This window comes from Coturnix japonica, chromosome 2, assembly GCF_001577835.2.
Source record: "Coturnix japonica isolate 7356 chromosome 2, Coturnix japonica 2.1, whole genome shotgun sequence".
NCBI lineage: Eukaryota > Metazoa > Chordata > Aves > Galliformes > Phasianidae > Coturnix > Coturnix japonica.
In genome coordinates, this window is record NC_029517.1 from 15,697,017 (window position 1) to 15,762,731 (window position 65,715).

Consider the following 65,715-nt stretch of genomic DNA (forward strand, 5'->3'; position numbering starts at 1 on the left):
ACATATTTTATCTCAGCACTTCTACTTTCTGTCGCAAGATCTGTATTATGAATGTTGTGTACGTATTAGAATAAGAGGCTTTATTACCAGATTAGTATTTCCTCTTTGTTCAGTCTGTAAATATGCATAGGCTTCAAATCAAAATGAACATATCTGCCAAAAACTCACTTATCCCATCAAGATTAGTCTCTCTTATGTACATGCAACAGATAAAATAAAGAAATTATTCTTTTCTGTGATTAGCTGTTGGCCCAGCATGGTGTTTGTTTGATTTTTTTTGTTTATTTTTTGTTTCTTTGTGTGTCAAACATCATAATTCACTGGGTTGCTTCAGGCAGCATCAAGAAAACACTTGCAAGAACTAAGTTCAATTCACAAAGAAGTCTTTATTACATTTCCATTCCTCTGTGTCCAGCTGTTGAATTTCGCTGATTTGCTTATCCCAACAAATGGCTTCATTCATTTACAGGTTTCCCAGCAGAGACATAAATCACAGAACTGGAAGAGACAAGCAAAAAGACAAAGGGGGCTGTATCATTTTCCCTAGTTTTGCTGCTACTCTTTCTTCTACGTCGCTCCCCTCAGCTGCAGTACTTGGATTTGTTGCCAGGCTGTGGCATCAAGGACTATCATCCCCAGGTACTTCTCCCAGCTACTCCATAGTACTCTCAATGTTTCCTCTGTCATTAATTCTTCACACAATTCCACATAAAGATTTGATTGCATGAAGCGAGACCTTTACACAGGTCATTTGGTATAACAATATATAAAAGCATGCTTCACTTTGTCCCTCAAAGATGGATCCCATCCCTTTACTGTGCACTATGGTGGCATTGCTAAGTTGTTCTATCTCAATAAGTAGCTGTTGGCATTTTCCATTGGAAACAAAATTAAGAATATTAGGCAGCTACTATACTAGCAAATAGAAGAGGTCAAGACACTCATCTTCTGGCCTTGAAACTGAGGGACAAAGTCTAGCTTTCATCTCCTGCCATGTGGGATCAGTGCCCAGTGGAAGCGGAGCTCTGGGTTGGATCCAAGCATTGCTGGGGAACGTGCAAGTTGGCACATGCCAAAACTGTGCCAGCAACTGAACTAACAATCCGGTTATTAGCCTGGGCTTAGATCCTGGCATTAATTAGATTACAAGAGTAGCCTTAAAGACCTACAAAAGCTAAGGAATGCTGTAAGGGCAGCTACATTTTTTAAACTATTTTGTCATCCATCATCTAGCTTAGAAGATTAAAATAGTTGCCTTGGAGACATTCTTTTAAGAAGTTTTACCATATATGCTTGCAAATTCTCAGCTGCCACACTGAAAATAACTAGTCGTGTACTTGTGCTTCCTGGAGAAAGAAAGCCTCTTTGACAGTATCTCAGAATATGCTCAAGAGAAATGGAGAAAGCAAGGAACACATGAATGGTGTGGTAGCAAGCATGAAGCAGCTGCATGACAGCTCGATGATGCTCTGCTGTCTGTCTGTGTTAGTAAAAGGGATGATTGGCTGTAGGAATACCAGTATTAATAGGCCAGGTGGGATCACAAGCAGTTTGCAGCCTACCCCATAAATGATTTCTTGCCACCTGTTAGTCACAGCTGTACTGCTCCAGTTTGCTTCTTCCAAACACAAAGCATCATGATCTTTGTCTTACAGAAGAATTTCCAAAGCAAAAAATAAACACATCTGGAATCAGATTTATCATCAGTATGAATCCCCACATGTCCTTGATGCCAGTGCATTGCTTCTATTCAAAAAACTGTCTCAATGGTATGCTTGCAACCAAGTACAGCTGGAGCCAGTTCCTCCTCTCAGATACCCATGCAACCCACTGCCCAGCCATCTTTAACTGCCTCTCCTCAGTGCTGCATTTCTCCAAGAGCCAAATGGTTTCCTGCCTTATTAGCAGCCATCTGACTTTCTTTTCTCAAGGAATTTTTATTTTCATTACTTCCTGAGGTTTAATTATCTAATAACTACAAATACAATATTCAAATCTCTCTCACTGAAATACAGGAACCTCATCTACATACGTATGAAGACTCCACAGAGAAAGAGCAACTTACAACATGTACAAAGTATTGACCAGGCTGGCACAGTCAGCAGGGTCAGGTTCTGAATGCTTAGATGTAAATTTCACAGTAACTTTTTATATTCATAATTATATCATTATAATCAACTTACCCTTTAATTAGTATGTCACCTTACCTTCATCTCATTCACTTCTGGGCCAGCAGTTTTCAAATAAATGCCCTCTGGAAATTATTTACTACTATTCCATTTATCTCCAGTACTTTTTTAGTAATCTGGTCTTTTTCTTCTTTCATCAGGCCCAAATCCATGTTAGTTTTTCTGTAGAGCTAAACAAGATATCAAAAAATAAGCTTTATTATGTAATGCTAAGAAGATCAAAACCCTGTCCAGTTCTTCCTCAGTTTAGAATATTTCAGAACTTAAATCATGTTAGTTTGTAAGATGAAAGTACAACAAACAGAATGTGTCTGCTCCCACCACTATTACTTTTGCCCTGTTTGTTCTTCTCTTGTGTTAAAGTGAAGCATCCCACCACTTCGCAATTACAAGTTACAGAGAGAGGAGTCATCCAAAGAGTAAACAAGACTCCCACTGTAGCAGTTTATTTCCATAGTGATAAGCAGAACCACCTGGTAGGAAACAGTTTGTCCAAGCAATAGCATCAGTACTTGGGTTTATTAACTACCTTACCTCCCTAGCAGTCTCAGATTGTCTGGGAAACTTCACCTAGCCTGTATAGAATGACTGTTACCCTTCTTACGTATTTTTTTTTTACATAAAGAAGGGATGGCATTTAATAAATATAATTCCATTACCCAACCATTCCTTGCCTTTTTATTTTAAAGAGAGAAGATATTTTTTTCTCTCAAAAAGTTCTAAATGGAAACATTAGAGAAGCTTTCAGCAGTTGAACCAGAGGCCACTATCTTAACTTTTGTAGCAAGGACAGCACAGAGAACACCAAATACCCATGAAACCCTATGCATGCACGACCAGGTCTGTGCTGCAAACTTACTTTCACTGCTGGAAACCCAGCAGCCTCTTGCTGATCCTCCAAGGTAATGGTTAGCTGGGAAAAACATATTTCAGGGTATGAAAAACCCTAGTGAATCACACCTTAGTAATAGTGCAGTATTCATTTTGATACATGACAAAGCATCAGATAATGAAGAATTTTTAAGATGAAACTTCAGAAAAATACCAGATCTGGCTAAAAGAAAGATCATTTAAAGCTTGTTTCTCATTTGTTTATCATTCTATCAAGTTAAAGAACAGTAATGTTATTTCTAAACCTGTAATCACTGTCAGCAAGGTATTTTGACCTGTGATAAGAACCTGTTTGTGTGTGTGTATACATATGTGAGTGCATGCATGGATGCATTTTCACTTGATAAATGTCTCTAAAAGCCTGGATAAACATCTTAGGATTCATATTACTTACAGACTTTGTTTTCAAAAGTGTGGGTGCCACAACATCAGCTACAAAGTGTGTCCCCAGGCGGTAAACTGGTACTTCAGCTAAATTATTCATTTCATTATTTTGATCTTTTCAGAACATAAAATCATTTGGCTTATTTCACTCAGCTACTACAACTTGTTTTTCACTCGTGCAAGCTCTCTGAAGCACAGACTGGCTTTGTTACCTGTTTACACAATCCTTATCACGATCTTTGTTGGGACCCATATGTATGGTACTGCACCTAGTATACACAGGCATGTAATCTCTGATTAATTTGAAGTCATGTTTAGGCACACAACTAGACATCCCTGTAGGTCTTGAAGGTCTCCAACTCTATCTAACCTGAAATTACAGAAAATGTTCCCATGTAGATATCCACAGTTCAGATCAGGCCTGCACCTGCTCTGGTAGATCTGAGATCCCCACAGAATTTGTATTTTTCTCCTCAAACAGCAAGATACTCTTCCAAAGTAGAAGATATTCAAGAAGAACAGTGGTTTTAGTAATATTTCTGGATCTTTGGGACAAGGATATAGGCATTAATTCTCACTTTAACTTCTAGCATCCTGTGGACAGAACAGCACATCAGCAAAAGCAAGAAAACAGAATACACAACTGTGATGTGTCCTTTGAAGAATATCCATCTGTGCAAAGCTGTGTCCATCTTTGTGTAGTCTTCATTTCTCTTTCAACCAAAGTGTCCATGACTTTTTGCACCTACATGCTTTATTAGGCAGCAGGGCCAGTTCCAGAAGAACATCTTTGCACTTCAAGTCTGGAGAATTATGTATTATTTGACATGTATTATTTGACTTGCATCCTATTTGGACGGTCTGCTTCATACATGCTGGTCTAGGCCCAGCGTTCTCCAGACTTCAGTGCTAAAAGGAGTAAAAAGTGAAAAGCCCAGGTGCAGTGATCATAACCCAAAAATAATAGAAGAGAGACTGAAATAAAGTTGAGCCCTGTACTTCACCTGAAATTTCACATCTCTATTGCTGAACACAGGCTGTGTTCAAATACTGATGACAGATGCACCAAACTGCTAACCCTGTGCCACCCTTCAGTCATAACATCTACAGGCCCTCTTTTACTTTGATTGTGTTGCTGCTTAAGCCTTTCTTATCCTCCCATTTGCATCAGCTTCTGTTTTGGACTCAGTAAAATCTATCTACTGTATTGTTCAGTGTAAAACATTCCACTTTACAAACACTAGTTCCATTGCCCTTTTCACATCAAATGTCATAGACATCCCCCCTGTCGTCATTTAATTTTCATTTTTATGACTGTGAGAGTGCTTAGCAATTTTCTGCTGCTTCTAGTAAATAATTCTAAGAAAACAATCACTGGCAAAATGTAGAACAAAGAACTCAAGTAGGATAACTTTAGCCATTTATTGCTGCTACTAATTTTACTAACCTTCTTATCATAATTACTTATTGGCCTACTTACCCAGTTATCCTAACCTCACAGCCTTGACTTCCGCTGCACTTGGGATTCAGTGCTAGTAAAGCTTAAGTCTGTTACTGACACTAAGTACGATCTAAAAATGAAACAGAGGAAGAGCAATCGTTCAAATGATGTCATCCCAAACAATGTCTTTTCTTTGACAATAGTTCTTGTCACCATGAAAGTCCAAGGACAACAGAAAGGGAGGGCCTGAGGGGGCAGGAACATCTTCCACAGTCCAGTTGCCACAGAAGGGAAAAATCTCAGGCCTTTCTTCAGCTCCTAAATAGGGCAGTGATATTCAAAGCTAAAAGCAAGCTGAAGAAATTCTTCTGAGTTCAGTTAGGTATGATGATCAGTTTGAACATCCGAGGGTAATGGCTTTAAATTACAAGATGTTAGGTTCAGATTAGATGAATGGGATAAATTCTTCACTGAGAGGGTTGTGAGACACTGGCATAAAGAAGCTGCTGCAATCCCTGCAAGCGTTCAAGGCCAGGTTGAATGGGGCTTTAGGCAACCTGATCTACTGGGCTGAGGGAGTGGAACCAGATGTCACAGCTGTGGAGATGGGGATGGTGAGTCTGGATTCATTCTGTGCAGGTATTTCTTTTCTTCTAAAATGAGTGAAGTGATACAGGGTGTTCAGAGCTGAAGGGACAACTCCTGGACAGACAGTGAAGATATCTGGTAATGACTGATGGAGCCTAGAACCCTTAAGGTATTTTCTGAACTGTCTCCAGGCTGCCAAGAGTGTTAAACAACCAGGGGTAGAGTTTTCTACCAAAACCAAAGCTCTAATAGATGAACAACTTCAGAAGAGTACTACAATGGGATGAAAACTTTCTTTAGATTGTAGAACTGAATATTTCAAATGTTGAATGCAGATACCACCCATTCCTGTCAAAGGGCACAGCTGTATATTGCAAATATGTTAGGTTTGTCCCAAGTGCTTGCTGTTCTAGAGGCCTGCAGTAATTACTTTGCATGCGCTGCCACAATGATAGCCATTATCCATCCAATTACACATCGTTAGAGGAGTGCAGTTGTTTGGTCTTAATTATATGTTTGAAAAGTTTAAAAACATTACAAGTAGAAGCACATTCTAGTATAACTTTTGACTAACTCACGGCTTTTAAGAGTCACAGCATACATATGGCAGTAACAGCACGCTGTTCGTTAAAAGTCTGCCGCACTAATTACAACTCAATTGAAAATAACTTCGAAAATGCTTTCCGCATATAACTCTATTTTTTGTTGTTTTTGAACTAAATATTGCACGTAAATACAGTTCACCACATCAGTTTTTGTTGGGTTTTTTTCCAGTGTGTTGTAAAGCTTTGATTCTCCTCCTCTCTAACAACACTGATATGTGCTCACAGTATTTATAATTGATGTTCTGGGTATATTTAGGAATTCTGGCACCAGTTATGGCCCTCTCCATCAGCCAAAACCACATCTATTCATAAGGTTAGAAAATGCACACCCACATACCTAGATCTTAGCAAATCAAGCAATGTAGCAGCTGAGATTTTCAGGGCTTTTAATCTCAGTCATTAAAAGAGGCTTCTAATCTTCTAGTAATGCTCCCTTCAAACTGTAATGTAATCTGTTGATCTCCTTAAGAAGCTACTGAATTCCTCCATCACAAGCATCCGTTTGTGGTGACATATGTGACAAATTAAGGCGGTGTTTCTTTTCAAGATCGGTGCCCTTTTCTGGCACACTGACTCAAGGCAGTGAAAAAAGAAGGTTGAAGTTTAGCCAAAAGCACATTTAGCTCATATTGGTTTTTAAGCCCGAGCTGGGCTTCTGTTTGGCTAAAGCCTGCAAGGAACTGTGAAGAGAGATGAAACAGAAGAAGCATCACAAACAACATAACTGTTATTCTCATTCCTATTATTCAGGTGTCTGACTCTTCATTTATTCACAGGTTCAGCACGGTAAGTATCAAGAGTTCTGAGCACTGGAGAAGTAATCACGAGTTATCATCACAGCAAATTGTAAACACATGCGTGACACTCATTTAAAGGAAACCAGTTTTTCTGTGGGTTTGAAACAGTACAGGGTACCACATTATCTCAGTGTACATCCCTAGTGCTAGAACTGGAAGTCAAAGCCATACAGCAGAACTCAATTCTCATTTTCTGTTATTAAAGGTATCTCTGCTGAGGATTACTTATGCACATACTGTTGCAGAGAATAACATATGATGATAACTCTATTTTCCTACAGAACTGTTTATCCAGTTATATAAGGGGGAAAAAAAAGAGTCCATCTCATCTGTCAGTGTAATGTACTGCAGTTTTTAATCTCTTCATGTTTTCTAAAGGCAGTAAAAAGATGCTGCAATACACTACTCATGGTTAGGGAGAAAAATCTTGGTGAACATGTTTCCACCCCTAATCTTGTTTGGGATAGAGATGAAAGCAAATGAATGATATGGAATAGCATGAGAAGAAGGAACTTATTTTTCTAATTATTATTACCAAACGGTTGGCATCACGTTCTGCCTTGGCCAAAGTACACACAAAGAAAAGTGCATTAAGTCCCTCTTTCTGGCCATGGTGAAATTCACTGAAACAAATTTGTTTCTAATACTTAAGACACATATTTTTACAGATGCTCCTTGTGTCATAGACATCATTCTGTTCAAAGGAGAGACCAGCATTGCAATGTTATGCTAATCGAGAGATTTTAATTATTAGATATTTGAACTTAAGGTATTGCTTTTGGCTTTTATAAAGACTCTTCATAGCACACAAGTTACTAAGTGGATCTGTTGTGTAAGTTTAACCTGAAAATACTTAGATTTGCATAAGTAAATGCTATCTCCTTCTCTTATTAAAATCTTTAAGATAAATGTTACACTTTAGTATACAAATAGTCATATCCACAAGTACCTACCCACAATCCAGTTCAAAGCAAGTTTGCCAGAAAAGGGTTACAACCTAAAGAAAAACAGCAAAAGGAGCCTGGCAGAACAGAAAACCAGAAATGTCAAATGTTTCAATTGTATCTATCATGAATTAGCATCTACAAGCACAAAAAAGTAGGAAAAATAAACCATGTGTATCGAATCTACCATGACTCATAGCAGCTCCATTGTACTTTCCCCTGTTTATAAAGTACATTCACTGTAGCTCATGGCACGCTAATGCTGTGAGAAAATTGTTGCTCCCGTCTCTGATACGCAGAAGTTGAGCAAAAGAGCAGCTGAACAGCTCTGGCATTTCAAAAATCTAACTTACAGTTCCCAGGCAGAGAGACGGGCTTATAGGGTGTATGGAACACAAGGTGACCCAAAGGCAGAGGAACTTGATGTCAAATGTGACTTTTTAAAAGTAAAGTAATATAGACATCATAAAACACAGTGTTTTTCAAGGATTAAGAGGTAACAGGCACTATAGCCTGGTGGACTTCTATGCTTTTGGGCAGAAATTGCCAACATGTAAGCAAGCTAATCAACTACTCTGCTTATTATTTGGGAGCTTTACTCCCCTTCTTACAGCCAAGCTGCAGCCTCTGGTCTTGGGGTGCTGGTGAACCCCTTGATGCTACCTGATCCCCAGTGCCCACTGTTCGGATCCCTGGTGATGCAGGAGAAGCAGAACACCATGGCGCAACAGTCTCAGGTACAGCTCTGGGCAGCTTCTAGTGAGCTGAAGTTGTCTGAAACTAATGCATTTTAGAAAAAAGGAGAGAGAAGAAAGTACCAGGAGCAGAGCACGGCTGTAGATTGGCAGAAAAAAGGGAAGAGCAGGGCTGAAGATAATGCAGGAGACATTGAGAGGAAAGCACACCAGTGGGACAGTGACAGCCTCGCATGGGATAACAGATGATGAAAGCCCCATTTCTCCAGTAGTCAGAGCTAAGAAACTCTTTGATGTGCACCAGGAGATGCATTTTGACCTTTAGAGCCTGAATGTAATTTAGGAGCTGGCAACTTCCTCCTAATCCTTCAGAAGAAGAACAGAAAAAAAGAAGTCTAAATGTTTAATCTCACTGTCAGTGCAGACCACCTTGATATTCTATGTCAATGTTCAGAGCCATGTGGCAGGGGCAGTGCAGAACTCAAACTCCCAAGGGCTGGCAAAGCAGCTGGCTTGTTTCAGCCAGGGACCTGTACTGAGTTGTTGTCATGTAATTCCCTCTTTTTCTTCCACAGCAATTGCTCAGAAGTGAACTATTTATAACTGTTATACCATTTTCCTGTTTACAGCCACCGTGGTTTCCTATTAAGTAGCAATTTAGTCATATAAGGGAGTTTTATAGGTCTATAACACAGTAGCTTCAACACCTTCAGTGCTCTCCTGGGGCTACAAACTCCTCATACAAACACATTAGCATTGTAAGAATGTGCACAGAAATACTGCAAAAAGTATGGGCACCTTGAAATCTAGTTCCTAGGACCAAAGCCCTCTGCTGAAAGCCAGCCTGTGCTCCTGGGGCTGGAGCTGGGCCTCACCAGAGGGACGCAGGCCCTGCACTACACAGGGTTTGCAGCAATGCCACATATTACATGCATGTGCACCAAGCCAAGGCCAGGGCTGCTCTTTTAGGAAAGGAACTGGGTGTGAGATTTTGCTGGGATGAGTTCCTCATCAGCACAGCAGCAAAGAGCCCAAATAAGTTCCATGTTACATTCTCTTTTTCCCTTAACAAATTCAAGCTGGAAATTTCCAACCAAGCACGCAAGAAGCGTCAGACTTTTATAACATCCTATTCATGTAATATTTCCTGCTAAGAATTCCCTTGCTACTTACCAACCTTAACACAGCTGTAAACACTTATGAAGTCCATAACAGTGGAATTAATACTTTAGAAACTTACTGTTTGCAGAGGCCCATCTGTGTGCGTTAATTATGTCACAAATTCTGTGAAGCTGGAAACAACACATAAATCAAATCTCATCAGATGTGATATTTCTAAAATATAGTTTGGGTTTAACTCCCATTAGCCAAGATCTGTATTCTTATGTAATCTCTGGGAGGAAAAAAGGTAATTCTATGCAAATAATCCATTTTTAATCCTTCTTCTCTTCCTAGACTGGAGTGGCACAGGACACCAATGGAGCACCAGTGAGACAAACCATGGCACAGGTTTCCCTGCACAGTGACAGTGCCTGCCTCATGCCTATCTCCTCCATCAACACCAGCATGAAGGGGATTTGTTATAGCTGCTGGCTGGCAACAGCCCAATCCAGAGAGCACCAAGATAAGGTGCAAGGCCTTGAGGAAGCACCCAAGGCCTTAGCAGAGATTAACTCAATCCCTCAGCCAAAGTAGTGCATTAACTGTTGTACAGCTCACTTGCTCTCACGGCTAAAATCTAGTTGGTTGAATGACTGCAAACACCAACATTTTTGCTCTCTGGAATGACATAATTCCTTACAAATACAACCCAGCTGTAGCATGTTGTTACCTGATGATGAGCCTAATGCAATGCATCACGTAAGCTTCCAGACAACAAGGTCAGAAGATCTGTTACAAGCACTTATTCACCCACCAAATAATGTTACAGAAATCTGAGTTTCAAAGGGGAATGTGTGGAGTGGTTTTGGCACGCTGAGCTCCCCAAGCCACCATGTCCTAAGTGGCTCTGAGATGCCTGACAGGACCCAAAGACTGAGGCTCAGCCTGGGAGATCTCTGGTCAGATCAGTACAATGAGGCTGTGGGGGACTCACAGCTGCACACACGTGGGCTGCTGATGGATCTTACATGCAATCAAAGCCTGTTTCAGGTACTTACTGTAACTTCAGGTTTGAATATACAAATAATATTCAGCGCAGTATATAACGTGCATTGGTGCTAGTCACACATACCTACTAAGCTTCTTAACTGAAATTGCAGTGACTTCTGTGACCCATACATAAAACCTACATGTCAGTGTACTTCTGGCCACTGGTTGATGCAGAATGTGTTGTCATTGTCAGAGAGAGAAAGCTGATGCATGAGTAAACCAGCACATCTCACTTCAGGAACCACCTTGCCCCCTCTCTGCCTACCCCATCTAACCCCACACCAGGACTGCCAGAAGTGAAGGAAAACACTATGCTATGTGTTATGGATGATAATCGTGAGGACTCCTGAAAGAAAACACAACAGGAAAATAGCTGGAATGTTGCCATACAGGATAACACTGATAGAGAATTACTGCAAGCTTGTCCAGTCATTTTAGGCAATATTTTGTTGAAAATACAACATTCTTCTGTTTTTTTGCTGAAACAATTTCAGTGTGGCAAAGAAGTGCCTCAAAGAACACATATCCTAGGCTACCACAGCTGCCTCCTTTGTGATAACAAAATTCATAATGCTTTTCAGAGTAACTATTTTAGGAAAATACATTCTTCAGTTTACCTAGCAGGGCCTAGATTTGCCTGTTCATCCATTTTAAAATACATTTGTCTCTCTGGCCAGAACTATATCAGTTTCCTCTACAAGGAGACAAAACCAACTACAGATGTCCTACCCAAAACACAGCCAAAGAACTGATTTATTTCTGCTCGCCAGCAAGTTCTGATGCCACAGGTCCTCTTCAGGTCAGCTGCTATGAAACACCAGCTGAAAAGTGGAAATCTACCAGGAATCATACGCACAAATGTTTTACACAAGTTGTTGTGAGTTTATACAAAAGGACAGCTATCTAATTGAGAAAGCATCCATAAATATTTACTTCCTGATAAGGAAGATAAGCTGCATGCCAAAAATATAAAAAGTATTCCATTCACTGCACAGAGTGTGCTCTGCTTCTCAAGCGAGTTCCAGTAGAGACTACACCTTTCTCATAATGTTCTGCAGTATAAAATATAATCTGATAGCCAAGGAAACTTCACTTCTGGGCATATTAATCGGAAATAAAAGGTCTTATCCTACATTTCTTCAACCTATCAGTTCAAATAGGATGCAGTTCAGATAGAATGGGCACAAATATTCATTATGTAAAGCTAAAGATTTCTTTTCCTTGATGATGGGAAATAAATTAAAGGAAAAAACAATTTCTTCCTGGCTCTTAAAAGCAGAATATTGTTTTCATTTTTAATCTCCCAATATTGGCCTCCTGAGTTTTCGTTCTCAGTTTAGTAAAAACATAACTCGTTGTTAATAACATTTTTATTCTAACTAACAAACATAAGTGCATTAAAGGCTTCAGATCAGTCACAACACTACGCAAGCTGACATAACCATCTTTCAGAGCAAAACAAGCCCTTTCACAATGGCTTCACTTCAGGCACCACCTTTTTCTCCAATTACATATAAGCAGCAAAACAGCTGTCAATTCATAAACTCATTCAGATGTCTTATTTAATTAGGTTTTCTTGTACAGCATAACTCGTTTCTGGAGTTAAACTTGGAAGGGTAAATAATCAGTGATCAACAACAAAATGAAAAAGATTGTAGGTAGGGTTTGCAGGAGTCATATCAAATTATGAGAATAATTAATGAGACAATCAATTTTATCATCACTCCTACTTTAAGCTACAGAAGGCAAGGTCAGCCCTGTGAGTAACTTGATCCAGAGGAGCTGAAATTTGCTAAGAAAACAAGTTGTATAAACATGTTCCTTAATTGCTTAGTCAAAGCTCAATCTCTAAGTCAAATGACAGATAGATAGAAAACGCATCGTACTGTTTATTTACAAAAGCATTTTGTACATTTTGCTCACAGGCTCTAAAAAAAAATAAAATAGCAAAAGAAGCTCTGCTGGAGTTCCAAAGATCCTGGAATTTCTTAACTTGAGCAGAGCATCAGCAAAGGGAAGAAGCATTGCTCTTAGCCATATTAGGTTAAAGGGACAGAGGTCACCAAGCTCCAGACCTCACCCAGAGATCTGAAACCATGTGTTTTCTTGCCCAGAAATGTTTGTTTGCTGGATAGCCAAAATATGAAAATATAGAAGTTATGCACAGGAATTGTGCTGGACACTTGTATGTGTGAAAAAAAATATGGTATAGATGAAATTAGTCCTGTCTGCTAATTCCAGCGTAAGAGCAAAACCAGCCAGAAGAAACATTCAGATACAGGAGGTTGTGTACAATCTCAGGTAATACTGAAATACACCTCTATGTACAAGTGACGTTAATGTAACAGGTGTATCTTTTACACGTGTGGTGGGCTGGTAAAGTACAAGGGGACACTCACACCTGGTGTTAGGCAGCCTTTACACATCCTAGGAAGTTACTAAGCACAGACAAGGATCCACTCAGCTCTCCAAGAAGAAATCCATTGACTGAGATGAAGGGCAGTAACATTGGAAAGGTCTTCCCTTTTCCATTTTGGAATGTTCCTTTCACATGCAAACCAAATCTACTCTTACAAACCTTGCTTTGTGTTACAGCACCTGTTCAAGACATGTGAAAATCACAATGTGGCCAATCTTTCATGACAAAATGGCATTCTGCAACCCAAAGGAATTCCTGACATGAAGCACTCAACCTGCCATCTAATTTTCACTTCTGCTACAGAACACAAGTGAGGATGGCATCACACTGTCAGTGTGCAGCCTGCAGGAGCACACTCCAGTTCACATTTGCTCAGTTTAGAATTAAACCACTTTCTATCTCACTTAACCACACAACTGAACACTGAAAACCAAGATCTCCTTCTCACTTACTGCCAACAATATGAACCTGTTTCCTACAGTCCCCAGACAGGTCTAAGGATTAGCTGGGTTATACAAGTGATTACCCAAGGTTAAAATAATCAGGCGCTGAAATTATGAGCAAGGGCAACATTTGTCCTTCTGTAGCTTCTGGGTTCAGTAACGGGGACAGTAAGGGAAAACCCTCTTCTTGTGCTTTTGCTGCAGTGCTATTGAATGGGGGATGGCACACAGCTTTGCCCATGTTGGGACCACTCTCTCTAATAAAACACACCTTCTCAGGCAAGATGAACTCCATGTCTCAGCTGAACTATAAACAGCAGTGTTACAAAAACAATTCAGTTTCCACATGCCTTATGCACCTAACATACCATTTATCCATTTTTCTTCTGAAATTTACACAGTGTGTAATGCAAGCCACTAAATTAACTTGTTATATGCTTCAATAATACATTCTTAATGGCTTTTAAAATCAGCTCAACAATTTTAATTCCTTACAGTCATATGTGTGCAGTGGCATCAGAACTCCTAAGGAGCCCTCCGGGATGTTCTCCTCATCAGCTGTCTCTCTTTCCCATGAACGCATCCATGTCTGCATCTTTGATGCGTTCTCCCCTCAGAGTTCAGCCTTCCAGAGATTTAGTTAAGGTAAGCACCAGTGGACCAACCAGCAAGACTGCTTCTTCCACTGCTGTTTGACCTTTAAAGAGAAAGCATTATTGTGTGTGTGTGGAAAATACACTTGGAATTCAAACCAAGAAAGTTTTGGAAACAACATAAGTTTCTGATTTCCTCTTTGCAACACATAAGGCAAACATACATGCGATCAGTCCTGTAGCTCATTATCAGAACACACGTGCTCAATTAAGACTGCAGCATCTCAGCTACTTATCTTTAATCCTAATTTTAAGCCAGCGCTCTCCTGTGTGTTTAAAGATGACCCACTATTTTTAGAGAGGCAAAGATAGGTATGTAAATACACACCATGCTATTGAGCAGCTTGTAAGGTATTTCACTTTTAAAAGGAAAGGGAAAAGGCTGTATCTCCTAGTGATACAACCTCTATCCAAGTAACTGATAGAAGTGCAGAGGTAGGGCTAACCTAAAACGAGCTTGGGAATGGCTGCAGAATAAAGGCTCCCAGACACAAAAGTTCATTAAATGGCTTGGAAGGGACCTTACAACCCACCCAGCTCCACTCACCCTCCCCACCCACCATAGGCAGGGCTGCCACCCACCAGCTCAAGCTGCCCAGGGCCCCAACCAACCTGACCTTGAATGCCACCAGGGAATGGGGCACCCACAGATTCTGTGTGCAATCTGAGACTAAGTGAAGGCTTGCACTGCCCAGTAGGGCTCTGCTTCACCACAACCCACAGTACCAACCCTTGGTACAGGCAGGAATCCCTCAGGGATTTCTTAGTGGCAAATATTTATGCTAAAATCACTTGTAATTGCAATAGATTTGAAACACTTGTCATTAAGTGTTTGCTTTTCTTCCACACCCCCAGGCCACCCATAGCATCACTTGTTCACATTCATCAAACTTCATGTCCCTGCTTCCCCCCTCCTCACTGGGGAAAATAAAGCAAAGAAACTCAGTAAAGGCTCTTGAATGAACTTCCAGTTCCTCACACTAGGAACAGAAAGGATGGGAAAAGAACACAAGTAAAATTATATTCTTTATTCATTCCATTTTAGCTGAGAATATTCCTATTATACAAATACTGTATAAATTCCAAAATCACAATATATTACAAAATAAAAAAAGTACAAACTGCCGTACTTAATAAATATATCTAACAAGTTAATCAGAAAGTAGAAGAAACAGAATTCAGCTTGGAAACATTTAAATGTTTGACCCAGCAAACCATACAAATCTCAATTTAAATACTTTTTAACTCAAAATACCATTCCTGATTTCTTATATAGAAAATAACATCCAATGAATAAAATGTTGTGATCAGATAACGATTTGTTGGTGCAATACAAGCGCCAAAACAGAAGCATGGCTCATACAAAAGACACCATAACCCCAGAAACAGGAACACAAACACCGAGGTGCAGCCAAGGCAATTACTGCCAAAGCGGTAGGCTATTATCTAGTCACAACATTCTATTGCAAGTTAATGTTCTGTTATTACAGATAAATAACATAAATGGAGCAGAGGGTGAGCCAACCAGGCAACGAGAGGCCAGTTTACTCAAAACAGTAATTAAATACAGAAGAGTCAATTGCTCCCTGCGCGGTGCACGTGGAGCTGCATTCCAGCCGGCTCAGAGGACCTGTTCTGTACTCGAGGCAGAGAAAGCAACTGTTCAGAAAGCAGACTTCTACTTTGCTGCGCTTGAACAACTACTATTGTTTTGCCAATAGCCACGATGCTTTCGCCAGTTTGGGAGGGTCATTCGACATCAGCTTCATTAGGTAGAAATATAAGGTTTATGGGTAAAAAACACAGCAAAAAATAGCTGTTACATCATAAGCCTTATTTACAAAAATCGTTACAAATGTTTTTTGGCTATACAGCTCAAAGCCAGATACTAACATGAGATGTAAAAGATGGACGTAACAGTTTAAAAATGTGCAAAAAATACATTCTCATAGAAAATAGAGAAACGGTGAGGAAGGGAGACACAAACGAACAGAGAACCTGCTGGCAAATAATCCGAGGCTATGTCTCTACAACAGAATACTACAAACACACTTGGATTTATCCCCCGCGATCTACCGCTCGTCTCAGTCCGGGGTGCTGCTGCTTCATTAAGGATTAAGGCATCACCATCACGGCCAGCACGCTTCCACCCATCTGTCCCCACAGCCCTGGTCCCGGGCGGCCTCACGAGCAGGCGTTCTGCTCGATGTACATCTTGGACAGGGACACGGCCATGGACTTGGCCAGCTCCTCATCCCGCCGGCGCTGCACCTGAGTCTGCCTGCACCAGGCCTCGTACTCGGGGTTGGGGCAGACGCGGTCCAGCACGGCGTCGTAGTGCCCGTTGCTCAGCCAGCTCAGCCAAATGCTGGGCCGCGTCGGGTCCTCGGGCCCCAGGTAGTGGACCATGGTGGAAACGGTGGGGCTCTCGGGCCGCCCGCCCGTCGTCAGGTGAATGTTGACGTTCAGCATCTGCCCCATGGCCAGCAGCTCGGGGTAGCCGGCCCAGGCGCCGTCCTGCGCGGCGGCGATGAGGAACTCCCCGACGTCGCCCTCGATGATGGGGCCGAAGTGGTCCAGGTGGTCGGCGATGTAGTGCACCGTCTGCTCGCGGAGCTCGCCGTGCAGCCGCTGGTCCCCGTACACCGCCTTGCAGACGGCGCGGTACAGGCAGTTCCCGTCGGGGATGATGTGGAAGCGGAATCGGCCCTTCTGCCGCAGGTACCGGTCCTGCTTCTCCACTTCGGCCAGGTACAACGCCAGCTTCTCGCTGCGCTCCGCCCGCCGCGCCGCGCCCGCTCCTCCGCCGCCCTCCTGGTCCTCCCCGCCGCGCTCGGGCTGCGGGCCGGGCTGGTTGGCGGCGGCCTGCAGCGCCTGGCAGTGCTCGCTGAGCCGCAGGCTGCGGTTGCTGGGCTCGTCGGCGCCGCTCTGCACGACGCCTTCCAGCCAGGCGCGGCCGTGCGGAGCGGGCTCGGGCCGGGGCAGCAGGCGGATGGGCACCACGCGCTCCAGCGGGCGGCGGCGGCTGACGGTGAGCTGCGCGCAGGAGCTGTACTGCGGGACGGCGGCGGCGGGGCCGCTCGGCATCACCTCCAGGCAGGACGAGAAGGCGGGCATGGCGGCTGCGGCTGGGCCCCCGGGGCTCGGGCCGTCCTTGGCGGGGCTCTCGGCGGTCGGGTTCGGGCTCGGCCCGGCGGCGTCGCTCGCTGCCTCGGCGGAGGGGGGTCCCGGCGGGATGGAGACCTTGAAAACGGTCGCCGCGCTCGGAGGGGCCGTTCCGCCCGCGGGGTAGTGGGTGATCACGGAGCTGTAGAGCTGCATCCTCGGCTCCCCCGCGGGCGGCGCTTTATAGGCGGCGCCGCCGGAGCAGGGGCGGGGAGCGGCGGCGGGGGCCGCGCTGGGGCTGCCCGAGAGGATGAGCCGCCCGGGTAAAAATAACCCGGGGCATCGCCCCCCGCCCCGCCGCCCCTCCCCTGCCCCGCGCTGCCCGCTGGGCCCGGCGGCAGCCGCCGCAATTCTGACTGCGCCACAAGCGGAGCCGCACGGCCGGCACGACACGCCCCTACGCGGGAGCGCGCCGAAGAGCTGAGGCCCTTCTGGAAGTTGCTGGGGGCGGAGCGGCGCCGTGTTTACAGCGGGGAACGAGCACGTTGGAATGTGGGGCGGGGATTCCGTAGGGAACGGCCCCCGACGGGGGGGGGGATGGGAGCGATGGGAGGATGTGGGACCCACTGGAGCTTTCCTTTGGGAAATGCGAACCATGTGTGTGTATACATGAAACTACGATATAACTCATCGGTTACAATGCGCTATGTGTACATGTACATGTAAAACTACGATATAGGTCATCGGTTCATAACTGGAGAGGACAGATTGAAAATGCAACTCCCAAAGACCACTTTGGTGGTTGTTTTATTGATGTCAGTGGCGTCTTACAATCAACACGACTTTTTGCCTTAGCTGTGCTATAAATAAAGCTGCATGTCACCCGTCAGACACGAGCAGTGATGTTATCTGCACACGCTGCATGTGATAACGTTGAGTAAGGAGCCCCACTTCGTGCTGGGTTAACACAGGCATCCAGTCTTACCACAACAGAAAAGTGGATATTGTGTTTAATTTCAAAGTTATACAGGAAGAAAATATATATAGAGATAGATTTCAGGATCGACTTTGGGATGAATGATTTGAGCTTCAGTTCTGCAATCCAAGCAGTAGGAAGGAGAAAAAGAATGGGTGGGGGTGGTAAGTACTATATATCCAACATTATTGCTGCCAAAATTGAGGTGTAAGAGGTGTATCAGGTATGAACTGTAAGGTCCTGATTACCTGCCACAACCAGCACGTTGATGCCTTAAGAACAAATGGTGATGTGCTTTAGCCAGGAGCATTTCTGGCAGCCTGTTAACAGGAGGATAAAGTATTACAACTGCTCTGAAATTACAGAGTGACACTCGGATGTCAGAATGTTCAGAACTTTGATTTAAATATAGCTTATGAGATCAGCCAGTGAACCTTTATTTCTGGACAAATCATTTCTTAGAGAGTAAAATATACCGATCAAATGGTGCTAAACTGAAACACTTTCCAGTGAAGGGCAAAGATGGGCAGCTCTTTCTGTTAGAGAATAGTAAATAGATCCAGCAGAATAAGAGCATTTCTGTTATAAATGAGTGCTGCATTTTGAATACTTAGTGCCACAGTTCTCTTTCTCTTAGGATGACATAGAAACTCCCAGTAATGACAGTTCTGCCTCTCCCAAACTATTGGATCATTCTACAAACAGGTATCAGTAACATCAGCCTCATGTTTTCACTTCAAATATACATAGTAACCTTCCTAGTACTGTTAAAATACAATCAAAATCTGTTACTAGGTAACTGAGCAACATAACAAACAGCTCTACCACTGTATGAGAGTTAATTGCATATTGCTTTTAACATACTAATTACCTCCCATGTGAAGTAAATAGAAAGAGAAGTTCACCTCAGCACGTTTTACCTGTGTTATTAAATACTGACAGTGTAACGTGGCTAACATTTTCTGTGCCTGAGCATCTAGAGTTAGTCACACACATTTGGCCTGGGTGGAATCCAATCTTTCTAGAAATCAATGGCAAAAATCCCATTGAACCTCTGCAGCACAAGCATTTCATGGCTAGTTTTCAGCTTTCATCGTAGGAGTGACCACCAGTCAGCACTTACCTGAAAGGTCATTCAGTAAATGTCTGGCATCTGTTCGCAATAATAACAATGTCTTAACCCATGCTTCAATCCAAGGTCACTAGATGAAGAAAAGGGTGGAAATAGAAAGGAATGATGAAGTGCTGTGAATAAGTTCCTGTGAGTATTAAATTTCAGGGAAGAATTTGAATATAAGGCAATCTGTAAAAGGAAGGAGCACGTTGTGGTGCCTTTTGCTGCCAGGAGGTGCTGATTTGTTCTTTCTTTGAGCTGCATGTAGAGCAGCCACTGCCTGCATACTGTACCACATGAGCACTAGAACGCTTTGCAAAGCAAGCAGAACACTATGGAAATGCCTTTCACTGTCTTCTGTAGTGTTCCCAGTCTTCTGGCTCATTCAGGACAGGCAAATGTAAAGCCCTTTGCCAATGCAGAATAGACCTTAAAGCAGTCCCTGTGGTAACAAAGCATAATCATCTCTTGAGGTTAAAGTTTCTCCTGACATAATCATTAGCACTGGTTACACTGCACATTCCAGGAATGGTTGAGATGGTTTACAAGGCAAACCACAAGCATAGAAACAGCTGTGGAAAAACAGTGGCGTTCAGTGACGTAAAACTGGATACCTAAGAATGGAACTACTTCTAACCTTGATGAACAAATTAATTACATCAGCAGGATCATTTATTAGTGAAGAAGGAGAGAGAAGTTAAATTAAGTGACGTATTGAATGACACTGAATAAGCATTTCCACAGCTTTTTACTTATGATAATGTAACTGTGCTTCAGCCAAACATATTTCTGGCTGAAGTATTTCGTACTATAGTTAAATGAACCTGTGTAGATGTCATAAGCCAACAGCACTGACAGATTCTGCTGTTTCTACCCCGAATCTTTTTTCCTACTCCTTATGACAGTTCGGGGTTTTTTTTGTAATGATTTCATACTTTGTTCAACCCTTACTGTATCACTAACATGAAATGGAAAGTAAATGTATCAGTAATTAGTTCTGAGGTATACATACGCCGCACAAAACAAGGGATGTGTCTCACAATTGCCTCACAATTTGTTGTTTAGTTTCTTCAATACTCTCAGGTTGAAATCATATCACTGTATGGGGGCACTGGGCATTAGAGATGTAACCTGCAGCATGACATCACATGGCAAGAGTGGAAAAAGGGTTGCTGATGATAAATATAGACATTCACTCACGCTTCAGGGTCTTGGATTCACATCCCTTTTGATAAGTGAGCCTCCAAATGTGAGCTCTGACGCAGGTCAAGTCTGTCTCTCATTTCTACTCAGTGTGTAGATGGCATTTGTGGTGGTCATTGTGAATAGGGCTCAAGGATGATGTCAGAATATAAAAAGGAATCATAAATGCTATTTCCTCTGAGAAAAAACAGTGGTAATGCAATGCAAACAAACTCTGTAATGCATACAGGATTTTAAAAGAGCTATCTTATATTTTAATAAACCTCAAAGGATATAACAGTGTTTGCAGTGCCTGTATTTTGTTATCAGTTATAGGAAGTGAAATAGTTGTCTTCCCTCATTTTTGCGCTGGTTAATGGTAATTTTAGGATTGAGGAAAGTTATTTTGGCTCCTACCAAGAGCAGAACAGAGTTCTGAACAGAACAGTCTGTGAAGGAAGTAGAGGAAGTGGGTAATTCAGAAATAACAGAGGCCGGATATCATTAATAGGTAACTCCTGATTAAAAAAAATAAATAAACAACAACTTTTAAGTGTAAAATAACATTAAAAAAAGGTGCAGTACTACAGGACCAGCTACTAAAGCAGAAACATAACTTCAGTGAGGTACCAAGCAGCCAGCATTTCCACAGGTGGCCTTAGAGCAGAAAGGCTTTGGAGACTGAGACTAATTATAAGGACAGTCTCACCTGCCCTATCCTCCAAAACCTTGCAATAGTCAGCTTTCCCTACCATTCTTCCATTGGTAAGCAGCAGCAGGAGGTGTCATTACTTCACACATGGATAAGCGTAGCAGAAAACCACACTGCATAGTTTGTGTTTTCAGAGTCATGGAACAGCATCTAATTAAATAAAATACCTTTGTTGTTCCACTGCTTGGTCCATCCTGTGGGAAAGGCTTATGGTTACATGCAGTGTAACCAGCTCAACAAGTATTGTTCTAGCTCCAAAGGAATTTAGGAGAAGAAGCTACCTCATCACAACACCAACCTGTTCTGTTTCCACCTACACATGACAGAGCTAACTGTTAAGGCAAGGTCAGATTACAGCTGTTTAACTCCACTATCTAATGAGAAAAAATAACACAGGTGGAACCATTACAGAGGAGGGGTGACATCAATTCATCCTTATTAATGTCCTACTCTGTAAATAATTAAACCTTTCCTAATCTAGTCTGTTGTGGCTAAACATACAAACACTATTATTTTTCTGATTCAATATTGCTTCAATGTTATAAGAGATAATTATAAGTGAATTATAGCGAATATTAGTGATTTTATACCAATAAACAAAATGGTATCTTTACTCAATTTAGTTGTATTGAAAAGCAAAGTCGTGTTTCTGCTGCTTTGAGTGAATATCTGTAGACAGTTCTGAGGATTAGAACAAGAATTGAAAGGTGGCTATGGGACTCATGAAAGGAGAGAAAACTGCAGATAATTTAAAGGAATCATTATGCTGAAAGACATTCGGTAGTGGAGATCTTTAAAGATCAGTCTTAGGGCTGACTCTAATATTTTCATTAATTATCGTGCCATATGGTGTGCAGTTTACTTCCACTAGTGGCTATGGAGCTGAGCAGCATTTTTACAATATACATTTTTGAAATATCATGTAGGAAACAGTTGGAGACTAGAAATTGAGCTGCTTTCAAGGATAGATGAAAATCAGTGTTGCAAATGGAAGACATTCACAAAGTGACAGGTGAGTATTTCTGCTATTAGCAGAATATCAGCTGTGCAGAGGAATATCAGGAGCAGAGACCCACACATGCTATTCAACCATGGAATCGTCGTGGTTTCATCACTATAACTTCATCTGGATATCTATTTCTGACCAGCGTTGCTTAAGGACATTACATTTTGACTGGAACATGAGCAAAGGGGGATTGAAATGATCAAGTGCATGAGTGACAACAAGAGACTAACCATTCTTGGCTGGCTTTATCTGGCAAAGGTTGAAAAGGGCTCCTCATAAATACCTGACAGATGAAATACTAGGGGTTAGAAGAGCTGATGAAGTTAAAGGACAGCACTGGCCAAAATGAAATAGATACAACCCGGCAATGAATAAATTTAGACTTGACTCACAGCCTTAGCTTTCAGATATGACATAATTGCAAATACTTCTATGAAAGGATACTGGTAACAAAATACTTGCAGCCGTATGTTGAAATCAGGATGGCCTGTGAATGCAAGGACCATTTTGGCTTAATAACAGTGTAGCAACAATAAAGACTTTGATCTTAATGTGCAGTAAAATATCAGCCTGCTTCTTTGTTCCACTTATTTTTTCTTCCCCAAGGGATTTATGATCTGTCATCATCTCCACCTGCAAATACATCTCTCTTCTGAAAGTGCTACTATACTTTTTTTTTTTTCCCTCCCCCCAGTTTTCTGAGGGATTAACATCATTAGTTTGAACAAAGAGCAACTGTCTTTTATATTTTGTTTGAAGTAGGCTGGCCTTTGAAAGGAGCTATGTGCATGAAGATCTGCTCACTTTTTCCAACACAGACAGAATAAAATAGACTTACTATGTTTTTCTCAGGTCAAAAAAATGCCCGTTATATACAGGAAAAAAATAGGAAATACACATATTGTTTGATTTGTCGTACTTGCGTTGCAGCCTTCTCTACCTGGTTTTCTGTAATAAGGGACTAAGATAAATGTTGGGTTGTAAGAGAAAACATCAAGAACTGTTAACACAGAAGCCTGGTTACCTTGGAGACTCTGTTAGAAATTAACTATTGATGACTGTCAGTCAAACAAGGTAGAATATGTAAAATGATTACAATTAGAATCTGAAGCAAAATCTGAGGTAGAACGAAGGGGAGACATTTACTGTGTACCTCCAATTCCATTGTGTCACTGAATGTGGACACTTCCAAGCTTCAGAAACAAGCAGGCATACCATGTACAGACACAAAAGCTTTACTGTTCCATTCTGACATAATAGACCCATGCCCTGTTTTTGTTAAGTAACAAGCAAGTACCTTGTTTTAAAAACTGCTGTGTGCAAGTGGAAACATCAGCTCCTCAAAGGTCACATTCATCTGAGCTTGGTGAGGAGCAGTGCAGACATAAAAGCCCCATCTCTCACATGGGGATCCAAAGAAGGCCCTGGCCCACTAGTGAAAAAGCAGCTATCCCAGAGAGATAGCCAACTATGTTTTACTAAGTTAAAGCCAATATTTTATTGTGACATGAATGCTAGTATTTAAGATTTGTCAACAGCACCATTTCAAATGCATTTTCAGCAGCTTCAAACTAGATTAAAATATCATAAAATCTTGATAACTTGATTACTATCTTAAAAAATACAGTAGCTAGCCTCATCCAGACTATACAGCAAAGACATTTCTAAATACACAAGGTTATCATAACTGCAGTAATTACAGTGTGAAGCATCAAGCTAATTAACATTAACACAGTAGTTAGGACAGCATGACCAGGCTGTAATCAATACTAAGAAAACAACCAAGTCAGGATGAACTATATCACAAGAAAAATGTTGGGTTTTCTATGTTCATAAATAAATGTGAATCACTTGATCAGTTCCCTGAGATTACCAAGCCTGAGAATACCAGTCAGAAGCATCAGTTTAAACTATCACTCGGCATTAACATAATAATGGCATCTACCTTTTTATACTAAGTCAAACAGCATTTGTGAAAGCAGTAAGTGATGATTACCTTTTTTAGCTAGTATAGCTAACTTAGTACATTTCTTACCAATTACATTTCTTTGGTATAGAGATGGCTTTGATCTCATCCTTACATTCAGACTGAGAACAATTCTAACATTTTAAATTTCACTTGTTAGTTTGTATCTTTTCTTACTTCTTCTGTTAATAAAAATGTTTCGTTTTCGAAGCTTAGTTTTTGAAGTTTAAGGCAATTTTTTTCTATAAGCCACATGAATCCCATACACAGAGGGTAGTAAGGTTTCACTCACTCTAATGACTCCAAATAGTACAAGTGATTTATTATTTAAACTATGTCTGCAATAACTTCTGGTCCATAAAGACTATATATCACACTGAACGATATATATAGATATATATAGATATATATGATATAGAATGATATGATGGAGTGTTAATCCTAGCAAAAACCAGAAGGGCTCATCCTGTTTAAAAATCCTTGTGATTTCTGTTATGTAGGACATTATTTTGCTCCTACATTTAGAGAGCTGTTTATTCTTAAACACTTGTTTTCTATGTGCAGTCTGAGTTTGAGCAAAGCTGAAATGAATTTTAGTGTAAATACTAAAGTTATTGAGACCAGAGCACTACAGATCATATAGTGCATTCAAACATTAATAACTAAATTGTTTTTCCAGATGGTCCATACACTGTTGGACTTCTGTCAAGGGAGAATTATGAGAAATCAACCATTTCAACACTAAAATGCCAAGCAAACAGACACTAATAACTCACATTTTACATGATCGTCTATCCTGCAGTCAGAATCTGCAAGAAATTGCATTTTCTTCTTCTGCCTCTGCCACATAGGCCACTATTCCTTATTTGTTTCATCTTTGGTTCACAGTCTCACGTACAAAGAGCCTCATTTGGGCTCCTCACCTCCCCATTCACACAGCTGGAGCAGGGAGGGCTGGGTTAAGCCTGGGGCCATGGACATTCTGAGGGAAGTGCTGCATTTGGGTGCAGTGATATATCGTAAAATCTCCTCTGAAACACGCTCTGGCAATAAGTGAAGCATTCAGGTTGAATACTAAGGAACGGCTTAGTATCCCAACTCAGGATAACCTAATCATTCCGTACGGGTGAAACAAAGGCAGAGCTCTCAGTGTGAACATACCGAGCGGCCGCCAACGGTAACACAACGCACACAGCACAACACAACCAGCGCCATTACGGCCACTTCCGCACCGTGAGCCGCCGCCGATCGGAAGCTCCGTCCTCCCGTTTCCGCCCCTCTGCTGCGGGGCGGGCCGCTGGCTGCCATGTCTACTGCGGGGCGGGGCGGCCCGCTGCCATGGGCCCGCCTGCTGGCCCCGACCACGTTGGAGCTGCTGGCGCTGCCTTGCGGCCTGCAGGGAGTTGAGCGTCGGTGAGCCCTCACCGGCCTGTGGTGGTTTTATTTTGGGCCTCTCAGCTTGCTGACCGTCTCAGTGCTGTGCTGTGCCTCTTGCTGCTGCAAGTGAAATGATTAAAACATACTTACTTTATAGCTGAATTGTTCAACACGGCAAAGTGCAAGGTTTTGCACTTGGGCCAGAAGAACCCCAGGCACCTGTACAGGCTGGGAGGAGTGGTGCTTGAGGGTGGTCAGCAGGGATAGGGAGGTGATTGTCCCTCTCTACTCTGCTCTTGTGAGGCCCCATCTGGAGTACTGTGTCCAGGTGTGGAGCCCTCAGTACAAAAAAGATATGGAGATTTTGGAAAGGGTCCAGAGGAGGGACAGGAAGATGATCAGGGGGCTGGAGCACCTCCCCTATGAGGACAGGCTGAGGGAGTTGGGTTTGTTCAGCCCGGAGAAGAGAAGGTTGCGGGGTGACCTCATTGCAGCCTTTCAATACCTGAAGGGAACTTACTCCCAGGAGGGGAGTAAACTCTTTGAAAGGGCTGACAATAGCAGGACATGGGGAAATGGTTTTAAGTTAAAAGAGGGAAGATTTAGGTTGGATGTTAGGGGGAAGTTCTTCACTAGGAGAGTGGTTAGGCCCTGGAACAGGCTGCCCAGGGAGGTTGTGGATGCCCCGTCCTTGGAGGTGTTCAAGACCAGCTTGGACGGGGCCCTGGGCAACCTGATCTAGTAAATGTGTATGTTTGGTGGCCCTGCCAGGCAGGGGGTTGGAACTACATGATCCTTGAGGTCCCTTCCAACCCGGGTCATTCTGTGATTCTGTGTGATTCTGAATATCCATTATTAATATCCATTAAGACTGATTAACCTGCAATTGCTGTTCGATTTAAGTTGTTTATTCAAATGGATTTTTTGTTACAGGCATTCCATTTCAGATGATTTAAACATAGGATATCACAGCAGAGATCATGCAACGCAAACAGATATCAAAGAAATACCGGAATTAAAGGAATTAGCAATTGCTACACAAGCTTTAATCGAGGTAAACTAGGAAGATATCTGAGTCTTTATCATGTTGTAGAACAAATACTTTTGTCACTGTCACCTGTTTTATATAATACTTAGTCTATTTTCATATAGCATATATATGAATTTTTATTTTCAGAATATGCCAACATAAAAATATTGATAGGTGAATTAGAGGCTGGGCTACTCAGGATAATGAGAGAAGATTTCATCAAGATTATCATTGTTTAATTTTTAAAGTGATAAATTCTAAAGTCTCAAACCTGTCTGATTATGGCTAAGAGTGTGGCAATAAATGGGCCTACCAGTTCCATTTATATTTGCCTTCAGTCAGTTATGAGTGACCAGGTTGGACAGGGCCCTGGGCAACCTGATCTAGTAAATGTGTATGTTTGGTGGCCCTGCTAGGCAGGAGGGTTGGAACTACATGATCCTTGAGGTCCCTTCCAACCCAGGTTATTCTGTGATTCTGTGTGAGTGTAGCTAACATGCCCTGCTGCTTCTGCTTTGTACAAATCATATACAAAGTTAGAAAGAAGATCCAGATGGCATTATCTGCACTTGCTTAGGTAGATGTGTAATGTAAACAGAGTCTTACTGAAATTAAATGCTTAGATTTTGGAGGGAAGATGCAGTCCATAATAGGAAAAGTAAAGCTTTCTTAATATAAATGTGAGTTTGTGAAGATAGATGCCTCTAGGGACCTGTAGAGGGAGATCTGTTACATCAAAATGGTATGTTGCTATCTGTCCCTTCACTGTTAAGAAATTACAAAAGAAGATGCTTCAGGATATGAAGCAATCATGTATACAGGAAGTTTAATTTCCTTGGAGGAAAAAAAAACAAAAACAAACAAAAAGCAAAACAAAACAAACAAGCAAACAAACACAAAACTCACGTCTTTCCAGATCATGAATAGTGTGTAGATATAGAGAATAGCAAAAATTCAATGTTTTTGGTTCTGCTTATATTTCTACCTTGTGCCTCACAAAGGCTTGTGAGTGTTTTGCTCATCAAAGTCAGTGGAAAGACAGACTACCAGCTTAGGTTTTATGAACATGTTTTGACCACTTTCTAGGATTCCATTGTGATACTGATGTATCCATACATCTGAATGGATCTCTGCTGCAGGACCTAACTAACGACCATCTGGCAGAGCCTTGAGTATTCCAAAAATAGTGACTTCCTGAGGAAGTCATGCAGCCATGAATATTCTCTTCAGAACTGCAGGTTTCTGAGGGGCATTTTTAATTTGGCAGCAAGCACTGTACATGTGGATGCAAACTATATCGAGGGTCAGTTCTCGTTATGCTTTCTTCGCTTGTTGTTATTTAATTATGTATTTAATATTATATAGTCAAATTTTCTATTTCATGAGCTATAGTTTTCTAAATTTCAGCTTTCCGTATTTATCTTCCAGAGTAGTGATACAGTAGAGTGGTGCCTACAACAAATATTGCATCTTTGACATATTTGCTACTTTTGGCGCTGCAAAATGTTTTCATTTTGGCACATTTTCTAATTGATGTGCTTTTTTTTGTGTGTGTGGGGGGGGTTCTTTGTTTTTGTCATGTTTTGTTTGTTATAGATGGCTTCTCAGTACTTTGTTTAACAGTCAAATATTTTATTTGAGACTCAGTTGACACACTAGGGAACCTACTTTTTGTCTAATGGAAGTAACTTAACTGAGCAGGGCAGCTAAAATTCTCATGCAGTGAGTGCAAATCTATCTTTGTAGTCAGTGGAGATGTCTCGGGATATGATACTTTGGCTCTGGTTTCAGAAGGGAACGGGTTTCTGTCACCTACACCAGCCCTGCATAAATGTCTTTTATACCCTGTTTCTTATGACACTAAGCCACATGTGCATGAGGATCTGGATCAAGTGCCCCTGAGTTCATTGTGACAGAAAGTTATTCATTTGTTTCCTATGTACATAGATACCAAATTAGAAATTTTACTCTGCATGCTGAAACCTGTGCTGACTATCTAAGATGTCCAAAGCATGGACATGAAGCAGGGAGCTCCTGCCAGTGTAGAGACACGTGCTATTCTGAACTGACTGTTGCAGACCAAAGGGGATACCACAAGAACTGCATTAGATGCTTGTGTTTAGGTGAATAATTGGCACTAACAGCATCTTGAACAGTTTACTTTGTGTGTATAGAATAAGTAATAAGAAGTTATAAGAATAAGTAATAACAGGATTTTTATTTTTAGCTCACTCATTCCCTCCAGAAAGATTTGCTCATCTACAAAAGCACCATTCAAGCCCAATATCAAGAAAAAATTGAAGAGAAAGCTTCAAATCTCTATAAATATGTGAATGATAGACTGAGAGACATTGAGACTTGTCATAAACGGGTAAAGAGAAAAGTTCTTGTTCAGTTAAGCATCAGCCTTCACTAGGTGCCAGTTCTCATTTGTATATCATTGTTCTGCTGACTGATGTTTTATTTAATGAAAAATAATTCGCAGAAGTATTGAAAATAAGCAGATAAAGCAAAATATTAATACAGATTTTTTTAAATGACTAAGTTGTCTTTTGCAAATTTGCAATTAATAAAACATGGATTACATTGTACTCTGCATATTAACAGCCATAGCTATGGACATCTTACATTCTAGTGCAGTTTCTAAAATGCATCTATATACATTATTTACAGTTCTTCTCCATGTATTTCTTTGAAAATATAGATTCACTGATCTTTAGATAGTAAACCACTGCCCACGCCAGCATTAATGCTCCTAGGCAACTAGTGAGCACTCACTACCAAGAGAGAAACAAGAGTCAACTTTCAACCTTCAAGATGTTCAAGCTTCTGATGAGAGCATATGAAAAGTAGAAGTTTAATTAATGTGTTAATTCCTGTCTTAAATATATTTAATAAGTGCTTGTCTTTAAAGCGGTTCGGAATCTTCAGTTTCTAGAGGAAGAGATACGGTTTCATTAATTAGCCAAAATCTAAGAAGAGACTGAGGAATGAAGGATAAAAAAGGAACACAAATATAGTGTTTTCTCTTTCACAAGAGCTTCAGTAGTATTTAATTTTCTTAAGTTAACAAGAAGGCATGATGCAAGGTTTTTGGCCTCTGGTTTTTGTTTATTTGTTTGCTTGCTTGTTTATTTTAGTGATTGCCTGCCTCCTTTTTTTTTGTACATTAAATTCTAGAAAGAAGTCCAACTTCGACAAAGTTACCAACAACAGTTATGTGATGCGCTGGCTGTTCTCAGAGCAAAAACTGAGGTAGGTTTTAACCATTCACAAGGTTAAATTGTGAACTGCCAGTTGTACTAGTGATAGGTCATAAGCCAATTTTGACAATATCTGGAGAAGGATGTATTTGTGTAATTCATGAAGGCTAAGTACATAAATCACATCAAGTATAAAGAAAATAGCACAAAACTGCATTTTTACACAACCTGTTTGTCCCCTCCCATTGTGTTGAACTGTGCAGTTCTGCATACTTGAATGTTGTTTTAGAAGAGACAGAGGATATGACTGACTCTCTTCAGAAGCAGAAACATAGTAGTCACATGTAATACTGCTTGGTTCAATCAGAAATGAATATGTCTCAGTAGATTTGGAAACTGAATGCTCAGGCTACAAGAGAAGGATGACCAATCCTTCTCCATTTGTTATAAAATGAGGTTATAAAAATTTTATAACCATTTGTTATAAAAATGAGGTTACGAGCTGAAATGCAGGTGTCTACATATGATCAGGTCATTGCTACACAAGCCACATGGAAAAATGTAAATTTCATTTTGTACTTGAAAAGTTCTCTTTCCCATGTCCTGTTCATGTAATCATTCTGCAGTAAAAATAAAATGCATATATTCCATGGAGTCTGTAGTAACAGTGTTCTCAGTAGGGAACTGCAGGATTAGGTTCCCTTTGCTTGACCTTCCCCTTGTAAAATCTTGTGTTACTTTTGGATTCTTTAAGTCCAGCTTCAGTAAGCAGGTAGAGATTCACCCCATGACAGATGAGTATAATTCAGTAGGCGGGGTGCTCTGAGGAAAAACTATGTTTGACTCCTTAGTAAGTGCTACAAATATGAATGTATTGTATTATTATAGAGTATATACAAGATATAACACATTTCTTGATTAAATATCTGAAATATCAGATACAGTAACATTTTATTCATTTTATTTTCTGTACCAGATACTCTGGAATGTGTCCTATGATGTGCTCAAATAAAAATATATATATTGTAACATTAGAAAAAACTGGACTATGTGTTTTATGCCACAATCTCATTAAATAATCTCTTCTTCTAATAGAAGTATTACAACATAAATATAGAAGAAATAGAAGGTTCACAAGGAAAACTTTTGAGGTATTTACGTGACAAACTGCAGGAGAAGGAGTCCATAATTGGAGAACTGAAGAGAAAACTGTGGGAATATCAAGTAAACAAAAGGACTAAAATGGTATGTTAAAAAAAAAACACTATAAACTTATTACCAAACCCAGGAACATCTGAACACTGAAAAATGTGGATGGAGAGTTTGGCAGAGAGGAATTCCCAAGGACAAGTGTAGAGTCCTGTATCTGGGGAGCAATAACTGCAAGCATCACTACAGGTTAGAGACTGACCTGCTGGAGATGAGCTCACAGAGAAGAATCTGGGTGTCCTGGTGGGCTGTGAGCAGCAGTGTGCCCTTGTGGCCAAGCAGGTCAGTGGTATCCTGGGGTGCGTTAAAAATAGAGTGACCATCAGGTCGAGGGAGGCAATCCTCCTCCTCTACTCTGCCTTGGCAAGGTCATTCCTGGAGTGCTGTGTCCAGTTCTGGGCTCCTCAGTTCAAGAAAGGCAGGAACTTTCAGTGAGTAAGCAAAAGTCCACAGAGATGATAGGTGAATTGGAGCATCTCCCGTATAAGGAAAAGCTGTTTAGCCTGGAGAAGACTGAAGCAAGATCTTATCAGTGCTTATTAAAAAAGGGCAGGGGTCAAGTGGATGTGGACAGGGTTTTTCAGCAGTGCACAGCAACTGAACAAGGGATAATGGGCACAAACTGGAACAAAGGAAAATTCTCATGTCCATACAGACATGAGAAAGAACTTCTTTATTGTGAGGGTTGCAAAGCAGTGGAAAAAGCTACCCAAGGGTGTTGTGGAGTCTCCTCTGGAGATTCTGAAAACCTTTGAGGATACTTTCCTTTGCGACCTGCTGCAGGGAACCTGCTTTAGCAGAGGGTTGGACTTTGCTCTCCAGAGGCCCTTTCAAAACCCTACAATTCTGTGATTTCTGGTTTCATTATTTTCCCAGTAAAAATAAATACAGGAAAATATTAGAACACACGTGATATCTCTTGCTATAGGTAGGTATTTTGACTAAAGGAGTCTATAGTACTCTATTAATGTCACTCAGTTCAATGTGATAGTGTAATCAGTGATAGTTTGACTAAGAGGTTATAGACAGTGTTTCTTTTGATCTGTTTTTAATAGCATAAAATATTTTATAAAATATTTTTGTAACTCCTCGAGGAAAAAAGAAAAAAGAAAAGAAAAGAAACAAAACTTGTTTAAAAATATAATACTTGGATAAAATATTGCTCTCAGCACTATTTTATTCCATTTCAGTTACAGAAAAGTCCATCTTTGTACTTAAATTACTACTTCTCTTGTTTTCTTTGTTCCTTCTGAAATAAATCACTTTCTTCTTCAGAACTGTGTTGTTGATCATTTAAGTTGGCATTTCAGATGTACAAATGAAGATCAAAATCCTTCATGTTTAATTTTTCTTAACTCCTGCAATAGTTCGACAACCACTTGGGTGTAACCATTCATTGACATGAGAAGTCCCTTTGAATAATTTTCCCCACACCAATGTAGACATAAATAGCTAGCTATAATGGCTGAGAACTGTCTTAATTATTCATCCTGTAGCCTTCAAATGGGACACTTAATTCAGTTACATATTTCTGTATATCATTTCCTTTTCCTTCAGTAATATAAACATGTCCTTCCCAAGTTAACAACTCTTGTCAGCAGTTCACTGAAATGTGAGAAATCTGTAATGCCTTTTTGAACTTCACATATACTTTAGTGTGATAAAAAGCAGTCTCAGGTTCTACAGAAGTTTTAGCTAAGCCTGACCGTAGATTGCTTTTTGATCTCAGCTCCCTGTGCATCATTAAAATGTACGGTAGTAATGAAATCTGAAAATGCCATCTTCTGCTGGCAGCCACAGAAGTTAGACAGTGTTGCCTGTAAAGGGGAATGATGGAGTCTCAGATGTACCCTCTGAGGAAACAAGGTATCTCTCTCCATTTGGAATTGATAGCTATGCAATTCTAGAACAGGATTTTTAAGCTGTGTCAGTAGTTCTTGTTAACAGAAGGAAGTGATAGTAATTCATTCTTGTAATAGTCTGTTAGCTACAACAGTCAACAGCAGTACATTTTATTTCTTCACTGCTTCATTTGGGCATCTTCCACTGCTTATTGGGCATTTGCTATTATTGGAGGTTTTGCAAGGCTTTAAAATAGTGAAGCAAAGAAAGGACTATAAATGGCAATCATAGAATCATAGAATCACTCAGGCTGGAAAAGACCTTAAGATCATCAAGTCCAACCATGACCTAACCATACCACCCAAACTAACAACCCTCCGCTAAATCATGTCCCTGAGCACCACATCCAAACGGCTCTTAAACACATCCAGAGATGGTGACTCAACCACCTCCCTGGGGATCCTATTCCAGTGCTTAACAGCCCTTTCTGTAAAGAAGTTTTTCATGATATCCAGCCTAAACTTACCCTGGTGCAACTTGAGGCCATTTCCCCTCATCCTGTCACCAGTGAGAAGAGACCAACCCTGCTCTCACTGTAAGCACCTTTCAGGTATTGGAAGAGAGCAATAAGGTCTCCCCTCAGCCTTCTTTTCATCTGTCTAAACAACCTCAGTTCCCTCAGCCTCTCCTCATGGGCATATTCTCCAAGCCCTTCACAAGCCTTGTTGCCCTTCTTTGGACCTGCTCCATCACCTCAATGTCCTTTCTGTACTGAGGTGCCCAAAACTGAACACAGTACTCGAGGTGAGGCCTCACCAGTGCCAAATACAGAGGGAGGATGACTTCCCTAGTCCTGCTCATGGATTTAGATGTCATTATTCTGAACAAAAATCTTAACCAAGATTTTTTACCAACCTTTGTGTAATCTATGAAAGAGGTAAAATATTCCTTGGGCAAAGCCCTCGTTAGCCAGTAGGAGATCTCAAAAAATACATTGAAATAAGGAATTAACTCTACCTGTTCTCTGAGAATTCTGCTCTCACACAAAAGGGAGCATTCTCTATTTTCCTGTTGAGGAATTTGCAATGAGATGCCTATTCTCATTCCAATGTTATGCTGTTTGAACTTCTTTTCCAGCTCTCACTTGCCTTAAAAAATTGAAAGGATTTATCTGGGCCAGTGGTAATTTGTTAGTTCCACCCTTTCTGACGCCTCCATTTTGTTATATTTAAAAGACCAGAATAGTTGACAAAATACAGTGTCCAGAAGATGAACTGCACGCGAAAATGACTGGAGTATGTTATTAGAGAATCTTGATCCCCTGAAATCTCCTGGAGGACTGGAAGCCCTTTTAGAATATACCCATTAGCAGAATTGAAGATACGAGGGTAATAGAAAGTAGTATCTTGTGTGCAACCAGTGACCGTACTAAAAACTTCCACTTTCAACCCTGACGTTTTAAATATAAAAGTGAAACAGTTACAGTTATAAATGTGCTCTGTAACATGTTATGGATATATGATTTTCCAACAGTAAATGCAAATAAACACAGGAATAATCATTTCCCCTGCAGCTCTAAACTGCCGTACTTTGGATCGTTTTTATGACGGCTTGTACAATTGCACCCTCTTGTGGTGTAAATAATAGGCTTTAAATGCCTAAAATACAGCTTTGGAAGGAAAAAGGAGATGATCATTTAAATGACAGGTTTTCAACAGCGATTTTGTTACCAAGGCAAATTCATAATAAACCAACAGCAATAACAACTTCAGTTTATAATTTTAACTGAATATGCTCAAGTGTTGTATTTTTTGGTATTATATTAGAGCATCAGCAATTTTTATTGTATATTTTTGCAGTAAAAGTGCAAAAATCCTACCTGTTTTTCAAGCACCCTTTTAGTTATCTTGTGTGCATACAAAATACTTTGAGATGCCAAAGAGAATAATAAATAGCATAATAAATATCTCTATTCTCCCACCTTTACGTCAAGAGCCATTTGCCTTTAAAATTGTCATTATAGGTGGATAAATGTAGTAGAAGTTTTTTATGGCCCAAAATTATGAATGCACATAAATACCTTAAGTACATAATTCCTTATGTATGCAGGTAACAACCTATATTATGTCACTTTAATGACAGTGTAGTTGGATTTATTTAGGCTTAGCATATACTTCTATTTATTTATTTGTTTGTTTATCTTAAAGTAGTAAAACTGTTAGAATAGAGATAATAAAATAGATGAGGTGAGAAATGCTGAAGTCTCTTGTCTAAGCCGTGTCATAATTGCCTTCCAGCCTCCAGCCCTTTTTTCTTACATCTTAAAAGTTCCCCAGTTTAAGCAAGCCAAACGCTACCGCTGTGGGCAGATGGTAGAGAGCACATTGCTACAAAACCTGCCACTCAAAGTGTAACAGATGACTGTAGCTACAGAAAATTGTCCCTTTGTTCATTTTGCTAATGAGTGTCCTCATTGCAGCAGGAGCCTGAATAGTTAATGACGTGCAGTTCTGGTCCCTGGCAGGCGGTGGGGCTACAGCTATAGGCTGCCTCGGTAACGTGCAAAGTCCAAGTGGAGAAAGTGGTGTGTGGGGCGTTTGTATCCTTTCACTAGAACACTAAAGGACTACGCATACACTTGTACTTGTGGCACCGTTTAACACTTATTCACGGGATTCATTCAATCGTTTGGGCTTTATGATAAACTCAAGGTTCTTCTCCGAGCATCGGCAGTTGCTCAAATACCTCCTGAGGAACAGAACAAATGGACCTCAGCCTGTGAAGAGCTGTAACAGCTTCTTAGAAGCTCAGTGGAAATCCAGAGTTGGTTTTGCAGTGGGTTGAGTTGGCTACAGCCAGAGCAGAGTTAGTTAACGCTGTAATACTGCACATGCTGTTCTCGTAGTGCTGCTATTTCCTTTGCTTGGTGCAGCTTCTCAACACAAACATGCCATCTAGTAATTACCATGTAACAATAATTTAAGTTTCTTACTGCACAAAGATTGTTTAAGGTGAAATACTGTTGAAACATTTTCCTCAAGTTTCTGAAGATGCCTTGCATTCGTAAGAGTAACGTTTTTGCTAAGAACACTTGCTCTTTATGTAAACTTTCTTCAGTAAAGGATGGGGAAGCACAAGCTTGTATGAATTACTTTTCAGAACTCTTTGCATTTTATTTACACAATTTCTTATAAAACCAATGAAAACATTGCAGCCAAAACTTTGTATAGAACAATGATAATTTGTTCTGGTTACTGTGAGATCAAAAATGTTTTTTCTGAGGCAAAACAGAAAGTTCTAGACAAAATGTTACCCCTAAGTACCTTCCAGCTCAAGTCTCTATGCCATTTGAAAACCTCAGAGTTTTGTTTTCAAGTAATTTTTTTAAACAGAGTTCATATTTTTACTGAGCAAAGCAAACGACATCCTAAATTTTCCTTAGTAAGCAAAGTAGCTGCTGTCTGAGTCTTCTCTTTTGTGTTAATATTTTAAAGAGATCCAGGAGTTAGTTAATATTCCGGTATTACTATAAAGATCCGTGCCAGCAATGAAAGCTTTTCTATAATTTTAAAAGAAATATGTGGCAGTAAAATCTAGACAGCCATAAGACAGTATATTCAAATGTTTTCAATAGCTCTGAGTCCAACAAGAGAAAAAGAGTAGCTGTCCCAATAAGCTTCAGTTGCATAAGAAGTCTTTTCCATAATGGACGTGGCAAGATTTAAACAAAGGACACGCATAATAAAAATGTAAATGAGTTTGCTTTACTAAAACTATAACTTTAAAGTCTTTTGTTGTATGTTATCCTGGAACCTTCTTACAAGGTAATCACTGTTTGCATAGAGATTTAAACCGTTGTCTTCAATAGCATTAAACCCCTGCACGGTCTATGTGTGACAGGCATGCAAAGCCATGTTAATGTTCAGAATATGAATTGCCTCTGGGTGGCTCCGACACCAAGTAGCAAACCAACTGTGTTGATATCAGAAGGCCTGATGGACTCCATGCGGCTCCCAGCCTGAAAACTTCACCGCTTTGACATGTGATGTGCTCCTCATGACACTGGCAGCACTGTCACTGAGAAATGGCACAAAGGCAACAAGCCCCCCTCCTTAGCCATGCACTTTGCAACCCCCTGGTGTTGCCTGTCCGCAGCCTCTCCTGCCTGCCTAGTTACGGACAGCGCTTCAGAAACACGGGGGGAAGTGTGGGTGGATAGGCCCCAGCTGCCTTCCTGGACTCAGCCTCCATAATAAATTGACCTGAATGATGAGGGCACACAAACAGTATGATATGCATTATTCCTGTCAATAAAACGTCCCCATGTGTTATAGTCTTTGTATATAATGTACTGCAGCCTTTCTTCTTGCAGGAACCTATTTAGAGCCTCAACTTTTTTCTATTCACATTATGACTCTGTAATAGAATTCAGAAATTATATGATACTGTGTTGTATAATATTATAGCAGTGCAGCATACTGAAATCCCTGATTCCTTACTTATAAATTCAAGGCACTGCGATCTTTTAGGTCGTCTTTGAAGACGATGACCGTGGAAACAAAAAGCTTGAAAAAGAGAATGAAGAGTTCAAAGAAGAGGTTTTCAGGCTACGCAGTGAGATTGCTCGTCTTGAAGATTCTCTGCAACACTCTGAAAAAGAAAAGCGTGCATTAGGTAAAACTTGGAGCTGATGTGGCTCGAGATGTTCAGCTGAAATGTTGCTGAAAGTAGGAATTAATTGTTAGTGCGCTTCAGAAGGATGGTGACTTATTTCTGGGCTGTTGTTTTGTTCTGGTATTGAATGCTAATTTTGTATGTATTTGTACAGAAAATCATACATATTTATTCTAATTTTAATGCATATATTTACATATTTTTATTTGATGACAAAGGAATATTTGCTGTGGCTTTTGAGACTCGTAATGTTGCCTAGCAATGCGGTTGAATTTATATTTTGGGGCGGATAAGTGCTGTAAAGTTAGTGAAGTAGAACAGAATTATATGTCAATATTTTTGCTTTTAAATGACAGTCTGCTATTTTATCTTCATTATATGAAATTCTATCTGGGGTAGTTTTTGAGCTCCTGCAGAATATCCAAATGTACACTTTTCCATCTAATTATAGTACTTCTGTGTTTCTGTGCAAGTGTTCTAGCAGAAATGGTTTCTCTCAAATAATCTATCACTACTTTTGATATTTTTGCTTTATTACAGTTCTGAGAAGGAGATTTTTTCTTTTTTCCCCAAAATAAAGTACAAAATGCAACAGGTTGTTTCTTGTATATTTTCTTTATGAAATATTTAATGGAGAACTGGAAACTATGGCAATAAATTCAAATTTGGCTTTTTAGTTTTATAACATCCATGTGGTTTAGGCCCAGTATTGTCTTTAATAGGTGCAAGATGAATTTGACACAGAAAAAATTCCTGATTCCTGTTTATCATCTGATTCAATGGTGCTTCTTATCTTATGGAAGTTTTGTGTGAACAATAAAGAACCACCTGCTAAAACACTTTGTACTGGCTGTGACTAACAGCAAGGATGTCCAGAATTAGTATTGATGAAAAGCTGTGGGCTCTCAGTCACACTTGGCTCTTGAACTTACTTCTCAATCTCAATTTGACCAGCCAAACAGCAGGAAGAAGGCTGTGAATGTCAAGGGCAGTGATGAAGGTCACCATTCTGCCAGGACTCCTCCACTGTGCATTCCATTGGGTTTATAGACTGACCTGAAGCAAACATTTTGCATACAATAATGAAGGCATATAATTTCATGACATTTCTCTTTCTTTCTCCTCTTGTTTTCAGATAAGCAGGTTCAAAGAATGCAATTAAAAATGGAAAGTGATGAGCGAACTATTCAAAAGGTATGGTAATTTTTACATTTGTGAGCTACAGTCCTGGAGGAACATTAACAGGCTTGGACTGTTGGCAGAGTACAGACCACATAATGCTAGGAAGCTGAAAAATAGTCTTAGACTTGAATGGTATTATTTTACATTTTATGGTAGTGTGACTCACTGTAGAGCAATAATGAACTGGTGTTCCTTTAATCAGTATGGTTGTTTCTTGGCCCACCCTACTGCATAATTTTGTTGAAATACAGTGAAAGTTCTGAACCTCAATATACAACACTAATTGATTGACTACTTTAGTTTAGAAAGAAACACATTCAATTATATTTTGAAGGCAGGGTAAGAGCAAATAACTAGTTACATCCACCAAAGGCCTTTTAAGTAACATACAATTTGTAAAATATTCCATTATCCATGCATAGACCCATGACTATTTGTGACTTATTATTTATGTGTTATCTAAGCAAGACAGTATCTTAGCAAGGCATTAAATACTACTTTCTAAAAAGCGTTTCTAGTGCTAATATCTGTTTGGTAACAAATGACAAAGCATGGACAGGTCTCAGTGTTGGTATAACTTCTAGATATCTTTCCAGTGGGCTTTCTGTCTTGTGACAGTTCTCAAATGACTTTTATTTTCTGCAGGGCTCAGATTTCATTCCTGAGATCTATTCATTTTTAATAGAAAACTGTAAAACAGTCACAAATCTTCCAATAGAGAACGTTCCTTCTGTGAAAAATCCCCAAGAGATTCTGCAGAAAACTCACTTATCTGTGGTAAATCTGAAGGGAAATAATGACATTTCTTTGTGCTTATTAAGGATTACAAAATTCTTGCAAAACTTAATGTTAAAAAAAAAAACAAATTGAAGGTGAACTAAGGCACTGGAATTCTAAAGTCATCCCTTTCGTTGGCTTTCCTTGTGACTGTGGATGAATCTGCCTTCTATGACCAGGCTTCCCACTCTAAAATACAGAAACCTACTTATCTGTAAAAGACTATTGAAAGGTTAGATTCATTAAAGTTTAAAAAAGAGATGCTGTGTATGAAATCTAAAATTGGAAATGGGAAATTAGTTGGTCAGCCTACTTCACTGCTCTGTCAGGGAAGGGATGCTTCTGTTAGCATTATGTCTGCTAAGGTTTGACCATGGTCAGGAATCCCCCTCAGGTTTGAAATCTCATTATGCTGAAAAGAAAGTGCCAGTCATCAGTTCCTATACTATGTAATTCTTCTTTTGCAAATGCAAATAATAAGTCCAGTAATTTTTATTGTACATTATTTTACACCCTTTCACTTACAGGAATTTTTCTCCCAAAGTTTACTTATTTTCCTTTTCTTCACTTCATCTCAATGCAATGGAGGTTTTTGTCTCACACACTGCATCTTCTTTCAGATTCTCCCTCAGCCAGGGGATTTGAGCAGCAATGTAGGAACTCTTCTACCTATCCCTCATGTCATTTCAAAGTTCTACATTTGTGTAAATACGGATCACACGCTTTCATCCCAAACTTCCTCCAGTACCACAATCCATACATGTAGCCCTTCATGACTGCTGCACTTTCTGTCAAGTAGGTAAGACTGAAGTGCTGTCAGAAGCCTTTGGAGCAGTCCTTCTCATTATAATTCTGATAACTGCATATATAAAAGAAAAAATATATATATACAGTTCCATAATATTCCATTACTGAAGTTTCTGATATTTTTTTCCCCTTTCCCATTCTGCTCAGTGGTGAACTTGAGGATGTTTGAATAGATAGCTCTATATAGCAGTGATTTAAGTGCTCATTTACACTGTGGTCTGATTGGAAAATATTTTCTTTAAAGAAGAGCCACGCTCTCTAGAGTACAGGCAAGGATTCTTCACATGGAGAAAGGAATATTGCCCTGAGTTCATTGAATTATTACTGAGTATCTGTGTTTGGTTTTTATGTGTCCATGTGCATTGTGTGGGTTTGTAGTTTTGTTTGTCTGGTGTTTTTTTCTTGTACTCTAATGTAAAATTCATAAACGATCCAGCAAGTCATAACACAGCATTCCCCTTTCTCATGCAGTCACAGCTCCGCTATGTTGTGAAGCTCATGCGTGAGCATTCTGTATCTAGTCTCATGAATTTCATATTCTTTGAGTCCAATGGCACAGCTTGAACAGAACTGGTGGCTTATTCTCATCACAGAGTGGTAGTTAAGGCACTTTTCCATGACTTGGGATATTGTAATCAAGGCCCATAAAACTCCCAGAGGCACACAATGTGGGCTGCCCTGATTTGTGGCTGAGCATTCCAGCTTCTGGGTTATTGTGCTGAAGGGGAGCATTTCTCCATTTTTATGAAAGAAAATGAATGACAGTGTTGTGTTCAACGTTGTCTGGTTTTAATAATGTTCTTAATGCAAATTCAGTAAGCAACAAACTCTGCTCCTCGTCTCACTAGGAAATATAGATGTTTAACTTGCTGGTCCTGACTGACAGCAACAGTGATAGCTCCAACCCAAGGACACTTAGCTGTGCAGTGTAATGTTTAAGTGTGTTTGATTCTGAAACTTCTGAAAAATCTCTGAGAAATCCTTCTTGTGCTCTTCTGTAGGCACACCCCTTTGTCCCTGGTGAGACCAGATGTATCATTTGCTGACAAATCTTATTTCCTGCAGATCTTTTAGAACTCTGCAAATTATTCACAACTCTGCCATCTTTTCTACAAGTGTGTACATGTCTATAAGACACATTTCGGAGAGTTCAAATCTCTGTTTCTGATGTTTTTGTCATCTTTCAACCTCCTGTGACATCACACTCTATTTAACTTATGTCAGAAGGCTTTTATGTACGTGACTCATGACACTATTAAATCCCACAGGAAAGTGGCTAGCTGTAAGTCAAGATCCCTTATCTACTACCAGCACTAATACAGAAATGTTAGTCGATGTGTCATCTCATGATCAGGGAATTGTCTCTAGAAATAATTTTCAGAGAATTATGCCTGCATGGAATACAAAATCCAACATTAGTCTTCATGTGTTTGCATTTTAGTTGGTTGAATTTCAAGAACAGATGAAGGCAGAACTTGAAAATGGAAGATCATTAGGAGAAAATCTGGTAAGATATTATTTGTGTAAACCTTTGTTTGTGTGAACCATCATTTATTGAAAATATAATAATATATTCAAAGCTTTTTCAATATCCTGTAGACTGAACGTATGTGTTCTTTATGTCAGCATGTCGCTTTACAGGTGAAAAAGCTATTGCGAATTTATGTTAGAGTTTTGTTTTGTGTGTGTGGTATTTTGAGAGGGACTGATATAAACAATGCTACTAGAAATGTTTAGAAGAAAAAACACTAATATCTTGTTTTAGACAGGCTTGAAAAACATTTAATAAATGTAACATTATTTGTAAAGGCTTACGGCTGCTGTTAACAAATGCCGTAGGCAAAGATACAGAGTTTTGTCTTTAAATATTTTTGTATTCTGCATTAGTCTCATAAGAACACAGCCTTTTATTTTCTTTTTACATGATCCAGGAACTTTCCAGACGGCTGGTCCTTTATTTTGCCATTTGACTTTTTTTTTTTCCTAGCCTGATTTCGTACTGGCTTTCACACTGATCACCACTAGTATGTCTTTGTTACAGTAAACTGACTGGGTTTATTATAATAAAAAATAAAACACAGCTTGACTTGCGATCTAAATGTGCTGGAAAAGAATATGATACTGTTTAGAAGAGAAAAGGTTGTGAATAGAAAATCAGTACCACTTCAGTTATTTAAACATTTGCTTTTCTGCAGCTTGTCAAACTTTGTGCCAAGTCATAGCTGCTGCACTTTGTTTTGTTAATCTCAGCACCATGTGTCGTGGGCTTTTTAGCGAGGGGGCCAATCCTATGCTCCTTCCTCAGTTCTCGGTTTCAGTGAGTCTGGGTGAGTATTGTAGGACTGTGGTTTTTTTAAACTGGAGGAAAACAAAATACAACATTATAGGACAGGGCTTTCAGATCAGTTTACGAAAGTGAGCAGCCACCAAATAAATTCCCTGCCAAATGAATCCAAATCAACATCTTCATAGTGAAAATAGTTTTCATTGTGGGGAAAAAAAAAAAAAAAGATACATGCACAATTCTCTTGGAATTAGGAAGTGATGAATGAAAGAATTTTATATCTGCCTTTCTAAACTTAGCCTGCTAAGGCAGGGTGTGCTGACTTGCTCACTCTTCAGTGCAAGCTGCTCTATAAAGAAATATCTTTTGGAACACAAATGCAGAGTAGAGAATCCTGGCTGGTGCTAAGAAGTGCATTCTGATCTGTTGATTTGTTGTATCATATATTTATCAAAAACACTTGAACACAGTGTTGTTAGATGGTAAAGCTGGGGGTTGATTTGGTTTCCTAGTTTGTTTCTGAACTGATTTATAACACGAGAAGAGCTCAGACTTCCGGACCTGAAATCATAACTGAGGTACCTGGAGAAATCATTTTAAGTTGCAAATTGAATTATGGTAGTTCTAGAAATCCCTTAGGAACCTCCAACACTGAAATTTAGGCAGTTGTGATTGATATATCCTTTATATATATTAAAAACAAACAAACAAACAAATCCACCGGAGACCAAAGCTTTTAATAATTCATGAGTAAAATAAAATAGTTTTTAAAATGAATAAATATTGATTCTTAGACATTCAGTTCTATTTTCACCCTGGAGTAAATTCCATTTTTTACCTCAAAAATACTTCATCTTACTGAAAGAACTGCGAAAGCGTTCCTAGCTCAGAAATGGTCCAAGTTCCAAACAAAGGAGTGCATGGCAGCCCAACCTCTGCAAAGGATACTGAGCAAGACTTGGCTTCATTCTTCCCTCTCCTCCCAGTTCTCTTTGAAGTCAAGCACACAGTTACCAAATATATAGGACTCACTTTGTGAGCATGGCTCTAAGGTCCCATGGTACCTCAAGATAAACATGAAATGTATGCATTGCAACAACTTATGAAATGTACTGAAGATGCCTCGACTACCCCACAATGCCCACTAATTTAGAGTATTTCTTTTTGTGGCCTTACCTTTTCATTGTGTATCATCAAACAAATCATCACAAAACATGAAAGAAATACAGCAGTAATGCAGTAAGGCTGACAGGTTGGTGCAGTAATGTGCACAGTTAAGTGGCACATTATCCTGAGGAAAACAACAAGGGGTAGGCTCAGTGCAAACTTGCACACTTTGCTCATTGAGACTTCTTGTTGGTACTCTGAGTGCATACAAATGTGGGAATGAAAGATGGACAAGCAAGAGAATAAAAACCGGCTCAGAGCACATTGATCACATGAGGAAGTGAGTGCTGAATGTCAAAAGTGCATTGTATGTAAGGCTGAAATGTAATGAAAATATAAATCCTATGACATATGGTGGAATAAAGCACTGGCACTCTCAAAAGTTCTCTAAGAACTAGAAAGCTTTTAAAAGGTTGCCATGAAGATTATTATGTGAATTAATTAATTTCTGTATTACCACGCACTTCTGCATATTTTGACTTTGTTGCAATAAATGTTAGAAAGTGATACAGAATGACATTTCCTAATAGTATAAAACTTGGCAAATGTAATATTGTTCAATTAAATTACATAACTATCAGTAACATACACAAATTAGAAACAAGAGCAGAATTCTGGAATAAATCTAAGGAGAAAAGCATTCATTTAAATGTTTTTCCTTTTTTGTCTGCTTCAATGATTCTTTCAATATTTGGGGATGGATCCCCATTTATAAATTTTGCTTTCCTGCCATGTAATACAGACTCATAATCAGCATTGAAAAGTAACACAGAAATGACTGGCTCTGTTACAGCTCAGTGCCAGCCAAGGAGTTGCTGTTATTTTCTGATGCTGTTAACAGTCCCAGTTCATATTCAGTGGAGATTTCAAAGGCAAAGTGTTTTTCTAGTTATCGTGTCCCCTGTCTGTGAACTGAAAAATAATTTTGCCTTGTCACAGACTAAAATTCAAATGCATATTTATACGACTTTTTCTCAATAGAAAGTCATTTGCCTTTTGAGCACACTATATATAAGATACTTCTTGTTTTCTCATTTTAAGAAAAATGGTCAGTAAATGATAACAGGGAGTTAATATTAGGCTTTTTCCAAGTCTGTGCCTATGATTTCATTCGTATTTCTCAGTAGTTCATTGAACCAACAGAAGGAGAGGAGGCACTGAAACAAAAATGCCAGTTGTCCTGGGTGGTGCACAAAAAGAAGTATACAAGTTTTTGTTTTAAGTAAAATATAACTAAATTTTGTTAGCCAATGTTTCAAAATGTCCTTCTTGTGTCATGCCTCTTTTTTAATTGTCTTAATCCAGTTTTTTCTTTTTCCACTGGTTTCCCCATAACTTTGTGTTTTAGTTGAGTAAAAGAATACTTTCCTTGTCCTGCACCAATAGCACTCTACTCTCATTACAACTTTTTTAGTCTCTTTTTCCGTTGCTTCCAGACAGTCAAGTAACATCGCTCCTAGACTTTATCCTTATCTCACTACCCCTTTGAATCTAGATGTTCCTCACTGTTCCTTGCTCTTTAATCTAAGCACAGCAAAGGTGGCAGACCATAGGGGATGATTTTTGAAAACTATGGTTAGCTGGTAAGCATAGCTCAAAGTCTGTGCATGAAAATGAAAATCTGTCTTCGTGTAATTTTCCAGAGCCCGAAGTCGTCTGTCTACTGAACACTCTCAAACAAGTGTACTAATTCTGCAGAGTGGTTCATTCACTCCTTCATGAGTATTTGAGGATGTTCTTTAACTTTCATGGGATGTATTCATAATATCAAAATGAACACAGACAATCACTGTAAGAACAAAGGACTTTTTGATGATTCATTACCCCTGAAGTTAGATCGAATTCAAGTTTCATAATGTACTTCTTTCAGTGGAGGACTGCTGATATCCCTTGTCTTCCTAAAAGTTGAAATGATATTAAAAACAAACAAAAAAGCCAGTGCTCAGAAGTTAATATCTAAATTTTTCTCATCAGCCTGACATTTGAAGCTGAATTTCCTTCGACAGATATTTGACATATCCTATTAATCAGAGTTACACTTTGAAATCTATGGCATGTGGTGAGAACAAGCCATATGCTGAGATAAACTGAACATCTTGGATGGTTGGAACACATGCAATGTTTGAAAGCAGCATGTGATTGCCTTAAAATAAACAAACACACAAACACAAAACTATGGTATACTAGTAGTAATAATCTATCTGTTGGACTTCTTATAGCTCAAAACACTGTATCAGGAGGAGAATTTGTCCAAAGTCAAACAAAGATGCTTAGATACCATGAGAATTTTCTCACTACAGAATTTTTCCTGCTCTTGCATAGGTGCACATCCTAAAAGTGCAGGGGTTGAAAATTAGGTCTTCACCAGAAACTTGGCTGACACAACTGTGATGTTGAAAGGTGAGGGCATAAAGAACTCTAGGCATTCATTACAAGGTTTCCATACTCAAAAAGCCCAGGTTCAAGTGTTCTTGCCTGTTTAGACTCCTACCAGCGTGCTGTTAGAACTGCCAGCAAGCCTTGCCCAGGGTTGGACAGTAAAATTAAAAAGTAAAAATTACTATTCAATTACTATTAAGTACACATATGGTGTTAGCTGATATTTTGTTCTGTGTTTGTACTGTAGCAGACTTGATTATACAATTCTGTTTTGTAGACAGAGCAAGCGGACACCTGCATTCACCTTACAAATTTTTCCGTATCTAGATAGGGATTTTATTTACATTTAAGAAAAAGAAAGAAAGAAAAAAGGAAAATCCACTTCATTATACATTAAGATATCAAAAATAATAGGATATATGTTTATACTGCTTCTGTGGTAGCTGGTGACTGCATAAGGCACTACTGAGCAAAGAGGAGATGGATGTAATTTTATTAGGGAAACAGTAGGTTGGAGATGGAAAAGTACATTGTTCTACTGTCACAGGTTATCTACCTACTCTAATCAAACAGATTTAAAATATTTTTTACAATATTTTCTCTATTTAGAGCAAATAATTCATGTTCAAGAAATGTAATAGTGAGAAGGGTATTGTAGTTGAACAGTATGAGTGTCAAAGTCTTGCCATGGTTCTCCTGAAATCTGTTTCATAGCTTCATCACTTTCAACTTCATTTCTTGGTTCCATTTTATTCTCCATCTTCCATAAATTTGCCCCTTAGCTCATAGTGTTTAGTACAGACTCTGTATTTTGATTATTTTATGCATACTCATTTTTATTGTAAAATCCCGTAATCATTGTAGTTATTGGGAAAAAAAATATTTGCTGAGGTTAAAATCTGTGGTTCAGATTTCAAATAGTATTGAGGCTCATTCAAGTTCTCCAAACTTTGTGAGCTTAAGAGCAAGATACATTTTAGTTTCTCAAGTAGGTGTAATTTCAGAACTTATGAAAAAAGAAATAATACTTCTGAGGCTCCCCAGTGTAGAAGATTCCCAGTCAGGTCACTGTGTCTGATATAACACTCATCTGCATTAGGTAGAAAGTGAAGTCTATACATCCACTGCATTTTCATCAATCTCTGGGCCTTCATGTCTGTGGAGCCCACAGTGATCACATTTAGAATCAGGCAAATAGAAGTCTTCCCAAGGTGAATTTCTCTCTGTAATAGAAATATTTTTTGTTCTAAGTACGGTACATTGAGTTTCACCTTTCACCTTTTAAGATGAAAATGAGACTTGGAGGAGGGGATATTCTATCAAAATAATAGTTGCCGAGTGCTCTTTCCCAGCTGTCTTTCTTCCTACTCATCAAGTTGCAGCTCCAGAGTCTGAAAGCCAAGTCTATTTGAACAGTGGATGGAAAGCATAGTAAGCACGTAAAACTTCAATTATTAGATTCTGGCTACTCTGCATTTTCTGGAAATTAATTATATGTTTTATTACAGGTAGAAATATCTGAAATGTGTTTCCCAAAATGCGTTTCTTATAATCAACAAGTGAATTTGCTACAGAAGAGCAGTACTTCCCTACTGAAGTTAAATATTGGAACCCTTTGATAGAATTCATATTTTGTTTTCCAGAAGACAATAGACTTTTTTAGCAAGGTTTAGATCAATGTTCAGTTCTTTTAGGTTGCCTGAGGTTCCAAGGTGTTATAACCATGCTGAAACCATAGTCAGTTAACTACTTCCATGGCTAAATATGTAGCTGGTTTTCATCTCTACTAACCTGTAACAGGTAAACATAATATATGTAGTGGATTTTAGTATTTTTGAAGACTGTTTTGTTCAGTTGCAAATAACATGCCCTCACAACTCCTGCTACCTAAAAGCTTACACAAGTAGACAAATATATAGTTATGTGCTGCAAATACTTCATTAATGACACAGAGAAAGGATTTCCTGTGGAACAGATGGCCCTTGTAGTGTTAACCAAACTGCTCATCTAAACCAGCATTGTCTGGAACCTAATGCCCTCAGGCAAGGGTCCGACCCAGTTGTGGAGAGGCACCATGCAATGATGACAGATGGTCATGTGTTGAGGCAGTCCAAAGACCATGCATATGTACCATGGGTGGCTGTTGAGAGCTCAGGTTCTCAGTGGAGATTATTCGGGAGGCTTATGGATGGGGTGTCCTAATCTGAACAACATTAATCTAACATGGGAACTTAAATCAGATGGAAAGAAGAAAGCAATAGTTTCTCAGCCCTTCAGCAGCGTTTCATTGGATAGATCAATAGGGGGCAGAAATTTGTTTCATTAGCTTCAATCAGCTTAAAGAGGATATAACATTTAGTCAATCACTCTGCTCTAAATTGAGTGACTGACAAAAATAAATACCTATAATGATACAACCCTAATTTTGAAAAGCAAAAATGAAAACTAACTAATAATTCAAGTGATGGGAAGAGGCAAATAACCTTTACTGTTTAGATCAATTTCATATTTAATTCTGAATGAAATCTTAATTTGCCTGTCTGAGGTTTTCAAACTGAAGGAGAAGAAGCATACAGTAAATAGCAAGGATTTTTGTGATTAAAAGTTTGATTAAGATTCCTACCATATTAATACGCTTCTATGAGCTGGAGATGCTCTTGACATTGGGCAGGGGTTTCACTTATCTCCAAAAGTTGATCTTTTAGCCAGCTTATGTTTGCTTTCCACTTTTGCAAAGATATTTATTCTTCTTTTCAGATGGGGAGTGCATCATTTTGAGAGATACACCTGATGACAGAGATTGAAGAAGATTTTATTATTCTTTTTAAGTTAAAACATTATAATCCCTGTAGGGGATTAAAGTTAACTATTTTTTTTCAATCCATTTTTTTTCATACAGGTTCTTAAGGGAAGAACAGGTACAGCTCCCATTTTCTTTTTGACTTCCATCCTGAACTAGAGCTCAGAACAGCTACTGCTTCCTCAGGGGACTGTTCCAAGAGCGAAGGATCTTCCAACAACTAAAAGCCTTTAAATGTAGCTTTTTCTACCCTAATCTGTCCCAGCAGTCAGTGAGAGGATCAGTGAAGGTTACATGAACACTATTAGCCTTATATTTCAAGCATCTGTAATTCTTTAAAAGAATCAGCTGGAAATGAAATCTTAGGACTTAGAATCATAGAATTTCCCAGGTTGGAAAAGACCTTGAAGATCATCAAGTCCAACCGTAGCCTAACCATAGTACCCTAACTATAACAACCCTCTGCTAAATCATATCCCTGAGCATATCCCTGACTTCAGAGCTGCCCTGCAACATTATACACACAGTCTGATATTTTGTGTGTAGTTACAGTGGGCCTAATTCTGTTTTTACAGTCCTGCATTTACCCAGCTGTATTGCTACTGAAATCCGGAGTGTTATCAGTAAAAATCAGTGTTGGAAGATGAATTTGATCATGTGCTTTTTTAAAAGTCTTTTACTAATAATTTCTATTTGCACTTAATTTAATTTGATTTTTAATAGTATGACAGTAAAATGTCTTTATTTAAAAGGCCTGGTACTGCCTTGTATCTGCGATACTATCTGTTCTTTAACTCTGATGTTTACACCTCTGAAGTAGCCACACAGCCACCAGCACGTGTATTTGAGAGAAAATGGAATGCATCTGCAGCTGAAAAAACAAAGTGATGACTTGATGTGGAAAGGGCCGGGGTTTAATACAAAACATTACTGATGACTTGAAATTTCTATTCAAACGGACAAGTGTAGAACATACCAGATTCAAGTACAGTGTGTCTGTGTGGAGAACTGTGGAAGTATAACAGGGATTGAACGTTTCTCTTGGAGGAAGGAATACATACTTGGATGAGGTGTGAAGAAGCAGGAAATGACTGAGGAGTGGACTGAGGCTTCTCATCTTTACTGATGTTTTTCATTTGATTTTTTATTTTCTCTGTGTAGTGTAGTCTATAACTTACAGTTGGAGAAAGTAATATCTATGAAATCTTGCTGAGAGAGAATGGTGTATTTGATGTGGGTTAGTGTGTTGCAGATTCCTGACATGTCATGCCCAATTAATGGCATTCCAGTTTCATGAAGGATAAAAGTATTATAGGATACTAAACCAGGTTTTCGTGGCCACTGTTAGATTTCAGCACTGCAAGTAGAAGAAAAAGAAATTGCAATAACTAATCTGCCAGTGTAACATGAAACTGAAACACTGCTGCCTGAGAAGATAATGTAATTTCAATGGGAACTTCTTATGAAGAGAAATTGTAGAATCATTCATGTTGGAAAAAGCCTTCAAGATCATCAAGTCCAACCATAACATGACTTCCCAAGTCCCATGCCCTTTAGTGCCATGCCCACATGTCTATTAAATACCTCCAGGGATACAGGTTCCACCATTCCCCTGTGCAGTCCATTCCAATGTTTGACCACTCTTTCCTCGAAAAAAATTCTTTCTAATATACAATCTAAGCCTCCCATAGCACAACTTGAGACATTTGCTTTGTGTCCTACTACTTGTCACACAAGAGAAGAGGCCAACACTCTCCTTGCTGCAACCTCCTTTCAAGTACTTGCAGAGAGCAATGAGGTCTCCCCTATGTGTGCTCCACTAGCACCTGCTTATGTCCTTCCATCCAGTGATCCATGCTGGAAATGAACTTCAGTTTCCTTCTAAGTCTGTGCACCTGGCATTTCCTGCCCTTACACTTGATTTGGAGCTGATTAGTGGCAGGTCATCCACACAGAACCAAAGACATTAAGGCAATGGTAATTTTCCCACTCATAGTACTAAGATGAGGTTCAGACACATAAACCTAGGCCAGGTGTATTTAACGGCCCACTGTGCTGCTTTTGTTATGACTGCCAAAGCATTGCCTAACTGTCACCATTCTTAGAAACAAAAGAAAAAATGAGCCGACTTTGAACTGCTGGCTTAGGCTACAAAATCTTTCAATTATTAGCAGAGTACTGGAAATGTTTAATAGACCAAAACTTGTCACAAGAATAACACTGCATATGAGCAAAACCTGTATTTGTTTTTGCAAGATGATTAAGAAAATAAATGTTTTACTTATGTTTAGATAACCAGTGTAGCACCTGAGCAGCAGCCTGATGAAAGGTCCCTGAATGCTGAAAATGGGGAACTGAAGAAATGTGAAGGTCAAGAGAGGCAAACCATAGCAAGGTAGTGGTCAGTATTTCCAAGATGTGCTTTGAAGACATTTGAGAAGCCCCTACACGATTTCAACCACTTCTTTTTCTGTTTTTATCTTTTGTAGAAAGAAAGCTGAGCAAAGTAATGCAATATGGAAAAAGAAATTCCAGATTGTCCAAAACAGGTGTAGTATTATAACAACGTTGATAAAAACTAAAATACAGACTTTGCAAATTATATTCATGAAAATTGAGGTTGCTATGTACATTGTTCAGTTGCGCAGTTATTACAATCAGAGGATAGAATAGCTGGATTTTAAAAATTGGAATTAAATAGCACTGAGTTGAATAATACACTTTTCAGCTGCTTGTAGCAGATCATAAACACTTCAAGCAGGCAATTTTGTCTGATTCAGTAAATAGTAACCATTGATTTTACAAACAAAACTTGTGTGCATAGACTAATTTTTCATTGAGGACTCTCTGTAGCATGTTTGAAGGTGGTTTCAATCTGCCAAACCCACGTTCTTTAACCAATTTGTTTCTCCGTGACTTCCTTCCTTATGCTCCTCTTTCTTTCAAAGATCTTTTTCATCCCTCTTCTTTCATGCTTTCACATTTCCTGTAATAACTCTCTATCCCAGAATGAGAGGACTTTCTTCTGCTTTTTTCATGTAGTCGCAATTGTCTTCTATGTGTGCTCTTCTACTCAGATGGTTTTCTTCTTCATCTGCCTTCTCTGCATTCTGAAATGTTATGTCTGGAACATGCTGGTTTGTTTCCTTCAGTTGTCAAATGTAACAAATTTCTAGCAAATGAATACTAAGTATTCCATGGATTGCTGCCCAGACATAGATAACTGTTGAGAACTGTGATCTCCATCACACCCCTTCAGCATAGTTTCCTTGTTTGTCTGTTAGTCTGTGACTAATATTGAAAACTCTGGAAAAGATAGGAGTTCCTCTTGTTCTTAAGCCAGTCTTTTTACAAATCCTGACAACTGAAAAGCCCTGATGGTGTTTCAAGGGCAAGAAACACTTGGGTAGCCAGGTGTGCTATGACTATTTTTATACTGGCAAGTAATTTTTCACTATGAAAAAAAACTACATCACTCATATATTCTCATTTGGAATAAAGCAATCAGTTCTTCAAGATAAAACCCTAGGAATGTTCTGGCTCTTATCTATACTCTATGGGCAGCACAGATCAGATGGCATTAGGTTTGGCTCACTCTTCACTATGCAGTCCCCTGCTGCTATCTCTAGAAACCCTGAATTTTCAAACACGCACATAACATCAATCTGCATCTTAGAAAAAGCAACATACATATTTGCCATCATGGTGTAAAAACACCATTCTCGTCAGCCATGATAGATCCGTGATAGCTTATCCACATATCATACAATCATAGAATCATGGCACCACAGGATCATTAAGGCTGGAAAATATCATCTAGTCCAACCCCAACCCACCCCCTCCTCCACGCCCACTGACCATGTCCCTGCTCTCCACATCTACATGGTTCTTCAACAGACAGGTTGTTTTCTGAGAATTTCAAGAGAGTTTCAGATCCAACTGGGCTGATACCCTATTTTAGAAAGACAAATTCTCCTCCAACTGCGTACTCTACTGTACTTCAGGTGGTTATTTTCCTTTATCTTTTTATCTCTGCAACACTTTTCAGTGGTGTGAGAATGCTGTAATTCCTGTCCTACAGATGGTGAACTGTTATGAAGGTACATCCGTTGCACAGCAAACATTTGTCCTTGTGCTTGTACAGTTTGATACAATACCCCCAAGGCCAATGGAGAGCTTCTTGTTAAGTTTGTTATTCATTGAAATTAGCCTCAAGTTATCCTCTCATCTGAAAATTATGAGAATACATTCTGTTGATACAGTGATAACATAATGACAGTCTTATCAGCGTTCTTAGCAATCATGCAAGTCTCAATAGAAAAATAAAATTCTATTATTGTTATCTACTGAGCTCTATCTTAATGAGTATTTGCTGTGTTACCTGAATGGGCAGGGACTGGAGCATTTTTTAACGGAGAACATTAAAATCAGTTGCTTAAGAAAGAGATTAATTTCTCATTTTATATGCAGCAAAGAACTTTCACATCATGGAAACAGATTAATTTTGACTAAATAAAGGCAATTAATGATAAGATACAGATAGTGTATACGAAGGAAAAACATTACTTTTTGATTCTTTTTTCTTCCTGACAGTTTATTAATGGACTGTGCAATTTACTTTTACATGACAGTAGGATTACCTGGGCAGCATATTTACCTTGAATTTTATGCCATATGTTTTGCTATAAATTGTTATTCTCTTATGTTCATAGTTTAAATTTTTAACTATAAAATATGTGAGCCCCTTTGTGACCAGAAAGACTTGTATGTGTTTATGAATATCACCAAAGACTGTGGCCTGGTGGATGTAATGCCTGAAAAAATATCTAGAGAGCATTGAATGTTGGTTGCCCCAAAAGTAATGCTTTCTATTTATTTCCAATGAAGTGACAACTGATACAAAGAGCACAATAATAGCATTTGGTAGAGCAAATTCACACCTACAAAACACTCTTTTTCAACACAGTTGCCACCATTAGCTACGCATTTCCTCCAGCAACAAACAAGAGCCTGCATGCCATGCTTCTAAAAATCTGGGCCATTGGAGCTGGCCTACTGTCACTGTCTCCACTGCTGAATCACAGCACCCACCACTTCACTGTGCTCACATTCTCTGGTTGGTTTCCAGAAACATTCAACAAGCATCAGTGAATGTCAGTGGGTGCCATTTTATCCATATGGAGCAATTCAGCTACACTCCTTTACTTCCTATGCAGTCTCATGTCAGATGCCATTCAGTCAGACTGCCCCTCTGCTGCCATCTCTCACACGGCAGCAAAATGTGCCAGAATATTGGCAGGAAGGTTCAACCCCTACTGCCATACCACCAACATCTGCCTCTGACAGTGTGGCCAACACAGTAAAACAAGAAGCATTACTTTTTGAGAGGCTTTCTGATTGACCTTTCTAATAACAGTTCTCTTTCATTTTTCATAAGAATTAAATCCATTCAAGTTTTCCTTTACTTCCTTCTTAATTTACTATTTGTAGCTAAAAAGATCTGTGAAGTTCTGATCGTGAAGCTAGACACAAACTTTATCATCTCTACCCGCTCTGGTGTAACAGCTGTGAAAGGTGCTAATTAATGTAAAATGGTTTTTGTAGTTATAAATGTCACAGACTTGAGTCATATCATGTCATGTTGTCTTCTGGTATTACTTAACTGCAACTGAACTTTGTATGCTTATTTTGTGGCACAAGAGGCTGTTTAAATGCCTGTTATCAAGCTCTCATGACAAATATAGGGAAAATAATCCAAATCATCGAAACTATTACCCTTACTTAAGAAAAAAATTACCACCCTGTACAATTTTCATCTTAGTTATTTTCCCTTTGCTTACCTTAATTTAAAATTCCCGTATCAGTATTGTACGGAAAGAGGAAAAAAAACATACAGCTGTTCAAATTACCTCCTGAGCTGGACCTTGAGAAATTAGGTAGCAATTTTCATTGATTAGATAAAGTATCAGCTCTCGGTGGTTAAAGATACAGTAAATTTACAGACAGAAAAATGACAGTATTTAAAATTCCAGTTCTGTTTCTATTCCTCACAGATTTTTCCACTGTCTAGGATCTGTTACGTATGTGTTTAGTATAATATACTTCATATAATATATTAATGGCATTTTAATGTATATAGATTGCTGAATTCTTCCCGGTTACTTGCACTATTTTTTCTGACCAATAGTGTTTCCCTAACTATTTCCCCTGGAAAATATAGTTTTCTCTAACTGGCAATTTAAAACTTTAATGTTATGTATTGTAACTCTTAAGAATGGCAGCATAATGTAAGTTCTTTTAATGTGAGATTTTTTTCAGTCTGCATGCAATTAAGGACGAGATGTTTCTTAGACAAACACTGCAACGCCAGCTACTAGCACTTCGATATACATCTCCTGGTGAAACAGTAAGTAGAGAGACAGCAGCTGGATTGTTTTCTTAATTGTTATGTTTTTATCGAAAGTCATGTTGACTTTTCTAATATAACAAGTCATAGAAGCCAGCCTATAGCGTAAAGTCAAACGCCTTTGATAGCAAAAATTGTGGAATGGTAAATCCAATGAAGGCAGATAGTTAAGGCTGGATATGCTCAGCTGCCCACAGCACAATATTGTGTACATAATATGTGTACAGATATCACATAAGTTTTACATTTGATGGAATGAATCACTAGGTTGACATAATGTCTATCTGCAGCACATGAAAAAGCCTTAATGATAACTTTCAGACTGTGAATTTGGACTAAAACTATAGACTTCCCCTTGTTTCACCTGACAGAAAGTAGAGGGATTAGAACTTTAAGACTCAGTGCATTTCTTGCTCTGTGGGCTACTCACATTGTATGTCTTAGCACAGCAGGGAGAGCAGCTCCTAAAAAGTTATCCATCCTCCTCCTATGCGAGTGTGTATGAATGTCAAGAGTGGCATTTAGACCCTTTTTGCTGGAGAGGTTTAATAGGGTGAAATACACCCTAGATTAAGGTACAGAACTTGCACAGACTTGTTACTTCAGTTACTCCAGATGAATTTTCTTCTGATAAAGGAAGTATATCTCATACATTTATACATACATAGGATATTAATATATCAACTTTAGTTGCAAATATATTCAACTCCTCTTGTAAATAAATGGGCAAATCATGAAAAGACAAAGTATATTCTTCTGATTTATAAAAGATTATGCATTGCAATTCCAAATTCAATAAGAATTAAAGTAAATAATAAATAATAAGTAAAAATAAATTTTAAAAATAAAAATAAAAATAAATAATAAGTAAAAAATGTTGCATCCTTTTCAAAATCTTTTATTAATGTTTATTTCTTACTTATCAGCTCTTATGCTTAAACTAAACTGTATTAAAATGTGTTTAATATATGTCTGGTCTGCCATTTACAGATGGTTTGCCCTGTTTGTTGTATTGAAAATGACAGAAAAGGCACAAACAGATTCAAAGCTGGCTCACAGTTACCTTCAACTTCGGTAAGTGTTCTTCTTTTTCGGATCATAAAAGCTTAGATATTCTCTGCAGTAAATGGGGGTAGCATTTTTGACAACTTTGTGAAGCATAGGACTTCGATGTATCCAGGAATCAACATTCATCATTCTCATAATGGGCAATTGTTTCAGTGAAAGAATTTCTCAATGTCAGACAATGTCTTGTTGCTGAGACAGAGATATTTTTCTTTACAATATGAATTATGATTATGTAAATGCATTTTACATTATAGTAATATTTAACATATTCATATCCTCCAAATGTTTGATATCATGTGCATGCAGTAACATTTATGTAAAGCAATCTACATTCAGTTTCAAAGCTAGTGTAACTTGAAATAATAAATAGATGTTTGTGGCTGCAACTGTAACTACCTGACTATGAACCAAATTAGCATTGTCTCTGTGAGTAACACAACTGGTAGTAGCTTGATTCATCTGATATTAAAATAAATAGGAAACCAGAGTGACTTAAGTGAGAAATAAATGACATTCTAAAGTTCTGAATAGCACAGTTGCCCAAAATAATAACACCGCATTTTTTCTTTGAAGCCTAATGCCTCAGTTGATGGATGATCAGATAATTTCAGGGGAGGATCCAAGTTACAATAAACCAGTAGCTTCTAATGATCTTCAATAGGAAAATGTTTCTCATCTAGCTGATTTACTGATGCCTTATGGTTTCTTCTCTGGCAAGATGCTTAATATCAATATCAATATGTTAATAGCATTGTTTAATTCAAGTAGCTGTGCTGATTTCTAGAATCAACTACATATGCCTAAATGATCTGTTGTAATTTTCATATGTATTTCTGACTATGCAAATACAGAGCATTGCTGCATTTTTATCTGTGAATGCATGAATGTCATTTAAATATTTCCCTTTGGTTTTGTTATATATTCTGGCATGCAAGTTTTTACTTTGAATATTGCTGTACTCCTTGTGTTATTCTTATGTAGCTCTTCTTCTGTTATTCTGATTCTGTACATACAAACTACTTTTATTTTGGAATGAGTTAGAGGTATCACAAGTGTGATGGTTTTCTGACAGGTTTGATCCCTTGGGCAGTCTTAGTCCTGGAAACATTTAGTTGCCTCTACTGTTTTGCAGTTAGCATTGACTCTGCTGTAATCAGTAACAAGCAGCGATAAGGGCAGCTATGAATAATACGTTTTACGTCACAATATTTTGTGAACAACCAGATTTTTCCTCCTTCCAGTCAGCTGTTTGCTGAAATATGAAATAAGAGCTAAGTTAGTCCTCTATGTTTTTGGAGTGTCAGTTCTTCCCCATGTGGAAGGCTACATTCAAAATGACTCAGATCTATTACATTATTGCTGGGGATGACTACCAAGTATACAAGTGGAGGATTCTTTGGGATCTGCAGGAACAGAGGACTTGCAGGAATCCTATAACATAGGTATTTTAAATTCTGATTAAGCAAGTAGGCATGTTTTGGATACTTGTGTGTTTCTGGCTCTTCTAGTTCCACATGAGAGAGTGTGCATTCTTGATAAGCAGGTGAAAGTCCAGTAACTTTAGAGGCTGGATGCTTCATACAATCAAATTAACACTAGTTTCCTTTACTCTTTGAAGTCTGTCTAATAAATGCATAACCCCTTTAAATACCTACCAAGCAGGAACTTGTCCAGATAGGCACTGTTACTAGAAGCTCTTAGTTATTGCCAGTGTTTTATGAGTTTGAGACAAATGTTGTATTATTCAAAACAAGATCACCCTTATTATGCAAGACTCTCCATGAATCAAAGATAAAACACATTACACAGAACTATGTGAAGTATGTGAGGCTGTATTTGTTATATTCAGCAGATTATACTAAGTACAATTAAACAGTTATAAAGCCAAATAATATACAAATAAGTAGACTTGGAATTCAGGTTATGAACTACTGTGGTTTTTTTCTGTGTTATTGTTGTTTTGTTTTTAACAGGACCAAGATTAAAAATATTGGTGTGCTGTAGTGCTTTTTCATACTGTTCATAGAAGAAGCCACACAGTAATTCAGTTTGATTCTTTCCATGCAAGCAGAGATCAATCTTCTAGCAGTTTTGCCTACATGAAGCCTTTCTCTTACCAGATCTCCCAAACAGATCTGGACAAACATGGGCAGTTTCGATGTTTCTTTTGCAACAAGCTCCGTCTACTGACTGTCAATTTTTCTGAAAAGAATTGCTGCTCGCATTTTAACAAGTGCTGATCTTCGTGGAAAAGAGAGACGGGAGAAATCGAACCCAAGTCCTAGACAGTTGCTAGTCCCCCTGGCCCACAACTACCTGAGGCCGTGCCATCCCCCCACGCCGAGCTTCAGCACCACGGACAGGTGCCGCGCCCCGCTCCGCGCTTCAGCACCTCAGACAGCTCCACGCCCGCACAAGGCCGCGCACCGACGGCCCCGCCGGAGCCGTAGGGAGAAACACCAGCTCCGGAGACGGCTTCCAGCTCTTCCATGGACGCCAGGGCCTTGCTGCCCTTCCTTTCCAGCAGCCAGCCTTTCAGCCCTTCTCAGTGCTTGTTATCAGAGACCTGTCTGCAAACAGCCAGGGGAGAGTATCTCTGATACGTGCAGATGTCATTTTGTCCAAAGGTAGAACGGCATTCTGCAAAGATTGCGTGAGTTCTAGTCAGTAGGAAGTTATTTAATGATTTTGTATGCCTTTTTTTGTTGTTGTTGCTTTAAAAACACATGATAAACAGATGAATTTATGTGCGTGACAGGATTGCTTTAATGTCCTTCTTAAGCTTGTGCCTCACTTGTTTCTTGGCTATTCCTCTTAAAGGCGTGTGCTCAAACTACTACACGGGCATTAGCAACTGGGCCTTTCACAAACAGCAGCAGCACCTGTGCAGAATTCAGCCTGCTCTTGAGTAACTTTCCACTTTTGGAAACACAGCTGCTTTTAGAACATTTTGGAAATACATTTTGGAAATACTTGTGGCTTTTTGTTTTTTGTTTTTTTTTTCTTTTTTCTCACAAAACTTAAAGATGATACAACATAATTCTTGCAGGGGTTTTAAAAAGTATTATTCAAATTAACGTATGACTTACAAGTTTGGTACCACTCACCCAGCTGCGCACTTCAGCCTGCTCATGCATAAGTGCCCTCTTCTGTAGATTGGGTTGGAGCTGAGGTTTTGCCTAGTTTTATTTTTAATGTATTTAATGTACAAGCACAGACAAAAGAATACTGGGAATGTATATATTTTAATATTAACAACATGTACGTATAACTCCAATGCATTAGGGAAGAAAACACTAAAATTCCAGGCCTAAAGGCACCTCTTAACAACTTAAACCTTTTCAGGGCTCAGGATCCCTCGGGGTGTTTTAATGAAATTAATGAGCCCCAATGAGATCATTTATCCCTTTAAAGGATGACCCATAAACGTAGCCATAGAGTTATCCCATCCAGATCCTCTGCGTTGCAGCTGAACTGATTATTAGTGCTGTTGTTTTGTGTAAGAAACTCAAAATACCTGTAAACCATAGTTCAGTTAAACTGTTCACTAAATTTGCCATTAGGAAAGGTTGATGATAACTACAGATCAGCCTCCGGGAATGACAAAAGGAAGTGCACAACACTGGAAGGCAAAGTTTTGCCACAATATTTACTCCCATTACTCTTGTTTGAAGATGATAAAACTGAACACCTACAAATATCTATGCTTTCCATTGTATGGCATCCACTGCTGTTGGTTTTTATGTACCCAGGGAGATTTTTCTCACAGTCTGGTGTTTGCATCTATTGACTTTGTAATCTGTAGACAGACTCTTAATGAGCAGAAAAGACAAGAACCACAGAGATAAACTCTTAGAATAACAGTGGGCCTTTACAGCTTGTCAGCAAGAGAAAGCTCAAACATAAATATCTGATTTACAGAAGTAACACAACTTATTTTGATAGATTACATTGTTTCTGTTTCAAATTACTCTGTCAAAAGGGGAAGAAAAGGTTAGGAGGTCGTAATTTTAAAAATGCTTGAAAGGGCTCTTTCAAGGGTTTGGTTGGTTTGGGGTGTTTTTTGTTTTTTGTTTTTCACAGATATCAAACCTATGTTTAATCAGTTATTCGTGGTGGCCCATAAGCTCTACTTTGCCTGCCTGTCAAAGGTGATGATTTTGTTAAATTCAATTCTAGAAGTCCCCTCAAATGGGCAGGAAAGGGATCTAAAGACCCCAGAGGCAGGCAGCAGAGTGGAGGCATTATTCGATGGTTTTCCTGTTGAGCGAGGTTTTCTTTGCTGCTTTGAGTCCCTTTTCTGGAGAGTAGAGGACTTTTAAGCAGAATGGAGTTCAAAGTTTGTCTTTCTTTCTTTCTTTCTTTCTTTCTTTCTTTCTTTCTTTCTTTCTTTCTTTCTTTCCTTCTTTCTTTCTTTCCTTCTTTCTTTCCTTCTTTCTTTCTTTCTTTCTTTCTTTCTTTCTTTCTTTCTTTCTTTCTTTCTTTCTTTCTTTCTTTCTTTCTTTCCTTCTTTCTTTCTTTCCTTCTTTCTTTTTATTTATTTTTAAGAAAGTTTTAAACAAGGAGTATCCACCATGACAAGAGGAAATCAAAGAGATCATAGTCACACAGTTTAATCAACGTCAAAAGAGAAGAAAAAATTCTCCTGTCAGCGTGGGGCTGAACCATCTATCTCGGCTATCAGCACAGCATCCCTCGCGTGCCCGTACACCGCAGACAGACCCCTCTGCTACTCCCACACCTGGCGTCGGTGCGCGGCCACTCAGCGCCCGCCCCGCCTGGGGCAGACAGCGGGACCGGCTGAGGCCGGGGCCCGACGGGGACGGGGTGAAGGCGCTGCTCGACACGCGGGACGGCGCCGCTCGTGGGTCCGCCGCCGCCCTCGCTCTACGGGTCCCGGCGCCGCCGATGCGCGGTGCGCGGTGCGGGCGGAGCGCGGGCACGGCCCTGCCCCGGGCGCTCGGTTCACCGGCAGCCGGGAGCCGGAATAAATCACAAAGGCACGTTTAACGTTAGTGACTCTTTAAATGGAATTTTTCATTCAAACTTTGTCATTAAAATAGAAAGGCCTTTTGGCCGTGACCATACGAGCATAATAAATTGTATATGTTTGCGATACTGAATGAATCTCGCCCATATGCTGCGCTGCAAGGCTACATGAATGAAGCATTTACCAAATCAGGCCCACCACATTAAACAGAAAAACAATCTTTATTCATGGTAACTTATCAGTTACAATTAATCAACCTCGACAATAGAAATTCTGATGTGTTCAAGCAACTTGAAAGCAATAGGTCATCTCCAGGGCAGCCATGTTGTGTCTTTGTGCCTATGGCTTCGAACAAAGCAACATCTCCGATAAATGTACATCCCCACACACATGTGTGCGCCTCCGTGGATAAATATCTCGGCACGCCGAGGGCTGCGGCGTACGCGCACGGCTGCGCGGAGAGTGTTTATCTTTTTGTCATACAAAAAGTAATTGTTTTCTAGTATTTTTGAGCTCCGCAAGTTTAAACAAAAGCAAAGAAATTTCCATTGGATGACCATCCTTTCAGTTTCTCTGCTGCTATGTGAATAGCATTGTGCAAACCATTCCAACGGTATTGAAAAGGGGTAACCATTGGTTTGATTTGGTTACACGGTTTCGTAAAGAGCTCCCTCCCACTGCCTTAGGGTCTGTGAAAGGTCCGTGACCTGTTTAGAACTGCCGAGGGAAATGTCATGTCGCCCCTCCCAAATGGGAGTATCTGCATTCATTTGATCAGTATAAAAAATGATTGGGGATGGCGAGATCAGGGCTTTTGAATTGCAATTTATAGCAGTTTACAAAAATGCACATTGTTGGAAAAGAAAACATGGAAGTGTTGCTTTCTAAATTGCATTACCTGTGAAATGTCATTAGTCTTTTTAGGTTATCGCGTCCTATTTTTTATGATCTCAGAGATAGATTAAACGCAGAAGTTGGGTGTTTGCCCGCGATAGGAGCGCACAGGGCGCTACCGGTGCTGCACGGCGAGTTTCGACGCCAGGAAACGTCCCCCGGTTCTGCCCCGGGCTCCGCTCCCACCGCGTCTCGGGACGGAATCGGTTCCCGAGACCCCTCCGTCCCCGTTGGCGTCCGGCCGTGCCCGGGGCTCAGCCCCCACCTCCCTCCGAGCGGAGCGCTCCGACCGCCGCCTCCCCGCCCGGTCTCGGAGTCCCTGAGCGCTGAATTTGTCATCCACCCGCCCCGCACTGTGCAAAAACCAAACGCGGGGAAACTGTAACGCTAAAAACCACCCGCCCTCGAATGAGTCTGCTCTCGCACGCGGAGGTGGCCGTCGGGGAGTCCCTGTTGTCCCGTTCCGTGCCTCTGCCTGGCGGTACCGAGAGGGTCCGGCACGGAAACGGGAGCGGGGGTGAGCTGTGGGACGGGGCAGGCGGGGCCCCGGCAACACCCTCCCTCCCCCCCGGAGGTGGCTTTCACCCCCAGGCTTTCTCTGTGGTCCACAGGAGCGAAGGGACACCCCATTCCCCTCTCTCGGGGGTGCTGGGCTTCGGCTGCTCCTCCTTGGGCCCCTTCCCCGGCCTTTCCTCTTCGTGAGCCAAAAGTTGCTCACTTTTGAGCCTAAAGAGGAGACTCACAAGGAGCGGCCCCCGGCCCTCCAGAGCCTCCAGACCCGGACGTGTCATCCCTGACACCGGGCAAAAGTTTGGCGATGCCTCCGCCCCGGTGGTTTTTAAGTCCCGTAGCAGTCGCCCACGGCCGAAGCGCTGCAACGAGGCGGATAAATTATCGGAGGAGTCAAAGCCTTGAAGGGCTTAATTGGGAAACGCGGCCTCGGTTCCAACCAACGTCCGTACAATTGCACACTGCGGTCCACCATTATTCGAGCTTCATCTACTATGCACTATATACCACCGCCTCCAAAGGATTGTTGCCCTAGAAACTTGTTTTAAATCTCCAGCTATATATCAACACCTCGTTTTAGCAGTCCTTGGCTGAATTACAGTTACACAGTTTGGCGCTTCTTTCAAATTTCCTCCCATCACTTTGGCCAAAGAAAGGAATTTTTCTCCTTTAGAAATGAATTGGCTTAATTAGTAAGTAGATTAATGGCAATTGCTGGTGAGTTGGTTTCCAGCAGAGTTTCACCAGAGAGGGTTAATCGGAGTCAGGTCTGGAATCTTTCCCAGAACTGGCTGCCAGCCATTTCCGTCAACCAATCAGCCCCTAAACAAACGCCATCCGCCGAAATGGGGCTTCTTTCTGACTGTCACCCGCCGGAGCCGCTGCCCCGAGCGGACCGAGCGGAGGTTCCGAGCGGAGCGTCCCGCGTGGGGGCCGCCGACCGCCACCGCTTCCCCAAACGATGGGGAGAGAGCGAGAGAAGACGCGCTGCGCGCACGGGCACCCGGCGAGCAAATATAACCCGCAACGCGAACCCTCCTCGTTTTTCTGTCCTGAGTTTTTCCCCTCTGAGGAGCTGCGAATTCGAGGCAGAAGCCGTTTGTATAACAACACGCAGCGCTTTCCCAAAGCCTCTGCCTCGGACAGGGGAGGGCGAGAAAATCGCCGCCTCGGACTTTGACATCTTTTTCAGCCTTTCCGACGATCTTTTTCTATCGTGATGAAACGCATTCATACTCAGCTCGCAGCTGCATTAGTCTTGCGAAAAAAAAAAAAAAAAAAAAATCCCCGCTGAGAAATGCATATAATAGGAAAAACAGATCGGTCGGACAGCGGCGTAATTAATGCCAGAAGGGCCGAGGCCGGTTTCATAGTTTGTCTTTTGAGGATATCGAGACGAGACCTGGTGAAAAATGACGCATGCTTTAACATTTCAGAGAGCTGGCAACGGGCAGCTCCCCCCGCGCCCCCTCCTCCTTTTTTAACTTTATGCCTCGGAACAAAGGGGTCGGCAGAACTAGCTAGGTTGTAATGAGTCCTGTGTCCCTCGCACATTGAGTGCATCATGGAAACATATTGTATCGAAATAGTTCGGAGGAGAATACTGGGGATGAAAGAGAAAGGGTGCTTTGATCAGCTCCCTGGGGTCCTGAGTGCGCGCAGACCGACTGCAAGGCCGCATTCAGCTCCAGCGAGACACACTTACAACGCCATTCAAAGAAATTTGCATATCTGTAATTTATCACATTGGTCCCGAACATTTTTGCAAGGTAAATAAAAGTTGGCTGAATAAAAAATATCAATCATCACGGAGCGGAGCGAGCGGGAGAGAGAGAGGAGGGCCGAGGGGTTTATTCAGCCCCGCTCCGTTTGGAAAATTTCGGCGGAACGCGGAGCGAAGCTGCCGAGGAGCAGAGCAGAGCAGAGCAGAGCAGAACAGAGCAGAGCAGAGCAGAGCAGAGCAGAGCAGAGCAGAGCTGTGCGCGGAGCGATGCGGGGTTGTGCGCGGCCCTCCCTGCCCAGAGCCGCCCCCCTTCCCCCGTCACTCCCCCCGCGGCCCCGCGCCCCTCCGCGCTGAGCTCGAGTCTGTGCCACCGAGCCCCTGTAGGAGCCCTTGGGCACAGACGGGGGGAAGAACGGGAAAAGGGAGGTGAGGGTGGAAAAACCAACTCCGGGAGCCCCCCACCCCTCCCCCAACCCACGAGGGCCCCGAGCCGGGCATTGTTCGTCAGCGAAACCGCCACCGGGATCTTCAACTTGACCTTGGAGAGAGCTACGCGCCTTCTCCTCATCAGTCACCCGGCGCGCTGACAGCGACGCATTCGCGGCATTGTCGCAGCGGGGCACGGGCAGAGCCGTCGGGGCCGGGCCGGGGCGAGGAGCCGCGGCTGAGGAGCGGCCGCCCCTCCTCAGTGCTCCGTGCCGGGCGGTGGCGGGCAGCAAAAGCCGTGGCGAGCCGCATTCGTGGTTAATTGAGGAGCAGACGCGTCTCCGTGCCCATGAGGACGGCTCGGGGCAGCTCGCCGAGGTGCAACAGGCATCGCGGAGCCTCCGGGTCGAGCCGCCCGCCCCGTCGGGGTGCGCCTGTCGCTATTCGCTCGCTGCCACCCGGCCCTGTCCCATCTCTCCGTGCTCCCCCGCTCCACCACGTCCTTTTTCTCCCAATCTCTACCGGCCTCGGCCAGGCACCTGCTGGGCTGCCCGAGAAGCGCCGAGCACTGACGGACGGCCTCGCTTCCCTCCTCTGGGACGCGAGGCATCCCCTGGGGCTGGGGTCGGCGCCGTCGGGGGAACACCGCCGTACTCCGGGAAGCCCCGAGGCCGGGCGGCGGATTTCCCTCGTCCGTCGCTCCGAC

The 65,715-nt window shown here is 40.5% G+C and overlaps 2 protein-coding genes and 1 long non-coding RNA gene across 7 annotated transcripts; 1 reads left to right on the forward strand and 2 right to left on the reverse strand.

Moving 5' to 3' along the window:
• Nucleotides 1-366: 366 nt before the first annotated feature.
• LOC107308968 lies at nt 367-7,954 on the reverse strand. The gene is made up of 3 exons (XR_004306382.1): nt 7,849-7,954; nt 2,208-2,359; nt 367-498 (listed from the first exon to the last, which is right to left on the reverse strand). It is a non-coding gene; the product is annotated as an uncharacterized LOC107308968 (long non-coding RNA).
• Nucleotides 7,955-15,213: 7,259 nt separating this feature from the next.
• Nucleotides 15,214-25,532, reverse strand: OTUD1 (OTU deubiquitinase 1). Of its 3 annotated transcripts, none has more exons than XM_032443065.1 (3): nt 25,423-25,532; nt 19,405-19,483; nt 15,214-18,601 (listed from the first exon to the last, which is right to left on the reverse strand). In XM_032443065.1, exon 3 carries the CDS (start codon nt 17,960-17,962, stop codon nt 16,385-16,387), a length of 1,578 nt encoding a protein of 525 aa, XP_032298956.1. In that variant the 5' UTR covers nt 17,963-18,601; nt 19,405-19,483; nt 25,423-25,532; the 3' UTR covers nt 15,214-16,384. The 3 variants fall into 3 exon arrangements, with proteins under 3 accessions (XP_032298956.1, XP_032298955.1, XP_032298954.1); XM_032443064.1 differs by lacking the exon at nt 25,423-25,532 and adding an exon at nt 25,038-25,142; XM_032443063.1 differs by having other exon boundaries at nt 15,214-19,483.
• A 14-nt stretch (nt 25,533-25,546) lies between these two features.
• Nucleotides 25,547-59,407, forward strand: C2H10orf67 (chromosome 2 C10orf67 homolog). 3 transcript variants are annotated; one of them, XM_015853298.2, is made up of 13 exons: nt 25,547-25,674; nt 26,572-26,692; nt 28,896-29,039; nt 29,849-29,923; nt 30,967-31,116; nt 37,452-37,596; nt 38,732-38,790; nt 41,804-41,869; nt 51,284-51,387; nt 51,482-51,541; nt 55,311-55,398; nt 56,389-56,472; nt 58,440-59,403. In XM_015853298.2, exons 1-13 carry the CDS (start codon nt 25,568-25,570, stop codon nt 58,449-58,451), a joined length of 1,215 nt encoding a protein of 404 aa, XP_015708784.1. In that variant the 5' UTR covers nt 25,547-25,567; the 3' UTR covers nt 58,452-59,403. The 3 variants fall into 3 exon arrangements, with proteins under 3 accessions (XP_015708784.1, XP_015708785.1, XP_032298957.1); XM_015853299.2 differs by lacking the exon at nt 28,896-29,039 and having other exon boundaries at nt 58,440-59,407; XM_032443066.1 differs by lacking the exons at nt 25,547-25,674; nt 26,572-26,692 and adding an exon at nt 27,144-27,971 and having other exon boundaries at nt 58,440-59,405.
• The last annotated feature ends 6,308 nt before the right edge of the window (nt 59,408-65,715 follow it).

Bases quoted from the DNA above. Each gene is read 5' to 3' on its own strand.
- C2H10orf67 (XM_015853298.2), top strand. From the start codon at position 25,568: ATGTCTACTGCGGGGCGGGGCGGCCCGCTGCCATGGGCCCGCCTGCTG. The intron at 31,117-37,451 runs GTATGTTAAAAA...GCGATCTTTTAG, and splicing joins TAAACAAAAGGACTAAAATG to GTCGTCTTTGAAGACGATGA. The intron at 37,597-38,731 runs GTAAAACTTGGA...TCTTGTTTTCAG, and splicing joins AAAAGAAAAGCGTGCATTAG to ATAAGCAGGTTCAAAGAATG.
- OTUD1 (XM_032443065.1), bottom strand. From the start codon at position 17,962: ATGGTTCGCATTTCCCAAAGGAAAGCTCCAGTGGGTCCCACATCCTCC.